A 72,089-nucleotide genomic window follows, 5' to 3' on the forward strand; every position below is an offset into this window, starting at 1 on the left:
CGGCCCACAGTCCGGAGCCTGCAGAGACGCGCCTCAGTCCGGAGCCTGCAGAGACGCGCCTCAGTCCGGAGCCTGCAGAGACGCGCCTCAGTCCGGAGCCTGCAGAGACGCGCCTCAGTCCGGAGCCTGCAGAGACGCGCCTCAGTCCGGAGCCTGCAGAGATGCGCGTAGTTGGAGGAATGGGGGAGGGGTGGGTGTAGCACGGGAGTCATCGGTGACAGTAGCCACCCTCCCTTTCCTCCCTTTAAGTTTGGGGTTATTTTTTGTCGTTTTTTTTTGTTTCGGTGCATCCAGGGTCTGCACCTTTTTTTTTGGGGGGGGGGGGGGTACTGTCACGTCCTGACCAGTAAAAGGGGTTGTTTGTTATTGTAGTTTGGTCAGGGCGTGGCAGGGGGTGTTTGTTTTGTGTGTTTCGGGGTTTTTGGTGTATGTTCTATATTTTCTATTTCTATGTGTTTATCTGGGTTTTCTATTTCTATGTTGGGGGTTTGGAACGACCTCCAATTAGAGGCAGCTGGTTGTCGTTGCCTCTAATTGGAGGCCAAATTTAAGTGGGTTAATTTTCTCTTGTTTGTGGGTGGTTGTTTCCGTGTATAGTCTGAGCACCTTACAGGACTGTTTTCATCGTTTGTTTTGTGTAAGTGTTTTGTTTTTGTTTTTCCTTCAATAAAAGAAGATGATTCATATACCCGCTGCGTTTTGGTCCACTACCTACAACGGCGCTTATGACAGTTACTTATCGTGGAATTGTTATATGCAAGGATGAAAAACAAAGGAGTGAATTGAACTTTAACCCCATTATTGAGAAAACAAAGAAGAAATTGAACCTCTGGTTGATGAGAGATATTTCATTATACGGTCGGGTTTTATTGTCTAAAGCTGAAGGGTTATCCAGAACGGTTTATGTCTCGTTATCACTTGACTTACCCCCTAAAATTGTAAAGGACTTAGATAAGATTCTTTATAATTTTATTTGGAGGAACAAGCCTCACTATCTACGAAAAGATATTCTCACTAATACCCAAGAACAACGAGGTCTTGAGGTTTTAGGTTTCAATACTCTAAATAATACTTTTAAAATAAATTGGATTCTGAAGTATGTTAAGAACCAGAACAGTATTTGAAAAGTCTTCCCTAAGTATTTATTTGACTCTGTTGGTGGTTTAGAATTATTGTTTCGATGTAATTTTGATGTTGATAAAATCCCAGTAAAGTTGGCCAAATTCCATAAGCAGGCAATTTTAGCTTGGATGTTAGCGTATAAACACAATTTTTCCCCTCACAGATACTTTATATGGAACAACAAAGATATACGATTTAAAAATAAGTCTCTTTTTTTTGGACCTGGTTTGAGAATAAAATTATTTTGGTTGGTCAGTTACTGAATCAGGATGGATATCTACTCTCATATGGGGAATCTCTTGATAAGTTTAAAATTCCAATAACCCCAAAAGAATATGCAATTGTTTTTGATGCGATTCCAAGGGGGGTTGTAATCTCTTTTAAATTCTTCTGTGGTTGATGTAACAGATTTACATTAAAATATATTCATTGGCAATATTAACATCAAAGATAAATGTAGTAATAAACAGATTAGGAATATTGTTTGTGATACTACAATTCCCTCAGCAAGATTCTTTTGGTCAAATATCTATGGTGATATACAGTGGGGCAAAGCATAGAAAATTGCTAACAAATATTGTATCAGTAACAAAGTAAAGGAAGTTTCATTTAAAATGTTACACAGAATTTATCCTGTGAAACATGTTTTGGAAAGATTCAAGCTAAATATTGACTATAACTGTGATTTCTGTGGAATGGAGAAGGAGAGCATTTTGCATTTGTTTTTTGCCTGTATTTATAGTAGAGTGTTTTGGATTGACATACAGAATTTTGTTTTAAAAAAATAGGACCGGTTGTACTATTTAATGGTTTTGATATAATGATTTATTTCAGAAATTCTGACATAGATAAAGATGTAGTATATATAATTCAACCGCTAATAATACTAGGTAAATTTCATATTCACAAATGCAAATAATCTAATTCGAAACAAACTTTTTTGACTTTATAAATGAATGTAAACAATATGGCACTACTTTAACTAAAATGAAAAACAAAAAGGCAATTAAAACTTGTATTATTTATGAATATGATTTGTTTGTTTAGGATTCCTGGCAATGTAAATAGTTTATGTATGCTTGTTTGCATGTGACTATTCGATTTTGTTTGTTATTTGTTAATAAAAAATATATATTTTTTTTAATTTAACATTTAAAAAAATAAGAGAATTGTCGATTGCACGTTGTCTCGCTAAAACAATGATGTGATAAGATGTAACGTAGCTACAACGAGCTGTGGATCAAAGCAGCCTCATTAACGTTTTCAGTCAGACATTTACGCTTGCCACACAGAGTTGAAATGTCTAGCCAACATTTTGAATTGAATAACATTGCTTGTGCACTTCAGAGCTGTAACGATTTGATGCTTTGGTTATTTTATTTTTTATTGAACCTTTATTTAACTAGGCAAGTCAGTTAAGAACAAATTATTATTTACAATGACGGCCTACCCCTGCCAAACCGGGACGATGCTGAGTTAATTGTGCGCCGCCCTATGGGCCTCCCAATCACGGCCGGATATGATACAGTCTGGATTCGAACCAGGGACTGTAGTGATGCCTCATGCATTGATTGCCTTAGACCGCTGCACAGGCCTCTTCTCTGACAAGCTCTCTTTGGCTTTTGCTGATCACCGTTTTCAAAACTTGTCGTTGCACATCTCACACCACAAGTGCATTGCAGATTTGTGTCCTGTAAAATCAAAAATGTTTGAAACTATCGGGACATCTGGGACTGCTCACAAACGAGCGTCGGTGACGGCCGCCCGCCCCGAGTAGGCAACAACATGGTGATTTTGTCTCCGATCTTAAAAACGTGTCTGGGACAGCTAAATCGGGGCATGATCATGTAGTGTACTCCCGGTGACAACACACTCCAGTACAGTAGGTGGCGGCATGCACCTATAATGTTTGCCATAATATTATAGAAGAAGAAGACAACATGGCTGCCGCAGCAGGTCGCTATTACAACGAGGGTGGCAGAGCAACGAAAAGACAGAAAACCGAAGACGGGATGACGACGGTAAGTATTGACTTGCGACTTCGCTGGGGAGGAAAAGTGCATGCATCAGTAAAACATCCCCCCCCCCAAGCATTTTGGATCTTCGAGTGTGTAACAACATGAATGCTGAACACTAGCTAGCCTGAGCCAGACGGAACTAGCTAACGTTAGCAGAAGGTAACTAGCTAGCCACACAACCGGTATTTCTTTTCTATCTAAACTAGTTAGCTATGGGTTATGTATTTCTCTAGTTTTGTAAACTGTATTAATCGTAGCCAACATTGCTATCTTGCGTAATTTTATCGTCGAAGATATGCGGCTAATGAGGATAGCAGGCGTTAGCTAACTAGGTTCCGAACGTTGGTTAGCGTTGCATGATGGATGTTAGTTTAGTCAACATATCCAAGCGGGAATACTTGGTGACAATATAATTAATTTTGTGGGGTGGGTATAATTTGTGGAACGTTCCAACAGGAATCTGTTCCAAAAACTTCGTAAATAACAAGATTGCCAACAAACAACGCATACAAAGTTGTATAGCGGCCGAATAAGATACCGGGTAGGGAGTGGGCTATTTCAAAGTTTTTCACTCACCACGTTTATTCCGAAAAATGTCTGTCCTCACTTTGGTTGCCTATGGACAAACATTAAGCATAAGCTACGTAGTGAGTTGATGCCTATTCGGCAGCGAGTTAGCAAGGTGAATTGCTCGTGCTACTTTGTATGCGTTGTTTGTTGAATAAACGTGGTGAGTGGAAAAACTCAACAAAATTGCCCACTCCCTACCTGGTATCTTATTCTGCGGATATACAACATACTCTAGCCCAGGGTTGTTAAACTCATTTTGCCCCAGGGGCTGCATTCAGTCTTCAATGAGGTCTGGAGGGCCGCACTGAAAATGTTATATTTTCTTGCTGTCAAAATTTGCTGAATATAGTCATCTCTCCAAGCACTGCTTGTTGGCAACTTTGTTATTTACAAAGTTTTTGGGACAGATTCCTGTTGGAACGTTCCACAAATTATACCCACCCCATTTTGTGCACTTGTTTCCCTACCTAACTTAGTTAGCCAGCTAACAATCCCCAGGCTGACATCCATCCTACTCACTTATGCACGGGATTGGCTTTTCAAGAAGATCAGGCACTTTATACAAAGCCCACCACCCTTTAAATTATGTTTATGATGTGGTGTTCTATTTAGTACACACTGTTTGCCAACCCCATCATTGTTTACTTTAGCTAGCTTGGATTTGTGTTGTACTCTTGGGTGGTTCCTGTGTCGCTCTGTCATCAATACAGGTTGGTTTTAATTGGTAGCACACACCCTAATCTGTACTGGTTTTCTCTAATCAACTTTTTGGTCTTGTTTGTAAGGAGGGCTATGATGACCCCCATAAAACACTCCCTTCCCCAGTGGTTCACATCAGGGGCCTTGTCGATGGCATCATGGAGGCAGATCTAGTGGAAGCCCTGCAGGAGTTCGGGACCATAAGGTGATTATCATACACACTTTAATTATCCTTTTCTTTGACAAGAGTTTTATTTTGCACCATTCCACATGTATTGGTGAAGTCTTTTGTTCCTGTAGGTTTATCATGCAGTGCATAGAAACCACATTATTCCATCTTCCATTCTCTTCACAGTTATGTGGTCATGATGCCCAAGAAGCGCCAGGCCCTGGTGGAGTACGAGGACATGAATGGATCCTGCAATGCTGTGACCTATGCGGCCGAGAACCAGGTCTACATTGCCGGGCACCCTGCCTTCATCAACTACTCCACCAGCCAGAAGATCTCCCGGCCCGGAGACCCAGACGACTCGCGCAGCGTCAATAACGTGCTGCTGCTCACCATCATGAACCCCATCTATCCCATCACCTCGGTAACACACCCACTATTATACAAGGCAGCTGTTTCATTGCCATGACATGGCACAATTGTTTGGCTCTCTGCATTGCATTGTTAATCATACCATTTGACTCTTTGCTCTGCAGGATGTGCTGTACACAGTCTGTAACAACTGCGGGCCCGTCCAAAGGATTGTCATCTTCAGGAAGAATGGCGTTCAGGCCATGGTGGAATATCCTTTGCTCAAAATCTCATATTGTTGAAAATGTTGTATCGTGCCGGGGATCTCATCACCACACACAGGTGCACATTCCCCACTGTGCATGCCACACAACCTTACTACACACCACACTTAAAGCTCCTGTCAGCACCACTGACTGTTGTCATTTGCAAGTGGTGGCTAGTAAATATTTGTGCTTGATATAGATCTAATTGTGTAACAAGTGCTCATTGTTTCATAAATAGAGCTTTGAATTACAAGAGAAACATGGAATGTGGAAAGTAGGCATAGTATGCATTTATTACCCATAGTTTCCATGACTTCCCATACATTTGATGCTGTACAAAGTGCCCAGAGGGCGAAAGCCTCTCTAAATGGGGCAGACATCTACTCTGGCTGCTGCACACTGAAGATTGAGTATGCCAAGGTGAGTGGTTACATGCATATCTTCAATTGTCCGTCTAAACACTGGGGTCATTTCACAGAAGGAACACTGCGATGGGCAAAATAATGAAATGCTCGAATGTCCCTCTTTACAGCCAACCCGCCTCAACGTGTTCAAAAATGACCAGGATACCTGGGACTACACAAACCCCAACCCGAGTGGCCAAGGTAAAACACACAGCCCCGCATCCCTCCCCACCCCCTTCTCTCTTCTCCTGCTCTTATGCCATTGTGGTATGGGTAGGGTCCCAGGCCTCCGGGCGTAGTGCCTTTGAACGCCCTGCTCCATGGTGACTTTGGCCATGACGAGCAGTGACGTGGGTGAGGCACTACTTCTGTGACGCATCACCCCGTGTCCTCACGCTCTCTCACAACACGACAGACAGTAAGGGCACAAGGAGTGACCTGGGGGGGGGTAGCCATTTTGCAGCACATGCTCCTGCACTGTGAATCGTCTGCATCTAAGACCACTGCATGCATTCTTGGGTAAACTGATGAATGCCTCATTATGTCACAATGAAGCACCTAGGGTCTCGTCACACAGGTTCACATTCCCCCCAGTGCGTGTCACACCTCACTTCCACACGTCAAGCTCCTGTCTGCACCCAAGCACCTTGTTACACCCTAGGTGTCTTGCTTGGAATGCCCCTGCACCCATTAATCTCAAAACCATATTGGAGATTTTTTTTTGCAAAATAACGCTTATGGTTCTTTTTTTAGTTTGTCCAATCATGGCTAAAGTCAGGCTTTGGCATTCGAATCTGTGCCTTGAGACTAAAGTGTCTGTTGGTTTTTGTTCCAGCCAGGGTGTGTTGGCAACCTCTGACCCTGTAGCTCTCATGGACCAGGTTTCCCTGCCTTTGGGGTGGCCTTTAAGTAAAATGTTTCATTAGGAATCTCTATGGTAACATTGCAGAGGCAAGTGTTCAAGGAATCCATGGTATTCCTGGAACTTTCAAGAAGTCCAGTTTACGACCTGTCAATGAGTTGTTCATTGTGACTATTTGTGGATGGCTGTTTTGAATCCAGGCAGGGTTTCTTGTGGCCTTCTCTCTATTTGTATATGGTGTGCCTCCATGAGTGCCAAAATAAAATCATGGTGTTCCAGTAATGTATGAAGCTTGATAGATACATTAATCTAACATTGCTCTCTTAGTTCAACCTCTTACAGTGCATAATATTTGCCATCCGATGGGACACAGTGAAATAGCAGTATGCCATTTGCCTTGCTTCTAGCTGTATGCCCTGAACCCTTTATGCAAAAGGGAACACATTTTTATTTGAGGTGATAGTCAAATGGACTATCAGATTCTCATATTTTTGCCACGATGCGTTTTGGTCTTAGTAGTTTCAACCACACCATGGCCACATCTTCATTTCAGACATTTGACACTCAGGAGGTGTAAGAGAGAAAAAATAACGGCAGTGTTTAGACAGCCCCTGTTAATGTGCAGGTGTTAATGGTGGCTGGCGCTGCTCCTCGTGTCCTCACTGTGCACAGTCATACAGACTCACCTACAGCCCTAAGCAGACACATGCTGTAGCTTAAGACACAACAGCACCCACCCACAGGCATTCCAAACCAACCAGTTCCTCGGTTAACATCGGACACAATGGGGGCAGCAGACACTGGAATTCACACAACCTGATTTTCTTCCTAATCCAAATTTCCACCACCACTCTCTCCACTTCTGCAAGGAAAACCATGTTCCTCTTTTTATCCCACTTTTGGTTTGGGGAAAATAGCCATCCTGTTTTGATCATGGTGAGGGCCTGAGACTCCCAAGAGTCTGTGAGCAGACACCCAGCATTATCCACCATCACAGACTGATCTGATAGATTGATATCCATCCATCCTCCTCTTACAAGTACAGCATATCCCATCTCCAGAATGCTGAAGATCTCACCTATTGACACAACACATTTTGTTTGATGGGGGCAGGAGTCTGGTGTGTGGCCGATTAGGCCACTCCTCCCAGCCCTCGGGATCCGACTGTCAGACACCAACCACTCAGCGAGCAACAGAGGAGTTTTCAAAACACACTTAACAGCCCGAGAAGGGAACAGATGACATTACATACTGAGACAATATACAGAGGCAGCGGAAACACTTTTTCTCAAACTACCCTTATGCCGTCCCGTCTCTTGACTTGGGTGTGTGGGCTTCCTTTTGATATCACTCTCCCCTCTTGTGCTGAACAACACACCACCGAGCTGAATACTCACGGCAACAACACACCAAGTTGAATCGCCACGACAACACACCACCATGCAGACAATGCCATTCCAGATGATTTTAGTGCCAAGCACTAGATGCCTCACTTCGCCATGGGGGGACCACATCCATTGTACAAAAAAACAAGCAGCACACTGTGCGGCCCCTTACATGAGAAGACGCACTGCACAAAACCCAAACGGGGACCACGAAGACACAAGCATCAAACACCTGCCAAGCATACAAGCACAGAGGCAAACTGATAGAAACCTCAGCATTTCCCAAACTTCTCTGCATTGATGGACTTGGGTGCTCTGTTTTTTCCCTTGTACCCTCCCCTCCCCCTCTTCTCTCTGTGCTGTTCTTGTGTTGATTCTACTACGTTGTTTTTTTCCTTTCTGAACTGGCCTGTAGTGATGCCTCTTAACGCCTCCCGTGTGATGCAGGTTTGGCTCTGTGTCTGACGACAAGACACGCCTCAAACGGTGCAAATGTCCTCTGGCTTTGCGGTCAAAGCACGGTAAGCTGGAAATGTGCCTCAAATGGCAACACTTAAAAACAAAGCAACCAACTTGAAGCGAAGCGTGGAAGATTGGTGGATACTCTTTCTCTGGTGGGGAAATGTGGAAACAGTGAGTTGAAGCTGGAGTCACAAGTTTGGTGGGTAGGATCCTTACTGACGAGTGCCCCCTACCAGCCTTCTGCATCCTGTGTTCTCCATGTCTGGTGCTGTAAGTACATGTAAAGAGACATGACTGACCAGGTGATAGAGTGATTGAAATGTAAATGTCTGCTTATTGTGATTGACTTTGTCAACTCCATATGTGAATCGTTGACTTATCAAATTAGTTCTGGAATCTCCTCGCTGAGATTGCTGCTAGTGCTCTTTAGGCTGTCCTTTGTAATATTGCTTTAGAAATGTGTAGTTTTATGAAAAGGGGAAGATTGAATTTCTAGTTTTCCATATTTTGATGCAGACCACTGTTAGATGTATAAGTTAAAGTAGTTTCTAAAAGCACAATTCACTGGACTTTTGAGGAAAGGTCTCTGGTTGTTGCTGTATATTATAGCTAGCCAATGTAATATATTCATTCACACGTATAAAATTCCAGGCCATGTTTTTGTCAAATGCTTTTCAGACTGTTGTCCATGGGTGGGGTGCTATGTATTTGTCAGGTTATGAAACTCGAGTCATGCTAGAATCAAATAAACATTAAGCTTAGCTACTAAGTGATATTCAATGTATTATTAGTGCTATATCGCATTACTCCTAACTGGGGAAAAGGGCTGCTCCTTTTAAACAATGTAATGGCTGTACATTTTAATAGAATTGTTCTGATTTATAAAAAATAAAACATCTTAATACATGTAGCCCGTTAGTGTTTGAATTAGTTTATTTGTCAGGGGGTTCTAGTTTTTCCTAGATGTAATTTTATTTTTTGTATCATGTTACTGATTAAATGTTAATTTGAGGTTCTTGCTTTTGGTTGAATATTTGTTTATAGTTTTAAGTTTGTACATGATTTGTTTTGGTTTTGACATGTGTATGTACCTTCACAGATGCTGACGCTGAAGGCAATTGGAACAATTCACAAGGTGTGTGTGTGTATAAGTTCGTATGATAATGATTGAGCAATAATGGAATACATTAGTGTGACTGTTCCATTCACTATGCTGCTGTTAAATCCTCATACAAATCTCCAGTATGTTACATTTTGTTTTAGTTATGGTAACAAATAGTATGAGGGCCTGCATAAGCTTGTAACGTATGGTTTTAAGACAGTAAATATCTTAACCCAGCTTCTCGTGCATGTTAATCACAACACTGCCCCATAGTTTGTAGCTGTGCCCCTGTTGATACACTGTCAAATCAGCATTCAGGGGCTAACTTTATTGCTATTTCTTGTTCTCAGATCCCAATGCCAACCCCAACAAGCGTGCGAGGCCGCCAGCTCTACTAGGAGACCACCCTCCAGAGTATGGTAAGTATAGGCAGAGAAGTTCATTGTACTAAAAGCATCACAGGTCAACTCGGAGTTGGGATGTCTAGAAGGACTCCGGTGACTATTTGAATCGGTTTGCCCAGTAACCACCTCTCTCTCTATCCATTCCTCTCACAAGGCGGGCCGACTGGTGCTTATCACGGCTACCATGATGAAAGTGGCTACGGGCCCCCTCCTCCTCACTATGAGGGCGGGCGCCGCATGGGGCCTCCGATGGGAGGGCGTGGCCGTGGACGTGGTGGAAGCTACGGGGGACCTGGGTACGGACATGGCCCACCTCCCCCCGGTGACTACACCGCCCACGCTGACTCCCCTGTTGTCATGGTGTACGGCCTGGAGCCTGCGAAGATCAACGCCGACAAGGTCTTCAATGTCTTCTGTCTCTACGGCAACGTGGAGCGGGTGAGTCAAGACAGGGGAGCAGTGTATTACTGAGGCAGAGGTTATGGACTGTTCATGTTCTTGTTGGGGGTATAGACTGGTGAAAATCTTTTCTGTGGCCATATTGGTAGGATAGTGTTTCTGAACCCTGTCTCCCTCCATCCTCAGGTGAAGTTCATGAAGAGTAAGCCGGGGGCAGCCATGGTGGAGATGGGCGACTGCTACGCTGTGGACCGTGCCATCAGCCACCTCAACAACAACTTCCTGTTTGGACAGAAGCTCAACGTCTGGTCAGTGCCGCTTTCAAACTCTGCATACACATTGACATCCAAAGAAACTGACTAGTAACAGATGCATCACAGGTTTGTGGTGTTAATGTACACGGAGACTAGTGTTCTCCATCCACCGTCCACAGTGTGTCCAAGCAGCAGGCCATCATGCCTGGTCAGTCCTACGAACTGGAGGACGGCTCCAGCAGCTTCAAGGACTTCCACGGCTCCCGCAACAACCGCTTCACCTCCCCGGAGCAGGCGGCAAAGAACCGCATCCAGCACCCCAGCAACGTCCTGCACTTCTTCAACGGGCAGCCCGACATCTCCGTGGAGGTCTTCAATGGGGTAAGACAACTGGAGAGGATTTGGGGGCAGGGAGCTTTGGATTGGGTTGTTGGTTTTCTTGGAGAGTTGAACGTTACAAGTTTACTTACCTAGTTTGTGTGGGGGGGATAATCCGTTCAGGTCTGTGATGAACTTGGTGTGAAGAACCCATCCAGCATCAAACTCTTCACCGGAAAGAGTGAGTGATATGAACTTTATTTGCATGAATAGTGTTTTATCTGGTCTTTAAATTAGTGAATTCCCATGGGTCAGGTGTTGCAGTGTCAATAAATTGGAATGTGTGTGTCTCGCCTCGGGTGGCGCGACAGGTGAGAGGAGCTCATCCGGGCTGCTGGAGTGGGAGTCTATAAACGATTCCATGGAGGCTCTGGCTATGATGAACCACTACCAGATGAAGAACCCCAGTAAGTACTCCGACTGCGATAACAACACCACCGCTAATGATACCAACGGTGAGCAAATACACTAGTCTGTCCTTCAGGAGTGACTTTCCCAAAAACATGATCATCTTCAGCACTAAGATCACCTTAAGGCCAGGATTCATTCAAAGGCACGGTTCTACCCTACCGACTATGTTCGCAGAGATCAAATTAATGGTAAACGCTGCAGATATTGACTCAAGTGTAAATGTAGGAACTATGATCTTAATGCTAAAGATTTTTTGTTTTTGGGAATCCACCCCAGACTAGTTAATGTATTATTCCGGACTGACACAATCTTTCCAGTTGGCTAACCTCCCCCTCCCCTTTCTTCCAGGTGGTCCGTACCCTTACACACTGAAGCTGTGTTTCTCAACCGCGCAGCATGCCAACTAGAAAAAACTGCCCCGCCCCCCCCCCCCCCCCCCCCCCCCCCCAATCTGTAATGCTCTGTGTCCATGCATAGTGTATATTGCATTCACATCTTCACTACAAGTCCCCTGTATGAATCAGAAACAAAATGTATGAGACCGACAAGTGTTTTTCTTTAACTTAAGTGATAATATTGCGGGCAAGCTTTTGTACAAGTGAGTGTATTGTTTGATGTAGAATCCAAAAAATCTTTGGGACTTATTGTTGAATTTAATTTGTTCTGTACATTAGACCTTGGAAGGAAGAACCGCTCCTATTCTGAAATAAATAAAAATTCCATGTTAATACGGCCTGTCTGTTTTAATAAAGTGAATGGTGAACTATAGGGCTGTGATCTTTCCTTTTCAGTTGGTAGCTATAAGGCCTTAAACAGGTTCATCAAGCCTGGACCACAGCAGGTATACACAATGAAGCAGAAGATAATTCCTACTATGGTGATGGTGGCCAGGGTCATCTGGAGGAAGGAAACAACAGTACTGAAAGGGAAGAAATGTCATGATTTGTGGTTATATTCTATTTGAGTCCAAGGATGCATCCCAAATGGCACCCTATTTAGTGCACTTATTTTGACTAGAGCAAGTTGTGCACTGAATAGGGTACTGTTTAATTTAACCATTTGAAAAATGAGCACAACTTGTAAAAGACATGCAAATGAGTAAAATCAGAGTTTAGCAAAAACGGTATGGAAGTAAAAGATAACTATTTGGAACAACCCAGGGATCAGACTTACCAGCATGTGGAACAGGCCTCTGGTGTGGTCCAATGGGAATCCATGCATGTGGAGTATAAACCGCAATGCATAGTCACAGTATGTACTTGAATTTATACCCCTAAAGAATGTAAGGCACTGTCTAACATGCGATCAGACTATGTGTGCACACATTCTGGCAACCTATACACATGTAACACAGAACACTTGACCCTTACTTGTTTGAGACTTCGACAAAGTAAGTCTGGTGCTTCCAGGCTCTGTGCCGCCATGTTGACACAGGGAGCATTTCCCCTGACACATCCAACTGCACCACACCAGTCAGTGATCAGTATGTAGCCTGTTAGTGCTGTATAGCCAACTTAAGGTTTGGTGTTGACAAAGACCACATGAGTTCAGGCTATACAGCACAATCAGGACCAGGGTAGAAACTATGCCAAGACTCATAAAGATACACCTTAGGACAGTCAGAGGAATTCACAGCATTACACAGACAAGAGGGTGGAAGAATGGGAAGAGTATACTGATTATATGGAGTGTTACCAAATCTTGTTTGTAGTGCCATGCATGACCACAAATCCTTCCTCAGTGACATTGACATTTGTCCATGTCTTCAAACATCCAAACCAGTGTCCTCTGGGATAGACGGAGAAACCAGGGGGAGTCCAACAAATATGCATCTCTATTAGTAGCATATATCACACCAACCTTGTTCTAATATACTAAAATTATACATACTGGAAATGCAGTCCGTCACCTGGGAAAACAGAAGAACATAATTTTGTTTGGTAATGGTAACGGCCTCCTGTGTGTTTTCCAGTGCAACTCTGTCACCTGTAGTTGAGGCTGTTGTACATCAGCAGCACCTCTTGAGTGTAGAGGCAGATGTGATCTTTCAAGTAAGCTCCTCCACCTAGCTGTAGTGTAACAAATAGAGACTATTATATCAAGCCATGGGCAGCAATTCATGTATACAATTTTGCTGTTGTAAAAAGCAGGACAAGAGGAGATGAGATTGATGTCCTCGAGAAAAGATAGAACACTGCAGACAGATACAAAACAGAGGACATGTAGAGGGCCACAGTGGTAAGTAGTTCAATTCAGATTTAGGTTAATGGTCAAAACGTGTCTTTGCAAAATGTAACCATTTCAAAACAGGCTTTGTTCAAGGTCATAGTCTCACAGTCTTCGTAGTAGAAGCATGATGGGGTTGGGGTAGTTCAAATAGCCCTTGTTGTGGGCACACTGCTCCAGGGTGGTGGTAATGTCAAATGCCAGGCGGTTGCCAGGAAGGCAGCCGATGTAGATGGGTTCTCTGTGCAGCCCCTGAGTGCTGGTGTAAAGCAAAGGGAATATAGAGAGACGTATGCCTGGTTCACACTTTAGGGCCAAGCCGAGCTGCATGGTGCTCCATCTACCATGGGATGGCAGGCAGGCCAAAGGGACTCAAAGGGAATACCCTGAAATCTCAGACTTCAGTGCGCTCAAGACAACTGGGAACTCAGACGGAAATGAGCTCTGACTTGGAAAAATCTTTTTGAACGGTCATCTAACTCAGAATTCCAATTTGAGAACTCGGGCCTCTTAGCTCTGCTTTTTGACCTAAAGATCACTGACATTATGATTTCACCTTGGTATTTTTCAGAGTTCCTAGTTGTCTTGAAAGCACCATAAAACTCATGGTAGGCTACTCTTCGCCATCTCATATCTGTGTGATGCTGTATTCAGTGCTCTCGTTTGCATTAAAACCAAATATCGATCTAGGTTGGATGTGACAGCAGAGATGAGTTGCGCACTGTCGACCACGCCCCATGACTTTAAGAAGCTCCGACGCGACATGCATCAAGTACACAAGTCTCATTAGTGGTGGTGAGATAGGAGACATTATGTCAGACTAATTTGCAATTGACTTCCCCACATTAAAAGTATGTGATGGTGAGTTGAGAAGATAATCAGAAATACTGTTAGAATGATTTTCAATGGACTGCCATAGCCCCAAATATGGGTGGGATCGCAAGAATTTTCAGATATCAAAATGTGGTCGTGGGCCATAAGTTTGGGAACACCTGGCGTAAGCTGTTTGACCTGTGTGGCTCAGTTGGTAGAACATGGCGCTTGCAAAGCTAGCATCATGGCCCGTGGGTTCAATTGCCGCTGAGGCCACCAATAAGAAAATGGATGCATGCTTTGGATAAAAGCATCTGCTAAATCACATATATTATTATATTACATTGAGCGTTTAGCACACTACCAGTGATCAACTAAAAATGTGTGAAGATTAAGCTGTGTGTCAAATGATGTTCCCCCAGGAATATTTGTCAGAGAAGCATGTTGTAGGTTGTAAAAGAAAAGTGGTGGTGATAAAGTGAAGGACATACTGAGGTATCTAAAGCTTGGTTTATGCATGCGTTACCTTATATAACATGGCTGTAGTGGTTGTCGGACGATTCAGCCAAGAGCCAGATGTAGTTGTCACAACACATGACGTAAAACATCACAGAAATGCCAACAGAATGCTCTTGAACAGTTTATTAGTATTTTGAAAGTATTTTCACAGGTGTAAGGCCTGGGTTAAAACAGCATTTGTTTTCTTTCAAATACTTTGAGTGTTTGAGCGTGCCTGGAGTGCAAGATGGCTCAAACAAGCACAGATGAGGAATTTCAAAGAACTGTCATGGAAATTCTAACCAGAAAGGAAGAGAGACTGTAGATTCTTCAAACAACAACCTTTTATTATAATAATTGCAATTCTGGAGCAGTTAACAATCACTCAAAAGATGCAGAGTTAAGAGCCCAACGAACAAGAGTTGGGTCTCAGCTTTTATAACCTTTGTCTACATGGCAGTTTAGCAGGTGTGTGAGATCATGATGGGAACATAGCGATCAAACAAGTGATAATGTCAGTTGTGTTACTCCTTTCTGCTGATAGAATTCTCACTGCTGCTTAAGCTAGCCTCTGTTCTCTTCATATCTCCACACAGCTGTGCCCTTGAAACATACAAAAAGAACAGGATGGACCAAAAACTGGTCACTCTCAGACAGCCCTTTGTCTTTGGCCGCATGACTAAGTTACTCAGAAACAAGAGAGGAAAAACACTGGCTTCTTCTTACATGAGAGAAACAGACAGTGGACATGTACAGGTTTTAAGCTCATACAGTGCATGAGTATAACAGAGTTTGTATTTTTTTCATTCCAGCGGTGTACTTGACAGGTATTCGACCTGATCTTAAGAAAAATGTGTTAAACAGTTCATCAATATGTGGACAACTACAAATATCTAGGTGTCTGGTTAGACTGTACACTCTCCTTCCAGACTCATATTAAGCATCTCCAATCCAAAATTAAATCTAGAATCGGCTTCCTATTTCGCAACAAAGCCTCCTTCACTCACGCTGCCAAACATACCCTCGTAAAACTGACCATCCTACTGATCCTCGACTTCGGCGATGTCATTTACAAAATAGCCTCCAACACTCTACTTATCAAACTGGATGCAGTCTATCACAGTGCCATCCGTTTTGTCACCAAAGCCCCATATACCACCCACCACTGAGACCTGTATGCTCTCATCGGCTGGCCCTCGCTACATATTCATCACCAGACCCACTGGCTCCAGGTCATCTATAAGTCTTTGCTAGGTAAAGCTCCGCCTTATCTCAGCTCACTGGTCATCATAACAACACCCACCCGTAGCACGCCCTCCAGCAGGTATATCTCACTGGTCATCCTCAAAGCCAACACCTCCTTTGGCCGCCTTTCCTTCCAGGTCTCTGCTGCCAATGACTGGAATGAATTGCAAAAATCGCTGAAGTTGGAAACTTATATCTCCCTCACTAACTTTAAGCATCAGCTGTCAGAGCAGCTTACCGATCGCTGCATCTTTACACAGCCCATCTGTAAATGGCCCATCCAACTATCTACCTCATCCCCATATTGTTTTTATTTACTTTTTTTGCTCTTTTGCACACCAGTATTTCTACTTGAACATCATCATCTGCACATCTATCACTCCAGTGTTAATTTGCTGAATTGTAATTACTTCGCTACTATTGGCCTATTTATTGCCTTACCACCTTACTCCATTTGCACACACTGTATATAGATATTTCTATTGTGTTATTGACTGTACTTTTGTTTATCCCACGTGTAACTTGGTGTTGTTGTTTTTTGTCACGCTGCTTTGCTTTATCTTGACCAGGTCTCAGTTGTAAATGAGAACTTGTTCTCAACTGGCCAACCTGGTTAAATAAAGGTGAAATAAAAAAAATAAAAGTATCAACATTTCTTTACAGTAGTCAACTCTAAGATCAACCAGTTAACTAATTGCAGGTCTATTTTAAATAAACTTTGTTTCACTTAAATTAAATTCCAAAGATCAGTCAACTCAATTCTCACTACTTAAATTCAGTTCCCGATAGTACAGGTATTCTTAATACCATTACTCCTCACTCCCTTTAGACACATTGTCTCACTTCGCCAGGCCCTGCACCTGATTGCAGATCAGAAACATCTTGTGGAGAAAACATGTTTTTAACAGAGACAGGAAGTGCAACAAAATAGCCCCCAACAACTTTTCAACCAATTTAGAATGTGAAATTGTCTCCCCAGATGAGGTGAGGAATCCACGTTGCTTCCAGAGTATACCAAAGTCATGCACAACCCCAAATGCATACCTGCTGTCAGTATAAATCGTAACAGTTTTATCGTTAGCCAAAATGCATGCCCTAGTGAGAGCAAAAATTCTGCAGCTTGGGCTGACAGATGTGGTGGTAATTTAGCACTCTCTAGGGTAGTGGCAGCCACAGTTACTGCATAAGCCACTAATGGTTCTCCTTGAATCCCCCTGGAGTCCACTGTATCTTGTCATTCATCGCCATCTTATGGTCAGAGAGTGGTTGTACAGCCTCAACATAGTCAGGCAGCCAAGCTCTACAATAGCCTTGCATTCCTGTGAGTGTTAACATAGTCAAAAGTTTGGACACCAACTCATGCCAAGAGTGTGCAAATCTGTCATCAAGGCAAGGGGTGGCAACTTTGAAGAATCTCAACTATAAAATATATTTTGATTTGTTTAACACTTTTTTGGTTACTACATGATTCCATATGTGTTATTTGATAATTTTGATGTCTTCACTATTATTGTACAATGTAGAAAATAGTCAATTTAAAGAAAAACCCTTGTATGTAGTTTTGTAACTGGCTGTGGTACAGATATAATTGCAGCCACACGTTCTAGACCCAATTTTCTACCTTTTGATGTAATATCATGTCCTAGATACTTAACGGATTGAGACACAAGCTGCAGCTTTTTCTTAGAAACGGTGTGGCCATTTTCAGCAAGGGACACTGACAATGTTCTGGTGTCGACTTCGCATGCTTGTTGGGTTTCAGAACACAGTAACAGGTCGTCGACATAGTGTATTAACATACTCCCAGCGGGGGGTATGAAACCCTCTAAATCTTGCGCCAAAGTGGCAGAAAACACCGCAGGCGATTCCATATAAGCTTAGGGGCTAACCTTAGGGGCAAACGGTCCAAGTTCAACGCTTGTTTAAAAATGTAAACGCAAACCAGAACTGTGATTCTGGAGCGACGGGAATGCTAAAGAAAGCATTAGCCATATTAACAACTAAAAACCATTTACCCACCGCTGGCACCGCAGATAGTACTGTAACACAACAGGTGCCCTTGCATGAACAGCATCATTAACTGGTCTAAGATCTTAAATAAAACGCCAATCACCCGAGGGTTTCCGGACGGGAAGGGTGGGGGTGTTACAGGGAGAGTCTGGACAAGGCACAATATCTCTTTCTACCAATAAAGCATGAACAGGGGTAATTCCTCCGCAATGCCTCCTGACTCAGAGGATACTGGGCTCGGCCGTGTCTGTGTGCTCAGGTGTGACGTAAGCGGTTCCACCCCACTCATTCGCCCAATGTCATACTTATCTTTAGCCCACAGAGAGTGGGAGACCAGCCAACAAGGGTGACTCAGTCTCAAAATAAACCACCTGTTTAGTTGGTTTCACATCAAGGCCATGGACACCTCGTTGAACAGGTACATTCCAAAAGAATGGCACACATAATGTACAGTGCCTTCGGAAGTATTCAGACCCTGTGACTTTTTCCACATTTTGTTACCTTACAGCCCTATTCTATAATTGATTGAATCAAATAAAACAACTCAGCAATCTACAGACAATATCCCATAATGACAAAGTGAAAACAGGTTTCTAGAAAGTTTTGCAAATGTGTTAAAAATAAGAAACAGAAATACCTTATTTACATAAGTATTCAGACCCTTTACTATGAGATTCGAAATTGAGCTCAGGTGCCTCCTGTTTCCATTGATCATCCTTGAAATGTTGCTACAACTTTATTGGAGTCCACCTGTGGTGAATTCAATTGATTGGACACGATTTGGAAAGGCACACACGTCTATATAAGGTTTTACAGTTGACAGTGCATGTCAGAGCAAAAATCAAGCCATGAGTTCGAAGAAATTGTCCGTAGAGCTCTGAGACAAGATTGTGTCGATGCACAGATCTGGGGAAGGGTACCAAAAAATGCCTGCAGCATTGAAGGTCCCCAAGAACACAGTGGCCTCCTTCATTTTTAAATGGAAGAAGTTTGGAACCTCCAAGACTCTTCCTAGAGCTGACCACCCGGCCAAACAGCAATCAGGGGAGAAGGGCCTTGGTCAGGGAGGTGACCAAGAACCAGATGGTCACTCTGAAAAAGCTCCAGAGTTCCTATGGGGAGATGGGATAACCTTCCAGAAGAACAACCTTCTCTGCAGCACTCCACCAATCAGGCCTTTATGGTAGAGTGGCCAGACGGAAACACAGACAATTCCCTTTGGCACAACCTTCACAACTAAAATATATTGTGTTTAAATGAAAAGCAACACTGTTCAACAAGCTAAGCTCAATTACCAATTGATCACTTTCTCTCTACACATGTGCAAACACTAATTGCAGAAATGTTCACTTTGCAATCAGACCTTTGGTATGGATCAAAAGGCCACATGTGAATACTCCTGTGTTTGGAGAACAATGGAAGCAAACTTGGCAGAGAGAGGTGGAGGTAGAACAAGGAGCGTAATCTCTGATGAAATTTGGGTGACTATGGTGGACCATGTGGTCAACCATGGTTTGACCTTGAGAGGCTGGGCAGAGAGTGCTGCCCAATCTGAGCCGCTTCACCATAGTGTCAGGTCGCGTCAATTCAATCTGGTATTGGAATAAAACAGTTAACACAGAGTAACTTCTGATTTCTTTGTACTTTAATTAATGCAAACACATTTATGGTAAATATGATGTTCGTATATACGGGCTCGCTGTGTCACCACGCAGGGCAGACAGAGAACTGAGTTACACATCCTTTGCTTTTCATTATATACTCTGACAGAGATAGTTTCCACTCACTGCTGGCCTGTCAGAGGGAGGATGAGCGTGGTTTAAACTTACTCATCCTATCGTTGGCGTGCAGGTTGGTCCCAACCTCGAGACGCCTCCTGTTGCCGGGCGTAGTTATTATCTTTAGCAGTCGATTTATCTTGTGACTGCACAATGCACAGTTCTCTAAAACCCCGACACCCCTTCGCATATACATTTCACCCATATCCTGCCCTTATCTTTTAACAAGCTCTTCCACATCCCTGATTTACAGCATCTGCATTCTTTCCATGACTCACCATCCCATGAGCCCCTTCCTCTCACACAGCAGTATGCTCTTATCATATAGAGTATAAACGTAATATTATAGCATAGCTTCTTTGTTATATTATATAGGTTAAGCAAACAAATAGTTGGTCAAACCCTAACAGTAGCATCCACCATCTGGACATTCCAAAATGAAAATAGGTATTATAGCAGGCTCAAGGGTGTGGGGTTAACACATCACCAAGTTCAATAACCAAACATGTAGTAGCACAACTAGAAGGCAAATACACATGGGGGAATTCACCAATTACTTCACAGTCCACAAGCCGTTCTTATTGTCCGTTCCTTCCTCCAGTGGTAATCGTAAAACTCAGGTCCTCCGCCAATCTGGTTCGGTACACAAGGGGGGGGGGGGGGGGTAATCCAACAGTCCAGGTCACAACGGGTACTCTCACATATATTATTCTTTCTCCCACTCTTCATAATGCACGTTGCTCTCTCCTTACTCTGCCTCTTTGTGCAGGCTGCTTCCTCCTTTAACCTCAAGCTTTAACCTCACTCCCTGGCTTAACGAACAACAGCCTCGCCTCGTCGGATCAGGAAGTCCATATAAGGCTCAGGGGTGGAGCCAGCGGACTGCAAGTTATCTCCCCTCAATAACCACTCCCCTCACCTTTCCCTGCCGTCTGCCACAGTATGTCCTGCAGACATTGGACCTATCTACTACTTTTACTACTTGACAGTAGTACAACATAAAGCACAGTAAAACTGTAGATTCCAATACATACTGTAAGGCGAAACAAAGTAAATGTTTTAAGTATTACTGTATGTATGAAATTGGGAGCTATACTACTTTGTAACATGTTTATTTTGTATACTGTATTACTGTAGTGTTTACTCTACTGCATGCTATTTCGTTTTTGTAGAACTGAAAGACAGCTACCACGTACGTGGTGGTAGAAAGCGTATATTTACAGACGAACAGGAGGCTGCCATCGTGCAAATGGTAGTTGAAAAGAATGCCATAAGACTGTGGGAAATCCAACAACAGATTATTGAAAACTCTGCCATAACATCAGAGCAAGCTTATCAACCATAGCCTGCATCCTTAAGAAACACTAACTCTGGATGAAGCAAATCTACAGAGTGCCATTTGAATGGAGTTCCCAAAGAGTGAAAGATAAACGGTAAGAATATGTGCAAGTAAGCAATGTAGTAGTATTACACTCTTGAAACATTAGAGACTCATTGATGTTGCCAGTGAACCTAACTATACAGCAATTACAGTATTTACTGTTATTTCAGAGAATCATGGAGTTGGATGCAAGTCCTATCCCCCAGGAACACATATTCATAGATGAGGCTGGATTCAACTTAGCAAAGACAAGGAGGAGAGGAAGGAACATCATTGGTCAATGCACCATCACGGATGTACCTGGCCAGCGCAGGGGAAATGTCACCATATGTCCAGCTATGAGCCACAATGGGGTCCTCCACTGCCATGCCACCCTTGGACCATACAACACTGCCCATCTCCTTAATTTCCTGAACACCTTACATGACAATCTTTTTCAGCCAGAGCAGAGAGGGCCAGGCGATCCTGAGCAGCAAATGTATGTTCTAATTTGGGACAACGTGAGTTTCTAATGGGCTGCTCAGGTCCACAACTGCTTCCATGACCATCCCAGGTTTACAATTCTCTATCTCCCACCATATTCCCCATTTCTCAACCCCATTGAGGAACTGTTTTCAGCATGGCGGTTGAAGCTGTATGATCACAAACCCCATGAACGTAAGTATGGCTGTTCTCCAGGCAATGGAGGAGGCCTGTGGTGACATTTCAGTGCTTTCAGGGGTGGATGCGTCATGCCAGAAGATATTTCACCCGCTGTCTGGCAAAGGAGAATATCGCTTGTGATGTTGATGAAATCTGTGGCCGGACAAAAACAACAGATATGACAGATTTTCTTTTCGCAATGGAATATTTGTTTCTTGACTTATGATTTAGATTTTACTGTATTTTGATAGTTTCTTTATCTATTCCGTACAATCTAACATACAGTACAGTAGTACAAATAGGCCTATTTCTTTCCCTTTGCATATGCAAAATATATTTACTGTATGTTTGCATTTTTACTGTATGTGTGCTTACAGTATGCTGTTTGACATGTATTGAGTCATGTTGAAATATAAAACTTACATTTTTGCATTTGTGTTCCTTTCTTGTATGAGTACACACAAATAATATACAGTATAACAACAAAATATTAGTCTTTACACTGAAATAGGTTCTGTTAGTAGTGTTTTGAATATGTCACATTAGTGTTATCTCTGTTGTCACTAAGTTAGAGTCATTTGAAGTGTGTGTGTGTCTCATTTGTACGCAGAGTTTCATTTTGAGCAGGGAGTACATGATTTTGATTGCTGTGTTTCATTTTGCAAGATGTCTGTGGGGTTTGGGGAAATTGGCAAACTGTTTTGTGTTTAGAGTTTTGAGTACCAGAGATGTAGTTTTAGCAAACGTGTGTTAACTATTGGGAGAAACTGTAATGTCCTTGAGTGGCCCAGCCAGAGCCCGGACATGAACCCGATCTAACATCTTTGGATAGACCTGAAAATAGTTATACAGCGACGCTCCCCATCTAACCTGACAGAGCTTGAGAGGATCTGCAGAGAAGAATGGGGGAAACACCCCAAATATAGGTGTGCCAAGCTTGTAGTGTCATACCCAAGAAGACTCGAGGCTGTGATCATTGCCAAAGATGCTTCAACAAAGTACTGAGTAAAGGGTCTGAATACTTATGTAAATGGGATATTTCAGATTTAGATTTTTAAAACATTTGCAAACATTTCTAAAACCTGTTTTTGCTTTCTTATAATGGGGTATTTTGTGTAGATTGACGAACGAAAAAACACTGTAATACATTTTAGAATAAGGCTTTAACGTAACAAAATGTGGAAAAAGTCAAGGGGTCTGAATACTTAAAGAAACGCAACATGCAATAATTTCAAAGATTTTACTGAGTTACAGTTCATATAAGTAAATCAGTCAATTGAAGTACATTTATTAGCATCTAATCTATGACTTTCACATGACTGGGAATACAGATATGCATCTGTTGGTCACAGACACCTTAAAAAAAATGTGCCTCAGGATCTCGTCACGGTATTTGCCATTGATAAAATGCAATTGTGTTCGTTGTCCATAGAGCATGCCTGCCGATACCACAACCCCACCATGGGGCAATCTGTTCACAGCAAACCGCTCGCCCAAACGATGCCATGCACATCGTCTGCGGTTGTGAGGCCGGTTGGACATACTGTCAAATTCTCTAAGACGACGTTGGAGGCGGCTTATGGTAGAGAATTGTACATTGATGAACTGACTTGATGGAAAGGTGGCATCCTATGACGGTGCCATGTTGAAAGTCACTGAACTTTTCAGTATGGGCCATTCTACTGCCAATGTTTGTCTATGGAGATTGCATGACTGTGTGCTGAAATAGCCGAATCCACTAATCCGGGGGAGAGGAGGAGCGGAGGAGGAGGAGGGGGAGAGGAAGGAGGGAGAGCGGTAGAAAGATATGCAAAGTGTTGGTTTCATGAGCTGAAATAAACGATCCCAGAAATGTTCCATATGCACAAAAAGCTTATTTCTCTCAAATGTTGTGCACAAATTTGTTTACATCCCTGTTAGTGTGTATTTCTCCTTTGTAAAGATAATCCATCCACCTGAATCCAGCCACTTTAAAATGTGCAGTTTTGTCACACAACACAGTGCCACAGATGTATCAAGTTTTGAGGGAGGGTGCAATGGGCCTGCTGACAGCAGGAATGTCCACCAGAACTGTTACCGGATAATTCAAGGCTAATTTCTCTACCATAAGCCGCTTCCAACATAGTTTTAGAGAGTTTGGCAGTATGTCCAACCGGCCTCACAACAGCAGACCACGTGTATTGCGTCATGTGGGCGAGAGGTTTGCTGATATCAATGTTGTGAATAGAGTGCCCCATGGTGGCGGTGGGGTTATGTTATGGGCAGGCATAAGCTACGGACAACGAACACAATTGTATTTTATTGATGGCAATTTGAATGCAGAGATACCGTGACCGGGACCTGAAGCCCATTGTCATGCCATTAATCCGCTGCCATTACCTCATGTTTCAGCATGATAATGCTTGTCCCCATGTCGCAAGGATCTGTTAACAATTCCTGGAAGCTGAAAATGTCCCAGTTCTTCCGTGGCCTCCAGACTTGTCACCCATTGAGCATGTTTGGGATGCTCTCAATCGACGTGTATGACAGAGTGTTCCAGTTCCCGTCAATATCCAGTAACTTCGCATAGCCATTGAAGAGGCCACAATCAACAGCCTGATCAACTCTATGCAAAGGAGATGTGTCGCGCTGCATGAGGCAAATGGTGGTCACACCAGATACTGACTGGTTTTCTAATCCACGACCATGCCTTTTTTTTTAGAGGTATCTGTGACCAACAGATGCATATCTGTATTCCCAGTCATGTGAAATCCATAGATTAGGGTGTAATGAATTAATTTCCATTGACTGATTTCCTTGTATGGACTGTAACTCAGTAAAATCTTAGAAATTGTTATATATATATATATAAATCACATAATATAACCCTAAAGCTACATGAGGATACCGAGGTCCTCTGTAATTTTTTCTAATTTGAGAAATAATAATAAAAAGACATATATTGTACACAATAAAGAAAATAAATGATGGGTCAACATCTAAATATTGCTCCCAGCGTTGATCAAAGCTCATAACGCTTATTCTTGATCTGACTGAGTGCCTGCCTCTTTGTCAACATTCATGAACAGCGGTTTGTTCATTATGTTCGAATGCGTCCCCCCGATTTGCCTTTTTAGCAGCACATTCACCACTCTGTCAAATGGCTAACTCGGCCCTCTCAGGGCATAGGCGGAGAGCTACGTGAAACGAACTACCCCAACTCACAGTCGGCTCAATAGACAACTAGTCTTGAGACGCTGCCGACAGTGCGAGATGCCAGACAAAAGCCAAAAGGCATTTTTCAATTTTCACCTAAAATGACACACCCAAATCTAACTACCTGTAGCTCAGGCCCTGAAGCAAGGATATGCATATTCTTGGTATCATTTGAAAGGAAACACTTTGAAGTTTGTGGAAATGTGAATTGAATGTAGGAGAATATAACACAATAGCTCTGGTAGAAGAAAATACAAAGAAAAAAAACTAACTTTGTTTTCTACCACCATGCAACAGAAAGGTCCCAGTTCTAGCCATCACTCTGGTTGTAATTCTGATGGTGTCCACAAGATGGAAGCAGTGTATGTGCAAAGTTTCAGATGGATAACTTGAAGAATGAGTGAACTACATGACATTTAGTGTAAAGTCACCCAGGTACATTTGGGCAAATCGTGAAGGAGACATTTGCATTCATATTACATTTTTCTGCAAGAATATCGTCAAATCTGTATACTTGGACTTTAGCTTTTCCAGTATTAGTAGCCATATTATGAGTTCAACATTTGCAAAACAACCAGTTTTCAGAACTTCACAACTCTGAATATTCTTATAATTGTGCTCCAAAAGGAAAATGCATGCAGTCGCACAAGGTTAGCAGCTACATTTTACGACAGATACAGGGTTTCCTGATACTCCCGTAAAGCCCAGCTCATTGGCTATCTAGCTAGCTTTGTTTGACCCTGATTAGTGCTTATTTGACAAAGTTAGAGTCGATGAAGTGAAGACTGCCTGTGTCATCGGCGTGCCATGAATGCGTCGCTCTCTGACCAAATTTGGTGTCCTATAGGATATACTACACCCCTAGTGAAGTCTGGTTACGTTCTAGGATCTCTGAGGAATACATACAAACGTGATTTCACTGGTTGAAACAACGTTTAGGGTTAGATTTTCACAGATTCCTTTCTTTGCAAATTGAATGACTGGAAATACAAAATCGATCGTGCATGCTATATGGACCATTTTAGGATATGAAGAAGGATTTTATCTAACAAAACAACACTTCATGTTATCTCTGGGATCCTTTGGATGATATATCAGAGCAAGATTTCAGAATGTAAGTACACATTTCGAATTTATCAAACCTATCGCAGTGAAAAAACTGTTTTGTTGTTAGGAGCTCTCCTCAAACAATAGCATGGCATTTTTCCGCAGTAATAGCTACTGTAAATTGGACAGTGCAGTTATATTAACAAGAATTTAAGCTTTCAGCCAATAGAAGACACTTATATATACCGACATTTGTTGGTTCTCTAAAATCTGCGATCGTGACACATGATTTACAACAAACAAACAAAAACTCACTCAGAGAATGAGTGCAGGTGGCTATATATCCGCAGCAGTGGCGATTTTAGCATGTAAATCTTGGTGGGGCAAACAACTTTTAAAAATATGTATGCATGCCAGAAAAGCCACTACACAACCCAACACTAAACAATACATTAATAGCACTATAACTGTGACAAACGGCGCCCACAAAACTGTTAGGGCCTACATAAAGCTGTCCCAACACCTTACCACTGCTACACCTGGTTATCAGCAGAGCCTTGTCTGGCAGCGAAACAGTTAATTCTGCCTTATTTACTGCCTATTAAACAAACATAGCTGATATGGCTGACTTGCTTAAAAAAAATCGGACAATTGAGATGTACAAACTATGGCATAAGGGGACGACGAGCAGATAAGAGGCAATCCGTAATTTAAATTAAAGCATTCATGAGTGAGCTCGACAGATAGAGTCAATATATCTATTTGTTCAGCACTTTTGAAATGTACAGCGATAGAATTTAGAACATGGGCCGTTCTTACAGTATTCTCCCTGTACACCAAGTCAGAACAGTAGGATAAATAAAGGGAGCATATAAGCAGACAATGAAAGCTCTTACAATATTCAATGATTACATTTTTCTAAAACAGGCCATAGGCTACATGTGCACCACCAAGTCAGAACAGTAGGCGAAATTAAGAGGGGAAAAGGGACCAAATTATTAGGGTCGTGTCTGTGACTATCATTAAATGTGAAGACTTATTTTATCAAACCAATTCTCTATGTGCAATTTAATTACGTGATTAAACTAATCATGTAATTGAAATAACTAGGAAGTCGGGGCAACATGGAAAATGTTTGTTTATAGAGTGTCAATTTCCCGAATATAACTCTTCAGATATTTTCATATCTTATCGATTAGTCAATCTCATTAATGTATTATTATTACCGCATCAGTTCTCATTACTGAACGTTGCAAACAATTGGATATCTTTATGAATCCTAGCCTAAATCATGAATCAGCAAATTACAAATTGGCTTAATTATTCTTTCTACTAACTAACTAAATAATCACACAGAATTACATAACAAACAGTAGTATAGTAGATATTGGTTACTAACACAACACATTGATAAGTCCCTAGTGGGCTTAACCGGTATGACGGCTTGGTAGACAATGGAAAGGGGTGGGGACAGATAAAAGAGCTGGAAAGACAAAATGGATTCATTACACACAGTTGATAATTATAATCCTTTGCACATGAACGGCTGCTCATTCTGAAAGAAATTGCAATGTACATATTTATGCTTGTATGTCTTGTTGTCTCTCTCTGTTGAAATCGCTGGACCGTCTGCTGAAGAGTCAATCAACAGAAAGTCTTGGGTTATGTTCATAATGGATACGTCAGGCGTACCATGTTCTTAGATAGATGTTTCGGCGGTTGTCGGTATTCTCATCCTAGGTTTACGTAATTTCTAGCTGCAGACTAGTAATTCTACGTCTAGGATTTGCTCTTATTCGATAGTTTCAGAGTTGAACCATTTCCAGCCATGTAGCCCACACTACACGCGGTCTGGTTTTCTGGTCTTGTAGCACGTCTGGGAGCTGTTGGAGTGGAGGGTGAGGGCTAGGGCCATTCCCCTCAGAAATGTCTGAGAACTTGCAGGTGCCTTGGTGGAAGAGTGGGGTAACATCTCACAGCAAGTACTGGCAAATCTGGTGTTGTGTTCATACAAATATTTACACATGTTAAGTTTTCTGAAAATAAACGCAGTAGACAATGAGAGGACGTTTCTTTTTTTGCTGAGTTTCATATTTTCACAAAGAAACTCAGCAAAAAAAGAAACATCCTCTCACTGTCAACTGCGTTTATTTTGAGAAACTTAACATGTGTAAATATTTGTATGAACATAACAAGATTCAACAACTGGGACATAAATACCCATTAAATTGCTGGGAGATTATACATGGAGTGTGCGACTTTCTTTATTTTGATAGTTTATTACAAACTGATATGTGACACATATTAATGCCAAAATAACATGCAAAACAGGCAACCCCTCCCCCAAATGTGTTGATAAAAAGGTGGGGCTCAAAACAGGTGGGACTCTGGTTGGTCGAGAAGTGGCTATAGGAAAGGATCTTTGCCAACAGTCAGCTTCCTCTTCACCACAGAACCCTTTTCCTCAGTCCACTGTGTACACCACCTAACCACAGAGAGAGCGAGGGAGGGTTTACATTCAACCTCTCACAGGAACATCTACTGTGTATTCTCATGAAAACAAATAGGCCTAGTACGCACTCAGGTTGTACAACTGCTTTACAACCCATTTGATATAGAAATTGTGTGTGATATATTGTGCGAGCTTTGACTGGAAGCCAGTGGAGTGTGCGGAGGAGAGGGGTGACATGGAAAAACTTGAGAAGGTTGAACACCAGGTGGGCTAAGTTATAGATAGATAAGTTGCAGGGGTTTGATGGCACAAGCGGGGAGCCCAGCCAACAGCGAGTTGCAGTAGTCCAGACGGAAGATGGTAAATGCCTGGATTAGGACCTGCGCCACTTCCTGTGTGACGTAGGGTTGTCCTCTACGGATGTTGTAGAGCATGAACGAGTCACCGCTTTGATGTTTTCAGAGAACGACGGTGTTGTCCAGGGTCATGCCAAGGTTCTTTGCACTCTGGGAGGAGGACACCATGGAGTTGTCAACCGTGATGGAGAGGTCTTGGTGTGGGCCGGCCTTCCCTGGGAGGAAGAGCAGCGCCGTCTTGTCAAGGTTGAGCTTGAGGTGGTGGGCTGACATCCAAGCGGAGATATCTGCCAGGCACGCAGAGATGAGTGTCACCATCTGGGTGTCAGAAGGGGGGATGGAGAAAAGTAGTTGACTGTCACCCACATAGCAATGATAGGAGAGACCATGTGAGGATATGACAGAGCTTAGTGACTTGGTGTATCGAGACAGAAGAGGAGAGGGCCTAGAACAAAGCCCTGGGGGACACCAGTAGTGAGAATATGTGGTGTAGACACGGATCTTCTCCACGACACCGGGTAGGAGCAGCCTGCCAGGTAGGATGCAATCCAATAGTGTGCAGAGTCCTGAGAGGGTGAAGACGAGGATCTGATGGTTCACAGTGTCGAAGGCAGTGGATAGATCTAGGAGGATGAGAACAGAGAACAGAGAGAGTCAGCTTTGACAGTGTGGAGAGCATCCATGACACAGAGAAGAGCAATCTTGGTTGAGTGACCCATTGTGAAGCCTGACTGGTTAGGGTCAAGAAGATTGTTCTGAGTAAGATAGCGAGAGAGTTGGTCAGAGACAGCACACTCAAGTGTTTTGGAAATAAAAGAAAGGGATACCAGTCTGTAGTTTGTGAGGGGTTGAGTGTTGGTTTCTTGAGTAGGGAGCTACTCTTGCCATTTGAAGTCAGAGGGGATGCAGCCATTGGTCAGGGATGAGTTGATGGGGGAAGTGAGGAATGGAGGAAGGTCTCCAGAGGTGGTCTGGAGAAAATAGGAAGGGATGGGTTTGAGCAGGCAGGTTGTCGGGCGCCCGGACCTCACTAGTTGCAGGATTTCATCTGAAGAAAGAGGCGAGAAAGAGGTCAAGGCGTAGGGTAGTTCTGTGTGAGTGGGACCAGTGAACTCAATAGGCTGAGTGAATGAGGAGTGGATGTCGTCAACCTTCTTTTCAAAGTGGTTGACAAAGTAATCTGCAGAAAGTGAGGAGGTAGGTGGAAAAAAGTTTCCTATGGTTAGAGGCAGAAGCTTGAAATTTAGAGTGATAGAAAGTGGCTTTAGCAGCAGATACAGAGGAAGAAAAGATAGAGAGGAGGGAGTGAAAGGATGATAGGTCCTCTGGAAGTTAAATTTTTCTCCATGTTTGCTCAGCTGCCCGCAGCCCTGTTCTGTAAGCTCACAATGAGTCATTCAGCCACGGAGCAGGAGGAGAGGGGACAGTGCGAGTCATAGGATGTGGGAAAGGAGAAGAGTAGAGTCGAAGAGGCAGAATCAGGAGACAGGAGGGAGAAGGATTTAGCAGAAGGGAGAGTTGATAGGATAGAAGAGGAGAGAGTAGTGGTAGAGAGAGCGCTAAGATTGTGATTGCGCATGACCATCTGGGTAGGGGCCGAGTGGCTAGGGTTGGAGGAGAGGGAGACAGAAAAGGAAACAAAGTAGTGATCAGAGACCTGGAATGGGGTTGCAATGAGATTAGTAGGCGAACAGCCTCTACTAAAGAGGAGGTCAAGCGTATTGCCTGCCTTGTGAGTGAGGGTTGCAGCCAAGGGGTGGGGAGGGTCTGTAAAGCCTACAGGGAAAGAAAACACACAGTTGCCAAAGCTATAAAAGAGCAAAATTAGATCATCTGAAATAACTGGGTAAGCTATTAAGAGTGGTGTGGTGCCTTCTTCTCTTTCCTTCCTCGAATAACTCAGCAGAACAACTCGGCAGAACTGTCATTATTTAGTCGACGGCCTTAGTTTTGCAGGACCCAGGGGCTTTAGAAGTGGAGGGGACATAATCTGGCGGGGGGTCTTGTGGTCCTCCCTCAGAATTCTTTGGGGCATCTAAAGCTCAATTTCTGCATTTCTACACAATCTAATATGACCCTTTTGTGGTCTTTTTTGAGTCACTTATTGTATATAAGAATATAATATGTTTCTAAACACTTCTACATGAATGTGGATGCCACCATGATTATGGATAATCCTGAATTAATTGTGAATAATGATGAGTGAGAAAGTTAGACGCACAAATATCATACCCCCCTAAAAATGCAAACCTCCACTGTTATTATAATAGTTAGAGTTTCCAAACGTCAGCCTCAAAACCTTAATGACGTGGAGAAGTTCTGCAAAGAGGGGTGGGACAAAATCCCTCCTGAGATGTGTGCAAACCTGGTGGCCAACTACAAGAAACGTCTGACCTCTGTGATTGCCAACAAGGGTTTTGCCACCATGTACTAAGTCATGTTTTGCTGAGGGGTCAAAAACTTATTTCCCTCATTATAATGCAAATCAATTTATAACATTTTTGACATGCGTTTTTCTGGATTTTTTTGTTGTTATCCTGTCTCTCACTGTTCAAATAAACCTACCATTAAATTTATAGACTGATCATTTCTTTGTCAGTGGGCAAACGTACAAAATCAGCAGGGGATCAAATACTTTTTCAATTCCATGAAACTCAGGTAGTAAACTGAAATTCCAATGTTTTTCTTATGGAAAATCATTGAGGAAATTTGCAATTGGAATTTCAGTTTACCCCCTGAATTGGCGAAATTTAAATTAAGCATTTTCTTGAGCATGCCTGGAGAGCCAAATGGGCAGTGTTTGCACTTTTTGACTATTCCATTCGTTCCTTGCACTAGGCAATCCCAATAAAGCACCACTTAAGTATTTTTTATATTTCAAATACTATTTGAACCCATGTCTGCTGGGTACACAGTAGTACACACTCGCACAAACAGCCAATGCGAAAGCCTGTGCCTTAACTATGCGTGTTTGGTTTTACCTTCATGAGGGAGTTGTGCTGGAATTTGGGGGTGGTCATCAAGACAGCCTTGAAACCAGGGATGCCTTGGAGGATGAGGTTGGGAAAGCGTTCCACCCCCGCCCACAGAGGGCGAGAGGGACTGCCCAAAACAATCATGTCCTCCAGTGCTGGCATCTATAGGCATACAGATTGAGAGAGAGAGTGAAAGCATTGACTTCAGAAAGTATTCAGATCCCTTGACTCATTCCACATTTTGTTGTGTTACAGCCGGAATTCAAAATGTGTTATATTAGATTTGCCCCAAACATAACACCTAGTTTTCAGGACAAAAAAATGTATGGCTTTGCCACATTTTTTTGCAGTATTACTTTAGTGCCTTGTTGCAAACAAGATGCATGTTTTGGAATATTTGTATTCTGTACAGACTTCCTTCTTTTCACTCTGTCAATAAAGTTAGTATTGTGGAGTAACTATGTACAATGTTGTTGATCCATCTTCAGTTTTCGCCTCACAGCCATCCAACTCTATAACTGTTTTAAAGTCACCATTGGTGAAATCCCTGAGCGGTTTCCTTCCTCTCCAGCAACTGAGGTAGGAAGTACACCTGTGTCTTTGTAGTGACTAGGTGTATTCATACACCGTCCAAAGTGTAATGAATTACTTCACCATGGTCAAAGGGATATTCAATGTCTGCTTTCAGATTTTTTTACCAATCTACCAAAAGGTGCCCAAAAACCTCCCTGGTCTTTGTGGTTGAATCTGTGTTTGAAATTCACTGCTCGACTGAGGGACCTTACAGATAATTGTACGTGTGGGGTACACAGATGAGGTGGTCATTCAAAATTCATGTTAAATACTATTATTGCACACAGAGTGAGTCCATGCAACTTATTATGTGACTTGTTAAGCACATTTTTACTCCTGAACTTATTTAGGCTTGCCATAACAAAGGGGTTGAATAGTTATTTGTCAACATTTTTAAAAACATCATTCCACTTTGACATTATGGGGTATTGTGTGTAGGCCAGTGACAAAAAAAATCGGGCCATAACAACAAAATGTAGAAAAAGTCAAGGGGTGTGAATACTTTCTGAATTTTTGCAAATGTATAAAAAAAACTGAAATATCACATTTACATAAGTATTCAGACCTTTTACTCAGTACTTTGTTGAACATCCCCACAGCATGATGCTGCCACCACCATGCTTTACTGTAGGGATGGTGCCAGGTTTCCTCCAGATGTGAGTCTTGGTGGTTCCAAACTTCTTCCATTTAAAAATGATGGACTCCCCTGTGTTCTTGGGGACCTTCAATGCTGCAGAATTGATTTGGTATCCTTCCCCAGATCTTTGACTCTACACAATCCTGTCTCTGAGCTCTATGGACAATTCATTCGACCTCATGGCTTGGTGTTTGCTCTGACATGCACTGTCAACTGTAAAACCTTATATAGAGAGAGACGTGTGCCTTTCCAAATCATGTCCAACTAATTGAATTTACCACAGGTGGACTCCAATCAAGCCATAGAACCTTCTGAAGGATGATCAATGGAAATAGGATGCACCTGAGCTCAATTTCGAGTCTCAAAGCAAAGGGTCTGAATACTTATGTAAATAAGGTTATTTCTGTTTTGTATTTTTTATAAATCTGCAAACATCTCTAAAAACCTGTTTTTCGCTTTGTCATTATGGGGTATTGTGTGTACATTGCTGAGGATTTAAAAACAAATATTTAATCCATTTTAGAATAAGGCTGTAAAGTAACAAAAAAAGTAAAGGGGTCTGAATACTTTCCGAATGCGCTGTATGAGTGTCCAAAATATTAAGGGGACCTGATCTTTCCATGACATAGACTTACCAGTTGAATCCAAATGAATGCTATGATCCCTTATTGAAGTCACTTGTTAATAAATCCATTTCAATCAGTGTAGCTGAAGGGGAGGAGACAGGCCAAAGAAGGATTTTTAAGCCTTGAGACAATTGAGACATGGATTGTGTATGTGTGCCGTTCAGAGGGTGAATGGGCAAGACAAAATATTTAAGTGTCTTTGTACGGGGTATGGTACTAGATGCCAGGTTTAAAAAAATCTTTAACATAGAAATGCTACCAAACAGAATTTACTGAAACTTGTTACAACTGACGGAGTCACCCATGATCACCAAACTATATGTTGAAAGAGGAAGCAAAGTACTTTAAGCATATGTTTTTGTTTCAGTCTCTTACATCTCCACTAACCAAAGTTAATTGTAAGTATTTTTTTCCTATTAATAATGTAAAATTAAAAGATTGTTGATGTACTCAGAGGACCGTTATTAGCGTATTTTAACCTCTCCATTAAAAATTGTAGATTATCACATACTCAGCAGGAAGGTCTGATTTAATTATTCCCTGAAACAGTACCCAAGTGGTAAATATAAAGATCCAATCTATTAAAAAAATTGGAGGCCCCTTACACTTCAGTGTTGTGATGCAAAAATTCTAGCAAACTGCATAGCGCATAGAATTAAAAAGGTATTGTCGGATATTATTCATCCTAATCAGACAGGTTTTTTTACATGGACGATACATTGGAGATAATGCCCGAGAACCCGGTGTTTGGAGGATATATTGGCACGGGTGTTGCAAACCGTGCCAATATATTCTCCAAACACCGGCTTTGAGGCTATTATCATTTTTATGCAATGGGTTACCAACATATCCAAATAATGATTGACATATTTTCATGAAAAACTTTATTTTGATGAATTTATTCATACTATTTCATCCTTCCAGAACATATAGTCCCGACACAAATCTAGGGTTGCTATCCAAGCCGGCTGGTCATTCATTCTATCGGTTCGGTTGCTAGAGACACGACCCAATCGTTCAGTCTTTTTGTTCTGTATTTGTGGATGCGACCCAGTCGTTCATTCCAAATGTTCCATTGTCATACTGGCTGGCAACGTTCTTATCCCTTGCTTGCTAGCTAGCCAACTACGGCTAACTTATAGTCACGTCAAAAAGTGCAGCCAGAATAACAGCAAAGTAGCTGCATTTGCATTTGTTTAAGCTGTTTTCTAGTGACATTATTTGAGCTAATGAGGCATGGCATAGAAAATGTGCTCACTCGTCAGGACACTGTTGTTAAGAGGAGCTAGCCAACAACACAGCTAACCCAAACACTTCAAACTGAAGCTGGAAAGACTGCAAACTAGCTGTACTTTGTTTTGTTTGACCTTTTTTCAATTGACATTTCTTTGTACATATCCATAAAAATGATGCCAGCTGATTCATGATTTCGACTGGCTGAGAAACGCTGCCTGTCTTTCTGTCTCATCCTGACTCCCGACATGTTCATTACTATGAGGCAGCTGGAGATCGAATTTGAATATTGAAACAACATTGTAAATGTCGGAGAGACAGACAGCAAGGTTTATACATATCTCTGCTGTTGTAAACTAAATGTTAGTCTAAAAGAAATGTGAGATAATGTCTAGATGCTTTTTATAGTGGAGATCAAGTTTATAAAGTGCCTGCCTGGGGTGATGAGACAGTGGATTTCACAGTCAGATAGAACCGAGTAAATAGGCATTTTAACATCATAGATTTAGCCGGGGGTAACTTGTGGAATAGACACAGGCTGGAATGCGGTTTTAACCAATCAGCATTAAGGATTAGACCCACCCGTTGTATAATATAAGACAAGTGCTGGAAACAACAGAACACTATGAAAGATCTGGGAAACCAGGCCTGGTACTCATAGCTGACTTTGAAAAGTCTTTTGATAAAGTACAACTGGAATTTATATATAAATGCCTGGAATATTTCAATTTTGGAGAATCTCTTATACAATGGGTTAAGGTTATATATAGTAATCCTAGGTGTAAAATAGTAAATAATGGCTTCTTCTCAGAAAGTATTAAACTGTCAAGAGGATTAAAACAAGGTTGTCCACTATCGGCATATCTATTTATTAAGGCCATCAAATGTTAGCTATTAAAATAAGATCCAACAATAATATCAAGGGCCTAGAAATCCAGGGCTTAAAAACAAAGGTGTCATTGTATGCTGATGATTCACATTTTCTTTTAAAGCCACAATTTGGATCCCTCCACAGCCTCATAGATGATCTAGATAATTTTTCTAACCTCTCTGGATTACAACCAAATTATGTACTATATTACGTATTGGATCACTTAAAAATAAAACTTTTACATTTCCGTGTAGTTTACCAATAATATAGTCTAACGGTGAAGTGGACATACTCGGTATTCATATCCCGAAATAAAGAAATCAAATATTATGTTTGAACTCAAATATAGTAATTGATTACAAAATATATATATTTTACGCAACAAAAAAATTCTAAAGGTATAATCTTTTTAAATTCTATTATAAATAGGACTGGTGGAGTTATGTCACACATGCAGCTAACAAAAAAATATGGAAATGTCTGTTCTACTCAAAATTTCAACCAACTAATTGCAGCATTACCGCAAAAATGGAAGAGGCAAGTGGAAGGGGGAGAAAGTAAGGAACCTGTCTGTCAGCCCTGCATTAAAGACCAAAATTGGTTAAAGAAAATTGTGATAAAGAAAATAGTATACTAGTTTAATTTAAGGACCAAAAAATGTATGACAGCTGTGCCATATAGATTGCAAAATAGTTGGGAAGAAATGTTTGATGTACCAATTCCATGGCACATGGTTTATGAACTGATACTCAAAACAACGCTAGATTCAAAACTTTTACTTTTTCAATTTAAATGATTATACAAAATTCTTGCTACCAATGTAATGTTTACATATATATATATGGGGGATACAACCATCCCAGCTCTGCAGATTTTGCTGCGAAGAGACAGAATCATTAGATAATTTGTTTTGGTACTGTCCATATGTAGCTTGTTTTTGGTCGAAGGTTCAGGAATGGCTGAAGAATTGCAACATTTACCTGGAGCTAACTCTGCAAATAGCACTGCTGGATGATTTAAAAAGTCATAGTCAATCGATCAATAATATACTAATACTCTTAGCAAAAATGTTTATCTTTAATTTACAATATGTAGAATCTATGAGAACAGAAAGAATCAGAACTTTTGTGAAACATCACAGGACTGTTGAAAAATATATGGCAAATAGAAATCAAAACTGATGGTGTTCAGAGATAGATGGGAGGGGTTGAGCTGAAGGATGGCACTAAAACCAAACAAAAGACAACTATTGTAAAATATACTGTGTCCATAAAATGTATATAGTATGTATAAGCTGGAAGTAGAAGCCTAATTGTTGTTTTCCATAAGTTTACTCTAATTAGGGGAGGAATGGTAGGGTTAGGGGAAAATAATAAATATGGGGGATTGGAAATAATGCAGACAATTACATTGATGGAAGCCACAATCTAACGGCAAAATTAAAGCTGATCTACCCCCTAAAAAAATTTAATAAATATATATATTTTTTAATAAACTCTAATCTAATCTATTATTTTGCTTCTTACCAATTCTGCTGGTGTAATTAGGCTATTTGAAATCTGATATCCCAACTCGTGTCTGTGCATTTATGTAAGCATTTATGGACAGTGTTGCATATAGGCTAAAGTCATAAAATGAGAATAGGCTGCATTGAAATGCCCCTTGCATCAAATATCCTGTTTTGTCATTTTAGTCTTGTGCACAAGCTGCTAGGCAGAAATGCAAAAGATGCCTATGTAGAGCAGTGCTTCCCAACTCCTCGAGTACCCACAACAGCACACATTTTTGTTGTAGCCCCAGACATGTACACCTGATACAACTAGTCAACTAATCATCAAGCCCTCAATTAGATGAATCAGGTGAGTTTGTCTGGGGCTAAAACAACAATGTGTGCTGTTGAGCGTCTGGAGGACTGGAGTTGGGAAACACTGATGTAGAGTAAGATGATGGAAAGGTTTTGCAAATCAGCCTCAACCACCTGAAGATTGATGTTCATTACAGTTTTCTTGAATGTGGAGTAATTTGTATAACGTCACATGAACATATTCAAACCTCCAGTATTTGGGAAACATAGATCAGGGGTGGCCAACCCTCTTGGACAGTTAACTTTTGCCAGGATTTTCTATGGCCCAAATTAATTACATATTTACATGTTTGTTTGCTATGGACAAGGAGACTGAAATCCATAATATGGTTAGCCACTGCCATCAACCAATAATATTAGCATTTTCTATCCCCCCCAAAAAAGTTATTCAATGTCCCCCAGTTAGCATACTCTAAATGTCATGCCCAAATAATCTCAAAAGGTACTTCAAACCAAGTCGTCGAATATTGAGTGTGTATTCAACTTTTTTTTTTATTCAGCCCTGGTCAAGGGCCTAAGCCATGTGAAAATATGGAGAATTGCAGGAAATTAGCTTTAAAACATGTTTTTTTTCTTCTGGGGGTGGATCAGCAGTGCACAATGCAGGTGATGGCTGCAGGATGAAGTTGATGAAGAGCAACTGCAGAAACTTATAAGTCGACTGCAGTCAAAATTTCATGAACTTTGATCACCTGATTTTTGTCAACTTCATGCTTTTGCTCAATGCAATATACTTTAAAGGCGGTAACCAACGATGGCCAAGGACTTGACAAAGTGATCTCCTCGAACGCATCCTTTTACTTCTGTTGCCTCGGCTACCACACTCGGCTACACTCAATCGGTCACACGTTCAAGCTAGACAATAATGAGCTAGTTCCCTCTTTTGTCGTGTTGATATCATTCGTAGAAGCACTGGACACAGAACATTGCATTAATCATGTAGTTAGTTAGCTAAGTAATGTTTCTTAAAATGTTGAATGAGTGTGAGCTGGCCAGCTATCGAGGAGAGATGTTCAGGCTTAAACTACAGCTCCCAGAATGCAACCGCAATGCAGCGTAGGTGCGTGTATCCGGTGTCTTAAACACATTTTACTTCCGCCCAGACAGACCGACACGGGCATCCCGAAAAGGAAAACGTAGCTAACTTTTAAAAGCAGCAATCAACAAGAGCTTTTTGAGCATAGTTTTATATTTTACAACAAAATCAGGACATGTTTCTCAACGTGACTGAATATTGACGAAGACGCTAAAAGCAAAGACAAACGCGTTGGCCGCTCAAGAAAGTTTGTGTGAGGGCCTGTAAACAACATGTCCTCCGCCTCGCAGGCATCCTCTAGACGGCAATGGTGCTACCTCTGCGATCTGCCCAAGATGCCCTGGGCCATGCTCTGGGAATTCAGCGAAGCTGTTTGCCGGGGATGCGTGAACTACGACGGGGCGGACAGAATCGAGCTCCTAATTGAGACGGCCAGGCAGTTGAAGAGCAGCCACGGTGTTTTGGACGGAAGGTCCCCGGGCCCTCAGCAAGGCAAACCCAGCTCAGGTGGACCGATGGAAGGAGGGAGGCAGCATGCAGAACGTTTAGACAGGGGGAGGGGAGAGTATGGCGTTTCCCCCCGCCTCCCCAATGGTCTGCACAGAGCTGAAGATGTGAGTATGTCAGAGGGGAGCAGGCAGAGCCCCAACACTAGAAGGGCTATGGCTGGGGCCGCACCTGCTCTACATGGGACCATACCTCATGCTTTGATAGCCCAGGGGTTAGTGGGGGCCCCTCACGGCTTGTTGGCCCCCGTTTCAGGCACCAGAGCTGGGGGCCCGCAGATGGCTGGTTCCTCTGGCCATATAATGGGTGGTGATGGAAGGCGCCAGGTAATGTCAGCCATGTCGCTGGGGGCTGGTGCCTCCACTCTTGTGGGTCTGGAGGCAGGCTGGAGGAATGGGGAGGTCATGGCTGAGCTGGCAGAGAGCGCCAGGAGCCGGGCTGAGGGCTGGCCCAACCGCCCCAGAGCGGTACGAGACGTCCTGGTGACCCTCTGCGGCTGTGCCCCCTTCAGTGTGCGCTTCAGGAAAGACCACAACCTGGTGGGGCGCATTCTCGCTTTCGAAGCCGGGACCGGGCCTGAGTTTGAGCTGAAGGTGTTTGTGGAATACCCCAGCGGCTCTGGAATAGTCTTCTCGGGCATCCCGGAGCTTGTCAGGCAGATGTTTCGTGACTCAAATAAAGATGCGGGCAAAGCGGTGAACTCTGGGCTGCGTTACGTGGAATATGAGAGGCGGCAGGGCGCCGGGGACTGGCGTGCGCTCACGGAGCTCCTTAGTGACGGTGTACGCTCGTTTAAGGAGCCACCGATGCCCGAGATCCTCCCACAGCCGTACACGGATGCCGGCATGCCCATGGTGCCCACCGGCCGCTCTGCACCTACCAAGGGTGCTGCACGGCGACGCAAAGCATCACCGAGCTCTGAAAACGGAGAGAGTGATGGAAGGCCCATGGGGGATCACCCAGCCAGAGAGCCTTGGTCTCGAGGTCCCTATCCAGGCATGGAGCCCCTAGGCTCAGGCATGACCAACCCCCAGGATGGCCAGCCCCGCTCACACAGCCAGCCCTCGCCCATCTCAGCGCTCATGGGAGTGGCCGACAGCCTAAGCTCAAGCCAGATGTCCCGAGACGGCCCCGGCATGTCCTCAGCCCACTCCTCCGCAGCTGGCCGCCCAACCAGCGGCAGTCCCTCCTCTGCCTCCACCGCAGTCTCCCAGGCAGATATGGGCCAGGGTGCCCAAGGGGGGCCAAGCACTACCAGTGCTGGGGATTCCGGGAGCGGTGCCCTGCTTTGCTGCACCCTCTGCCGAGAGCGCCTGGAAGACACTCACTTTGTCCAGTGTCCGTCTGTCCCACACCACAAGTTCTGCTTCCCATGCACGCGTGGCTCCATCCGCAGTCAAGGCCCTGGAGGAGAGGTGTACTGCCCCAGCGGCGAGCGTTGTCCCCTGGCCGGATCCACCGTGCCCTGGGCTTTCATGCAGGGAGAGATCTCCACCATCCTGGCCGGAGACAGCGACGTGACGGTGAAGAAGGAGAACGACCCCTGACCCCAATCAAGGTGAAAGGCCCATGACATTCATCTTTATTTTTTTCATAGAGTTATTAGAGCAGTAGTTGTTTCTGTTACCAATACATGTTGTAATCGTCTTCTTTGTCTTCTCAACAGCGGATCAAACACTTTGAAAGCGCTTCCCTGATCTATTTATCTCACCCGGAAGTTCCGATTGGCTGCAGTTCATCACTTGCACCGCAGAGGTGCAGCAAGAATTAACCTAATCACCACGCAACCCAGGAGGCAACAGAACCACCTTTTTAAAGAAGTTAGAGGACACCAGAACCATCAGTCCAAAATGGGGCCACATGTCTGTCTGAGCGGGGCTCATCTGTTAGTAGTAATAGTTAAACTAGAGAAAATCACAAGTCATTCTCCATGTCCAATGAAGCAGCAGAGGCTATTCACGAGGCCTTGTTTTAAAAGCCCAGGATTGAAAGCACAGGTCTGTTCTTTAATATGACAATCTCTCAACGTTTCATGTTTTTCTATATAAAACAATTTAGTTGCATACTGTGTCATATGTGAACGATACTAATATTGAAAGTCCATGGGTAACCAGAAGCAGGCCATTATTTGGACAGGACAAATGGATTTTTTGTTTTTTTTAAATGGCAAAACCAGTAGGTCCTTAAAACCAAGGTTTAAACATTTTAATCACAATATGTAATAAAGGAGCATACATTGAAGAGACGTGTATGTCAGAAATGTGAATTTACTTTAAATGACTAATTTCTATTTTTGATACAATAAATGTATGTGTTTATAGTAAGTGATAAGACCAAAGATGGCTTTGTGCTCTAGTTTTACTGTCGCTTTGTATGCTGTACTCACTGATAACTTTGTCAGTCACTCGGTTTCTTAATCTACCACAGAAGTAAGCTGGTTGTTTGTCTCTAACTTTTTTTGAAATCCCTGTATGTGTGTATGTATACACACGCTTCAATGGTTAAACATACTCAAATGTGATCTTAATATGGGGTCAACTCTAATAAATTCCAGAATAGTCATTGCTCTTGTGGATTTTTTTGTCTTGCTCCCTTTTTGCTAGTGCAATTTAATTCCTACCCTTTTGTAAAAATGTTTCTGTATTTGTATGGCACACATACCAGGAGAAGTGCAGCATTTTTCAAACAATCTTAGAAAAAGGTATACAGTTGCACTCATATTGGAACTTTCCAATGGGGGAAGTTAAACGCTATTTTTACCCTGTTGAGAAATTACACCGTTAATGAGAATAACCTGATTCCAACCAAATTAATTTGAATAATTTATTTCAGGCCATTTGACGTTGAAAAATGTCAATTCTAAATCAAACATGAACACCAAGTCCCAAATTACAATTTATTTAAGAAGTGAATTGTGAAAGGGTGCCAATATGTTACAGCACAACTGGACATAGACATTTGAAAATAGGCACATATTTAAAATCTCTTTCCACCTATGACTTTTTCCATGATTCAGCATTTTAAAACTTAATGAAATTCCAATGATACCACAGTAAACCACCTCTAACTGTAAACAATGTATTTGAGCAGCGAACTAGGATATAAAAAGGTGACAGACATTCAATAAATGTCAAACGAGCTCACATTTCACATGCCTTGTATGCATAGACTGGTATCAAACATCACAACAACCAATTTCCAGGATTAGAATTGGGCGGTATCTAGATTTTCATACCGTTTCTGTACCATACCGAGGTATACAGTATTGCTAAATGTTCACACAAGTGGCGCCCAAAAGATTAATACTTTTTTTTGACAAAACAATTTAGGCTCTAAGGATCTTGATTCATGGGGTGATTGAATGTCTCTGCTGTAACCAAGAAGCGTGATCATGACATCTAGCCACTTCACTAGCAAACCAAATGCATAGCTGGAGCCCTACACTGGATATAATTTGACATCTTAGATTTCTTATAGTTACACTTAACTTATAGCTAGCTATAAGTAGTGGCGTAGTACTGTATTGAAAATCAGTCGGTATTCGGCAATACCCCGGTATATCGCCCAAGCCTAATTAGAAAATATAAAAAATATTGTAAACAAAACACTTACCAACAGATTATGTATATTGTAATAACAGTTTCACAAACAAAAAGGAAGCCTGAAAAATATTGAATTTGGTATCCCTTATTGATCTGGTTCATGAGGACCATGTTTATATTCCATTGACAAATAGTGATAATGAGCAACTTGATAGTCAGCCATCAATGCTTTACATTGGAGTCACCCAGTGAAACCTTGCAAGGAGCTTCTTGATCCAACAACGTGACCCCTCAGAAAGGGCTTCCTGTGTCCCGGAGGGCCTCTTGGGCCCCTTTCAGTGTCTCCCTCTTCACACACTTCCAATAATCTATGATGCCACGCTGGGGCTGCACCTGGGGAAATACAAACATCACATAATAATTAGAGGTCAACCGATTAATCGGCATGGCTGATTTTTTTTAAACCTGCATATTTAGTTAAAAGAAATTCATGTTAGCAGGCAATATTAACTAGGGAAATTGTGTCACTTCTCTTGCGTTCAGTGCAAGCAGAGTCAGGGTATATTCAACAGTTTGGGCCGCCTGGCTCGTTGCGAACTGTGAACTATTTTGTCAGAATTTGACATAATTATAACATTGAAGGTTGTGCAATGTAACAGCAATATTTAGACTTGGGGTTGCCACCCGTTCGATAAAATACGGAACGGTTCCATATTTCACTGAAAGAATAAAAATTTTGTTTTCGAAATGATAGTTTACAGACTTGACCATATTAATGACCAAAGGCTCGTATTTCTGTGTTTATTATATTATAATTAAGTCTATGATTTGATATAGCAGTCTGACTGAGCCGTGGTAGGCAACAGCAGGATTATAAGCATTCATTCATACAGCACTTTACTGCGTTTGCCAGGAGCTCTTAGCAATGCTTGACGCAAAGCGCTGTTTATGACTTCAAGCCTATCAACTCCCGAGATTAGGCTGGCAATACTAAAGTGCCTATAAGAACATCCATTAGTCAAAGGTATATGAAATACAAAATGGTAGAGAGAAATAGCTGACACGTCAAAATTCCTATAATAACAACTACAACCTAAAACTTCTTAACTGGGAATATTGAACCACCAACTTTCATATGTTCTGAGCAAGGAACTTAAACGTTAGCTTTTTGACATGCCACATATTGCACTTTTGCTTTCTTCTCCAACACTGTGTTTTGGCATTATTTAAACCAAATTGAACATGTTTCATTATTTATTTGAGACTAAATTGATTTTATTTAAGTATTATATTAAGTTAAAATTAAAAAAGTGTTCATTGAGTATTGTTGTAATTGTCAATATTACAAATATATATATATATATATATATTTTAAAAAGCGGCCGATTAATCGGTATCGGCTTTTTTTGGTCCTCCAATAATCGGTATTCGGGGAAAAAAATAATAAATCGGTCAACCTCTAATAATAATAATAATATTAATAAACTTTACAGAGTGGCTGCGTGAATTGATCACCAGGACACCTTTTTCTGTGGACTAAACAACCACCCAAAAAATGTTATGCAATCTCTGCTGCTTCCTCCCTTTCCTAATCCTCACTTCTAAGATTAACATTCTGAAAAATTTGGACAACATGATCAGCGTGAGGTTCTCTCCCCCAAAAAGTGCGTAAAGTAACACATCGCGGAACGTTTAAAAGGTTATTTAGTACACTGGAAAAGGTGTCCTAGGGGGCCGGGCGGTTCGATTAGATTGTGTAGCTTCGGCTGAAACTTAACTTGTATAGCACTATTCATACAGAGACCGCAACTCACAACACAATGATTATTAACAAGTAAATTGGAGACTTGCATGAAAGTTTGAGTGAAGCATGGATCTCAAGATCAAATAACGCCCTGACATACTTTTTTATGTGATTGCCAACTGGTAAATACCCCCTTTACCTTCAAGCCACGTAGTACTCGGTCCTCCATCACTCCGATAAACTCCTTGTGGCTCAGGCAGTTATCGCCGTCCAGGTCAAAGATCTTGAACACAGTGTCCAGCACGTTCTCCGAGAGGTCGTGCCCTGTGGCGATCTTCACAGCTCGCTTAAATTGGACTGTGGAGAATGGAAAGGAAACAAACTATCAGGATAATGTCTTTGGTTGAAATGATTTGACTGTGTTGAATCAGAAACATTCATACAAAATGCCCTTCCTACTTAAAACAAGGTAGAAATTAAAATTACCCATTCCAATAGGTCGGTTGGCTTCACTTATCATTTTCACAGAGAAGGCAAAGTCCTCCAGGTTGTTGGTGAATAGGCAAAACGCTTTGAACTCATCAAATGTGATGCTCTACAAAAGAAGAGGAACAAATGTCCAAGTTGTACACTGAGAAGTCAACCCTTGAGAGACCCCCCACCCCCAAAATGTGCTCCATTTCACAACTTCTTAAACCTGAAGGTACATTGACCTGACTTCCTATTATCCCTGGCCCTGTTTGAATAGAAAATGCATCCTTTCTTCATTAAAGTAACCCCACATCAGAATTGGTTGGATTGGGGAAAATAATTGGGTGGCAATTCACAACCTTGCTTTCACAACCCCTAATAATCTGTGATGACCAAGGAAGGAAGGGTGGATTTTTCAAAGCATTGGAACAGGGCCACGTTCCTTTTTACCTGGCCAGCTGGGATCCTCTTCCTCATGTTCTCCCAGTAGGCCTCGTTGGCTTCCTCGTTGGTGTAGTGCAGCAGCCACTCTGCAAAGTCCTCCCGCCGCATGGTGTCCATGCCCTTGGAAAACTGCAGGAACTCCATCTCCTGCACCTCCGCCTGCAGGTCCTCCATGAACCTAGAGGAGACATCCAGATTTAAGACACAATGTGACTAGGTCGGTTCTGGGCCCATACTCAGTGTCTCAGAGTCAGAATGCTGATCTAGGATCAGGTCTCCCTGTCCTTGTAACTATATTATGCTCTAACAGGCAACACTGATTCTTGAGCAACAGTAAGTATTCAGTGCGTATGAGAAAACATGATTTTACTAGGATTAGGTACACCTATATATACAAAGTATGTGGACACCCCTTCAAATTAGTATATTCTGCTATTTCAAACACACCCGTTGCTGAAAGATGTATAAAATCAAGCACACAGCCATGCAATCTCAGACAAACATTGGCCGTAGAATGGCCTTACTGAAGAGCTCATTGACTTTCAACTTGGCACAGTCATAGGATTCTACCTTCCCAACAAGTCAGCCCTGCTAGAGCTGCCGCGGTCAACTGTAAGTGCTGTTATTGTGAAGTTGCAATGTCTAGGAGCAACAACGGCTCAGCCGCAAAGTGGTTAGCCACACAAGCTCACAGAACTGGACCACCGAGTGCTGAAGTGCGTAACAAAATTGTATGTCCTCGATTGCAACCCTCACTACGAAGTTTAACTTCCCCTGGAAGCAATGTTTACAGCACAAGATCTGTTCATCGGGAGCTGAATTAAATAGGTTTTCATGGCCGAACAGCTGCACACAAACCTAAGATCCCCATGCGCAATGCCAAGCGTCGGCTGGAGTGTTGTAAAGCTTGCCATTCTACTCTGGAGCAGTGGAAACATTCTTTGGAGTGATGAATCACGCTTCACCAATGAGGGCTGTGATGAATCACGCTTCACCAATTGGGCTGTTTTTCATGGTTCGGGCTAAGCCCCTTAGCGTGAAGATTTCCCTTCACTGGAACTACAACATACATTTACATTACAGACGATTATGTCCTTCCAACTTTGTGGCAACAGTTTTGGGAAGGCCTTTTCCTGTTTCAGCATGACAATGCCCCCTGTGCACAAAGCGAGGTCATACAGAAATGGTTTGTCAAGATTGGTGTGAAAGAACTTGACTGGCCTGGAAAGAGCCCTAACCTCAACCCCATCAAAGACCTTTGGGATGAATTGGAACACCGACTGCGAGCCAGGCCTAATTGTCCAACCTCACTAATGCTTGTGGCTGAATGGAAGCAAGTCCCCGACCAACTCCATATTAACGCCTATGATTTTGGAATGAGATGTTCGACGAGCATGTGTCCACATACTTTTGGTCATGTAGTGTATTTTACCTGCAGAATACATTGTACTGAAGCTTGTTTTTGCCATTCCTGCCAAAGAAGAATGCCTGCAGTGTAGTGTTCACACCATCCCCCTCTACGACTGGTTTCTGTGAAGATGACATCAAGTTTCAACACTTCCTGCCTTTGTTATTACTGCAAGCCCCATCACGCTTGAAATACGAGTAAACACAATCAGTTTTCCAGCCGGTACGCAATGGTTTACGTCACCGTACAATGACAGTTGGCAAGGCTTAGCGCTTTCAATGTGCATTTCCACGTCATTTAAAATAAATTAAAAAATACCCTTTATTTAACTAGGCAAGTCAGTTAAGAACAAATTCTTATTTACAATGACAGCCTACTGGGGAACAGTGGGTTAACTGCCTTGTACAGAGGCAGAACGACAGATTTTTACCTTGTCAGCTCAGGGATTCGATCCAGCAACCTTTGTTACTGGCCCAACGCTCTAACCCCTAGGCTACCTGCTGCCCATATCAAGTATTTTGAAAACTTTTCAACAAATCACATAAATGACTAAGGAGTTCAGTCTTAAAAAGGTTTAGAGTGTTGACTCACCACGTCTGTGGCACCTTCCATGGGCACTTTCTCTTTTCTTTTCCCAATGATTTTCTTGAGCTTCATCATAAAAACAAAGCAGCAACAATTACTACTTGTATTATAATAAACACAGATACTAAACTACAAAAGATTAAGCTAAAAACATTTACTACTAGTGAGAGCATTTCTTAGCTAGCTTAGTCTAAAAATTCAGGAAACAACTAATTCAGTTATAAACCCACTAATAACACATACATACCTCTTACTCATCTGGATTATCCAATAAATGTCAGCAATAAGAGAATTTTTCATTAGTCAAAAAGGTTTACTACCCACAATGCCTCACTAATATTAAAACTGGAGCCAGTTAGAAACAGCAAACAGTGTGTTTGAGATCGACTGAATAGCAGTTGGACCGCATAGAACTACTGATCTACAAATCATCTTGCATCCCAAATACTACTCATGATGTTACCAAAGCGATCACTTGCCTTGCTCACACTGATCCCCTCAAAACACGCTGAATGATTATCTATGCTGCTCCTCGCTCTACTTTGTCAGGTGCATAACATGCTTACGTGTAAGATGTTTTGGACCCCATATTCCCAGTAGGAACACACAACAGAGGTCTCTTAACGCTATCTAAACCCTGTGGTTCCCAGTGTTGCTGAATGTCCACACCAGGCTCTGTTCAAAATTAGGGAATCAACTTTTCATTGGTTTGGTACAAAACTGTGTCAGTCACATGCTTTTTTGTAACAATGTATGCATACTGCATTGTGCTAAATCCAACTGGTAAATACAGTATGTTTACAAGCTAGATTCTGTAACATACAATGCATTCGGAAAGTATTCAGACCTCTTGACTTTTCCCACATTTTGTTACGTTACAGCCTTATTCTAAAATTGATTAAATAGATTTTCCCCCTCATCAATCTACACAGAGTCAGAGTCCTTTAGGTGCCTTTTGGCAGAAACTGGGAGAAACTGGTGCAGACTTGAAGTACTGGCCATACAACATGTGACTGAGTTAGTATCAAGTGTATAGTACTCACTTGTAGGAGCATTTATTTTAAAACCTCCAACTGGGCAACTTCCATGTGAGGGCTGGTAATATTTTGGAATTTAACAGCGTAGATACTTGATATAGATATACATTACTATATAATTTGATATACAATCAGACTGAATACAGATTACTATATGCAACATGAAAATACAAATCCATCAACTCCTTGAGAACCCTTTCATCGCTGTCTGATGAGAACCACAAATGTTTCAGTAAATTCAAAACAATTACCACATTTTCCGCATTAACGAACATACAATTATAAAGCTTCAGAAGCTATTTTGAATACATTTTCTTGGTCCTAGAGTCACAAAATGTTCCGAGTACATTGAGGGGAATTACTGCTTTCAATCAATAAAAAAAAAAGAAAATTGGCCACAAATGCAGTTAAGGTTTTCATCAGAGAGCGACGATATAAAAAACTAAAATGTGAGGCACATTATATAATACAGATTATAAAGCATACCTTGAGAAACTCCTTTCTGTCCACATGCTCATTGCCATCAATATCAAGCATTTTGAAAGCTATATGAAATCCTGTGTGTGGCTCTGAAATTACACAATGCATTTTCTATTAGAAAATAACATCACAGGCTTATCTGCAGTTGAAGTCGGAAGTTTACATACACTTAGGTGAGTCATTAAAACATTGTTCAACCACTCTACAAATGTCTTGTTAACAAACTATAGTTTTAGCAAGTCAGTTAGCACATCTACTTTGTGCATGACAAGTAATTTTTCCAACAATTGTTTACAGACAGATTATTTCACTTATAATTCACTGTATCACAATTCCAGTGGGTCACAAGTTTACATACACTAAGTTGACTGTGCCTTTAACTAGCTTGGAAAATTCCATAAAATGTCATGGCTTTAGAAGCTTCTGATAGGCTAATTGACATCATTTGAGTCAATTGGAGATGTACCTGTGGATGTATTTCAAGGCCTACCTTCAAACTTAGTGCCTCTTTGCTTGACATCATGGGAAAATCTAAAGAAAAGGTACCACGTTCATCTGTACAAACAATGTTACGCAAGTATAAATACCATGGGACCACGCAGCCGTCATACCACTTAGGAAGGAGACGCGTTCTGTCTCCTATAGATGAACGTATTTTGGTGAGAAAAGTGCAAATCAATCCCAGACCAACAGCACCTTGTGAACATGCTGGAGGAAACAGGTACAAAAGTATCTATATTCACAGTAAAATGAGTCCTATATTGACATAACTTGAAAGGCTGCTCAGCAAGGTAGAAGCCACTGCTCCAAAACCACCATATGCCAGGCTACAGTTTGCAACTGCACATGGGGACAAAGATCATACTTTTTGTAGAAATGTCCGCTGGTCTTATGAAACAAAAATAGAACTGTTTGGCCATAATGGCCATCGTTATGTTTGGAGGAAAAAGGGGGAGGCTTGCAAGCCGAAGAACAACATCCCAACCGTGAAGCACGAGGGTGGCAGCATCATGTTGTGGGGGTGCTTTGCTGCAGGAGGAACTGGTGCACTTCAAAAAAATAGATGGCATCATGAGGTAGGAAAATTGTGGATATATTGAAGCAACATCTCAAGACATCAGTCAGGAAGTTAATGCTTGGTCGCAAATGGGTCTTCCAAATGGACAACGACCCCAAGCATACTTCCAAAGTTGTGGCAAAATGGCTTAAGGACAACAAAGTCAAGGTATTGGAGTGGCCATCACAAAGCCCTGACCTCAAGCCTATAGAAAATTTGTGGGCAGAACTGAAAAAGCGAGTGTGAGCAAGGAGGCCTACAAACCTGCACCGTTACACCAGCTCTGTCAGGAGGAATGGGCCAAAATTCACCAAACTTATTGTGGGAAGCTTGTGGAAGGCTACCTGAAACATTTGACCCAAGTTAAACAATTTAAAGGCAATGCTACCAAATACTAATTGAGTGTATGTAAACGTCTGACCCACTAGGAATGTGATGAAATAAATAAAAGCTGAAATCATTCTCTACTATTATTCTGACATTTCACATTCTTAAAATAAAACGGTGTCCTAACTGACGGAAGACAGGGAATTTTTACTAAACGTCAAGAATTGTGAAAAACTGAGTTTAAATGTATTTGGCTAAGGTGTATGTAAACTTCCGACTTCAACTGTAGGTACTGCTTGGACCTAACAAAGCAGCGACAAGATGAGCGCTTAACAGCAGGGTCTTCTGAAATAATGATTCTAGCACAACATTGTTGGTGACCGGGCAACATTTTGAATGAGGAAGTTAAGTCGCCAAAACACTACCACATGAGCTGTGTGTTCAGTATCTACGTATGAGAAAAAAATACTATAAATAGAAAAATAAAATGTGCGTTCTACTGGACTGTTTGAAGATGTTATTTTTCATTTTGTGCCTACTGAAAACCACCACCCAGGTTGTCAGTCCAGCTACATATAAGTTTTAGCCAGCTATTCAGTCACTGCACTAACCTTGACAGCATAGAAAATCCCACCAATTCAAGTAATGCATACATAATCTTATTATTTTCACAATGTGTTACAGTAACAGGCTAAACATGATAGATAGTGCATTAGATTAGGCTACGTCAAATTAAGTTAACCTATTGTGCAGACAATAAGATGAGGGGCCTGAAAATATCATGGGCAACGGAAACTCTGCAATTCATAAATGAGCCAGCTCCTCTACAAAGGTGTTGCCACACATTCATTATGTTTGCACGTCTATATGCTACATCTGTGCTAAACCAGGGCCGTGTTCATTAGGCACCCAACGGTAGAAAACTGTCTGAAACGGGAAGGTATCATCTGTCCTTGTGTAACAGTGTTGCTTCCGTTCTTCTCCCTGCCCCAACCTGGACTCAAACCAGGGACCCTCTGAACACATCGACATCTGTCGCCCATGAAGAAGCCGCAGCCCTTGAGCAGGTGATGACACCGATTGAATGATACTAGGCTACACTCAAACCCTTTGACCTCCTCCTCGGGCAAAGCTCAACTGAGTAGATACCGCTAACTAGCTATCCAATTGACATTGACTAAACTTGTCCAATAAACACACATTTTTGTTTTCAGTTGCAAACCATTTTGCTAATGGACACGACCCAGATGAAGTAAGATGTGCTGTGTAAGCATGAGAGGATGCAGGTTCCAATGCATGTCATTGAAAGGGAGGGCTGTTTCTACTGTATGTCATGCTGAGTCTATAACTTACTGGTCAGAATAGTCAACAGGAACAGGTACTCTGTGTACGATATCAGACCTGCAAGACATAAAACATGCCATCTGTATCACACAAACATTTCAGTGAGTGTTCATTTAACCCGTTTAGATTGACTCCCACATCAAATACACATTTCCTGCCTGAAGTATAACTAGCCAGCATCTTTTAACTTTGATAAAGCACGTAGCACCAGTGAGGTTGTTTGACCATGGCATGAAAACGTACCATTGTCTCCAAAGTTTCTGAACAGACTGTTGCCTGCCTGGGCCCGTGAGGCAGCATCCAGCATCTTATCCACCTCCTGCAGGTATCATCAATTATGCAAAGAGAAACAACAAAAAGTAATCTTGTGCTGTAATGCTCATGTTGGTAAGACTACAGTAAATCCAAAACAAGTTCTGACAATGAGTTAACCCGATCCCAACACTCACATTTTTGGTTAGAGCTTTATTTTGCAATTTACCTACAAGCAGAAGGAAAAGTAAAGAGCAGTTATTGCTTGGAACAAAATGTAATACACTTACCCAGATGGAGCTTGTATCTAGCCAATGAAGCCATATGCCAAACAATTACATTCATTACATCATGCAGTATCCCTTTTCAACCACGTAGGCCATTTTACAACATGAACACTATCATTTGATACTACTGTACTTACGGTCAACATTCTCCAGCATGATTGAGAAGAGGAAATCTCTTGGTGTCATGTAAAGCTCCTCATCGTACATCATTGAGGCAAACTGGTTGAAGCGCATCCGTCTGGCAGACATCTGGGATACTGGAAGCACCTATAATACAGATGGAAGCATTAGCACTAAAAGGAGGACAGAGTCTAAACTAAGGTGCAGTGCAAAGCTGAAAATTGGATAAGATAATGGAAATAGAATGTTCAGTACTCCTGACCAACTATTTTGGCACAGACTTTCATGCAAACAGCAATTAGCTAATGGATACATTTTATTTGCTTGCTTATTCTATCAATACTCCTGACCCTACAATACTCCTGACCCTATACATAGAAAATATTATCCCATAGGCCTCTCCCCTCTCGGCCAGTTATTCAACTGGTCGTTCAGACCGGCAACGTTTCCATTTATTTAACGTTGCACACTGTTTTTTTCATACTGAAAGCAGCCCTAATCAATATGGTCTGACCATCAAATAGCAAAACTTGTGGCGCACAGACATAGATCATAGCTGTGTTCGAATACCCATACTAACATACTGTATACTACATACTTAATGAGTATATACTACATACTATTAGTTCATTTTAGTACACTGTAAACGAACAGTTGAGCATACTTGCGCTTCACCTGTCTACCAGAAGTTGATGCTGTTGCTATGCAACCTCTTGCTAGCATAACAAATTACTAGCTAGACATTTTACTACTTCGGGTGTGTTCTTAAATTCAATCTGGAGTGCCAGAGTGCAACCTGGGCGTTGGTAAATTCAGAGCGTTGTAAGATTTTCCGTTTGTAAATTCAGTGTTTCGCTCTGGGAGCGTTCAGAGTGCACACTGGACGCTCTTGCCGAGGAGTAGGGTTGATTTGAGCGTTCTGGTCTAACAACGGTAGTCAGGCACCCAGCTAACTGGCTAGCTACTTCCAGACACAAATGAGAGAACACCTCACTCTGACCATTTCACTCACCCTAGCAGAGCTGGTTAAGCAGTTTTCATGTTATCCAGACAGTTGGTGACAAACTGCTGCTGGCAACAATTTAATTAAGTTATTTTGCCAACGTTTAACGACACCGGCAAAATTCAACGGGTGTTGAGCGTTCGTAAATTCAGTTATTCTGTGCTACTCTGGTACACTCAAACGAGAGTGCTCTGAAATTGGACTAACTCGGATAGCCAGAGCGAATTCACGAAAGCACCCGACTGTCCATTGAGAACGCACAGCTAATGACTGGAATAATCAAGTCAATAAACATTGGGTAGGTAGTTAGATAGGATATTGTTAATATACTGGCAATTTTGATGTATTAGTAACCAACTAACATCGTTAACGGCGTTAGAAAGCAGCTAGCTAACATACCATATCTTTACGCAACCTCTCCCTCAACGTGATCAAGACAAAGGAGATGATTGTGGGCTACAGGAAAAAGAGGACCGAGCACACTCCCATTCTCATCAACGGGGCTGCAGTGGAGCAGGTTGAGAGCTTCAAGTTCCTTGGTGTCCACATCAACAAACTAACATGGTCCAAGCACACCAAGACATTTGTGAAGAGGGCACGACAAAACCAACTCCCCCTCAGGAGACTGAAAAGATTTGGCATGGGTCTTCAGATCCTCAAAAGGTTCTACAGCATCTCCATCGAGAGCATCCTGACTGGTTGCATCCCTGCCTGGTATGGCAACTGCTCGGCCTCCGACCGCAAGGCACTAGAGGGTAGTGCGAACGGCCCAGTATATCACTGGGGCCAAGCTTCCTGCCATCCAGGACCTCTATACCAGGTGTTGTCAGAGGAAGGCCCTAAAAATGGTCAAAGACTCCAGCCACCCCAGTCGTAGACTGTTCTCTCTGCTACCGCACGGCAAGCAGTACCGGAGCGCCAAGTCTAGGTCCAAGAGGCTTCTAAACAGCTTCTACCCCCAAGCCATAAGACTCCGGAATATCTAGTCAAATGGCTACCCAGACTATTTGCATTGCCCCCCCACCCCCTGTCCCCCCCTCTTTACACTACTGCTACTCTCTTGTCATCTATGCATAGTCACTTTAATAACTCTACCTACATGTACATACCACCTCAACTATCCGGTGCCCCCGCACATTGACTCTGTATTGGTACCCCCCTGTATATAGTCTCGCTATTGTTATTTTACTGCTGCTCTTTAATTACTTGTTACTTTCATCTCTTATCCTATTTTTTTTAAACTGCATTGTTGGTTAGGGGCTCGTAAGTAAGCATTTCACTGTAAGGTCTACACCTGTTGTATTAGGTGCATGTCACTAATACAATTGCATTTGATTTACAGCAGTATGTACCGGTATGTGGTTCGTAAGGGTAGAGTAGCTAACGAATTGTCAGCCAACATATTCTTAAAGGTAACTTATTCGAAAAGTAACGTTCATTACACTGACCAACATTTGTCATAATTAGTTTAAGCAATATATTTGTATCCGCTCTCGTTAGACTTCGGCTGCATATTTTCCGAAATTTTCTTCAAATCTGAAAACGATGTGAAGTCTCGCCCATTTCCAGAAGAATTGCATTATGGACCCTAAAATCACGGCAAGTGTCCACTGTTTGTATACTTCGTATTTTTGCGAATGTAGTACGACATCCGGAAACTTTTGGCATACTAACTATATCCATACTATGACCAAAAAGTATACACTACATTTACGTCACAGATAGCATGGTTAGTATGAGTATTCGAACATAGTTCATATATAAAGAAGACACAAAACAATATCGCCCTCTGAGCCACTGTAATCATGTCATTCAGCACCGTTACCGTCTAATTAAAACGTTTAACACCGTTCTGAATACACCACAATACTCTCAAACTGTTGATTGGATAAAAAAAAAACATTGCGATAACTAGCTACCTAACGTGACCATATTATTTGTACGCAGAGCCTTAGCTAAATAGGCTACTTGTTGTTTACTAATAGGCCTACTGTAATATAGGACGCCGCGCATCGTCCTTAACATGGCTGTTTACTTGAGCATTGTACTAACATTCAGTTGTGATAATGCCTAGTAGAAAAGTTTAGCATACAAATACTGCCTCACCAGGCACTTAGCTAACTAGCAAGATTCCTGGCAACTTCGGATAACTAGTTAACTCAAACTTCGTGCCTAACTTTATAGAGTGGCGCAGCTAGCTAGCTACCAACGAGACGTTAACGTTACCTTTTCCTCCTCGGCATGGACGGTGAAGGGCAAAAACCTCTTACTCGGCTCAAAGTGATAATATACCAGCCCGCTTCCAACGACAGACCCCAAAATGCCAGGTCCCAGGGCACTATGCAGCGTTCTGTATGACCAAGGTCTCCTCCAAAAGTTTCTCAAAACTCCAGCAACCCTGCCAAAGCTGGCCATTTTCCGTAAACTTTTTCTTAGGTACCTTCTTCTTCGATGACGTTTAATGGCGGTTGGCATCCAATACCTGTTGCATTACCGCCACCAACTAGACTGGAGTATAACTCCTTTATACTTTGCTTGAATTATAAATAATAAACAAATACCATATAAAAACAAAGAATAATCCCCACCTCCACTATTTAAATCTATTTAGTCCTATTTAACACACCCTGTAACTCTTCTGACGTCAAGTCTCGCACACCCAAATACCTTTCTGCAGCAGCCACCACAACCTCAATTTTCTGTGACTTACGTTCCATCCCTGCAGTACAGTTGATAACCATTGCTATAAATGATACAAATCCAATCTTACTGAAACATATATCACTTGTTGGACTATCCCTCTGCACTGGTACAGCTCTTCAACTCCTCATGATCCCCCCACCCCACCCATCTTCCTTTACTTTATTCACTTCCTCAGCATAGACAGCTTCTGCACTACTCTAATCCTGGAAACCTCAACCTGCGTCTCTCGTGGACATTTCTGATCTCCAGCCCCATGGGTACCCCTACAATTAACACATACCACTACTTTCCCTAATGCTACACATGCCTTTGTCTCATGCCCTTATGCACACTTCTCACACCTAGGAACCTCCCTCCGACACACTGTTGCCACATTAAATCAAATCACATTTATTTGTCACATACACATGGTTAGCAGATGTTAATGCAAGTGTAGCGAAATGCTTGTGCTTCTAGTTCCGACCATACAGTAATATCTAACAGGTAAAATAACCTAACAATTTCACAACAAATAAATAAAGGAATGAATAAGAATATGTACATAAAAATATATAAATGAGTGATGGCCGAACGGCATAGGCAAGATGCAGTAGATGGTATAGTGTACAGTATATACATATGAGATGAGTAATGAAGGGTATGTAAACATTATATAAAGTGGCATTGTTTAAAGTGGCTAGTGACACATTACATCAAGATGGCAAGATGCAGTAGATGGTATAGAGTACAGTATATACATATGAGATAAGTAATGTAGGGTACGTAAACATTATATAATATAAAGTGGCTAGTGATAAATTGATTACATCAATTTTTCCATTATTAAAGTGGCTGGAGTTGAGTCAGTATGTTGTCAGCAGCCACTCAATGTTAGTGATGGCTGTTTAACAGTCTGATGGCCTTGAGATAGAAGCTGTTTTTCAGTCTCTCGGTCCCCGCTTTGATGCACCTGTACTGACCTCGCCTTCTGGATGATAGCGGGGTGAACAGGCAGTGGCTCGGGTGCTTGTTGTCCTTGATGATCTTTTTGGCCTTCCTGTGACATCAGGTGGTGTAGGTGTCCTGGAGGGCAGGTAGTTTGCACCCGGTGATGCGTTGTGCAGACCTCACTACCCTCTGGAGAGCCTTCCGGTTATGGGCGGAGCAGTTGCCATACCAGGCGGTGATGCAGCCCAACAGGATGCTCTCGATTGTGCATCTGTAAAAGTTTGTGAGTATTTTTGGTGACAAGCCGAATGTCTTTAGCCTCCTGAGGTTGAAGAGCCACTGCTGCGCCTTCTTCACCACGCTGTCTGTGTGGGTAGACCATTTCAGTTTGTTCATGATGTGTACGCCGAGGAACTTAAAACTCTCCACCCTCTCCACCACTGTCCCGTCAATGCAGATAGGGGGCTGCTCCCTCGATCATCTCCTTTGCTTTGTTGACATTGAGTGTGAGGTTATTTTCCTGACACCACACTCCGAGGGCCCTCACCTCCTCCCTGTAGGCCGTCTCGTCGTTGTTGGTAATCAAGCCTACCACTGTAGTGTCGTCTGCAAACTTGATGATTGAGTTGGAGGCGTGCATGGCAACGCAGTCGTGGGTGAACAGGGAGCTTGATGCCTTGAGCTTGATGCCTTGATAAGTTCCTTCCCTGAGGATGGCTCACCTCTCACAGTTCTGGGTGACTTTAACCTCCCCACGTCTACCTTTGACTCATTCCTCTCTGCCTCCTTCTTTCCACTCCTCTCCTCTTTTGACCTCACCCTCTCACCTTCCCCCCCTACTCACAAGGCAGGCAATACGCTTGACCTCATCTTTACTAGATGCTGTTCTTCCACTAATCTCATTGCAACTCCCCTCCAAGTCTCCGACCACTACCTTGTATCCTTTTCCCTCTCGCTCTCATCCAACACTTCTCACTCTGCCCCTACTCGGATGGTATTGCGCCGTCCCAACCTTCGCTCTCTCTCTCCCGCTACTCTCTCCTCTTCCATCCTATCATCTCTTCCCTCTGCTCAAACCTTCTCCAACCTATCTCCTGATTCTGCCTCCTCAACCCTCCTCTCCTCCCTTTCTGCATCCTTTGATTTTCTCTGTCCCCTATCCTCCAGGCCGGCTCGGTCCTCCACTCCTGCGCCGTGGCTCGACGACTCACTGCGAGCTCACAGAACAGGGCTCCGGGCAGCCGAGCGGAAATGGAGGAGAACTCGCCTCCCTGCGGACATGGCATCCTTTCACGCCCTCCTCTCTACATTTTCCTCTTCTGTCTCTGCTGCTAAAGCCACTTTCTACCACTCTAAATTCCAAGTATCTGCCTCTAACCCTAGGAAGCTCTTTGCTACCTTCTCCTCCCTCCTGAATCCTCCTCCCCCTCCCCCCCTCCTCTCTCTCTGCGGATGACTTCGTCAACCATTTTGAAAAGAAGGCTGATGACATCCGATCCTCGTTTGCTAAGCCAAACGACACCGCTGGTCCTGCTCACACTGCCCTACCCTGTGCTTTGACCTCTTTCTCCCCTCTCTCTCCAGATGAAATCTCGCGTCTCGTGACGGCCGGCCGCTCAACAACCTGCCCACTCGACCCTATCCCCTCCTCTCTTCTCCAGACCATTTCCGGAGACCTTCTCCCCTACCTCACCTCGCTCATCAACTCATCCTTGACCGCTGGCTACGTCCCTTCCGTCTTCAAGAGAGCGAGAGTTGCACCCCTTCTGAAAAAACCTACACTCGATCCCTCCGATATCAACAACTACAGACCAGTATCCCTTCTTTCTTTTCTCTCCAAAACTATTGAACGTGCCGTACTTGGTCAGCTCTCCTGCTATCTCTCTCAGAATGACCTTCTTGATCCTAATCAGTCAGGTATCAAGACTGGGCATTCAACTGAGACTGCTCTTCTCTGTGTCACGGAGGCTCTCCGCACTGCTAAAGCTAACTCTCTCTCCTCTGCTCTCATCCTTCTAGACCTATCTGCTGCCTTTGATACTGTGAACCATCAGATCCTCCTCTCCACCCTCTCCGAGCTGGGCATCTCCGGCGCGGCCCACGCTTGGATTGCGTCCTACCTGACAGGTCGCTCCTACCAGGTGGCGTGGCGAGAATCTGTCTCTGCACCACGTGCTCTCACCACTGTTGTCCCCAAGGGCTCTGTTCTAGGCCCTCTCCTATTCTCACTATACACCAAGTCACTTGGTTCGGTCATATCCTCACATGGTCTCTCCTATCATTGCTACGCAGACGACACACAATTAATCTTCTCCTTTCCCCCTTCTGATAACCAGGTGGCGAATCGCATCTCTGCATGTCTGGCAGACATATCAGTGTGGATGACGGCTCACCACCTCAAGCTGAACCTCGGCAAGACGGAGCTGCTCTTCCTCCCGGGAAAGGACTGCCCGTTCCATGATCTCACCATCACGGTTGACAACTCCCTTGTGTCCTCCTCCCAGAGTGCTAAGAACCTTGGCGTGACCCTGGACAACACCCTGTCGTTCTCCACTAACATCAAGGCGGTGACCCGATCCTGTAGGTTCATGCTCTACAACATTCGCAGAGTACGACCCTGCCTCACACAGGAAGCGGCGCAGGTCCTAGTCCAGGCACTTGTCATCTCCCGTCTGGATTACTGCAACTCGCTGTTGGCTGGGCTCCCTGCCTGTGCCATTAAACCCCTACAACTCATCCAGAACGCCGCAGCCCGTCTGGTGTTCAACCTTCCCAAGTTCTCTCACGTCACCCCGCTCCTCCGCTCTCTCCACTGGCTTCCAGTTGAAGCTCGCATCCGCTACAAGTCCATGGTGCTTGCCTACGGAGCTGTGATGGGAACGGCACCTCCGTACCTTCAGGCTCTGATCAGGCCCTACACCCAAACAAGGGCACTGCGTTCATCCACCTCTGGCCTGCTCGCCTCCCTACCTCTGAGGAAGCACAGTTCCCGCTCAGCCCAGTCAAAACTGTTCGCTGCTCTGGCACCCCAATGGTGGAACAAGCTCCCTCACGACGCCAGGACAGCGGAGTCAATCACCACCTTCCGGAGACACCTGAAACCCCACCTCTTTAAGGAATACCTGGGATAGGATAAAGTAATCCTTCTAACCCCCCCCCCAAAAAAGATTTAGATGCACTATTGTAAAGTGGTTGTTCCACTGGATATCATAAGGTGAATGCACCAATTTGTAAGTCGCTCTGGATAAGAGCGTCTGCTAAATGACTTAAATGTAAATGTAAATGTAAATGAGTACAGGAGAGGGCTGAGAACGCACCCTTGTGGGGACCCAGTGTTGAGGATCAGCGGGGTGGAGATGTTGTTTCCTACCCTCACCACCTGGGGGCGGCCCGTCAGGAAGTCGAGGACCCAGTTGCACAGGGCGGAGTCGAGACCCAGGGTCTCGAGCTTAATGACGAGTTTGGAGGGTACTATGGTGTTAAATGCTGAGCTGTAATCGATGAACAGCATTCTTACATAGGTATTCCTCTTGTCCAGATGGGTTAGGGCAGTGTGCAATGTGATGGCGATTGCGTCGCCTGTGGACCTATTGGGGCGGTAAGCAATTGGAGTGGGTCTAGGGTGTCAGGTAGGGTGGAGGTGATATGGTCCTTGACTAGTCTCTCAAAGCACTTCATGATGACGGAAGTGAGTGCTACAGGGCGTTAGTCATTTAGCTCAGTTACCTTAGCTTTCTTGGGAACAGGAACAATGGTGGCCCTCTTGAAGCATGTGGGGACAGCAGAATGGGATAAGGATTGATTGAATATGCCTGTAAACACACCAGCCAGCAGGTCTGCGAGGGTTAACACATTTAAATGTTTTACTCACGTTGGCTACAGTGAAGGAGAGCCCGCAGGTTTTGGTAGTGGGCCGTGTCAGTGGCACTGTATTGTCCTCAAAGCGAGCAAAAAAGTTGTTTATTCTGTCTGGGAGCAAGGCATCGTGATCCGCGACGGGGCTGGTTTTTCTTTTGTAGTCAGTGATTGTCTGTAGACCCTACCAGATACCTCTCGTGTCTGAGCCGTTGAATTGTGACTCCACTTTGTCTCTGTACTGATGCTTAGCTTGTTTGATTGCCTTGCGGAGGGAATAGCTACACTGTTTGTACTCGGTCATGTTTCCGGTCACCTTGCCCTGATTAAAAGCAGTGGTTCGCGCGTTCAGTTTTGCGCGAATGCTGCCATCAATCCACGGTTTCTGGTTTGGGAATGTTTTAATAGACGCTGTGGGTACGACATCGCCGTTGCACTTGTTAACCTCTCTAGGGTAGGGGGCAGTATTTTCACATCTGGATAAAAAACGTACCCGACTTAATCTGGTTATTACTACTGCCCAGAAACTATAATATGCATATAATTGTTTGATTTTGTTACGGCTTGGTAATCGTGGAGGAGGAATGAGGCGCAGGAAGCAGCGAACACAGGGTAGTGGTGTTTTTAATATACACTCACACAAAAAAACAAATGTTCCCACACACAGGGGAGAAAATACATACGGCGTCAAACAACGTCGACACGAACATAAGCCGTCTGACAAGAAACAATCATTAATCCCGCACGAACAGGAGCGGGCCAGCTAACTAAATAGCCCCTCTAATGGCTAATTGACCACAGGTGTCACAAAATAAAAAAAGGGAAAAGCAAAAGGGAATCGGTGGCAGCTAATAGGCCGGTGACGACGACCGCCGAGCGCCACCCGATCAGGAGGGGACGCCACTGTCGGTGGGAATTGTGACAGATTTGGATAGAAAACACCCTAAAGTTTCTAAAACTTTTTTAATGGTGTCTGTGAGTATAACAGAACTCATATGGCAGGCCAAAACCTGAGAAGATTCTGTACAGGAAGTGCCCTCTCTGACCATTTCTTGGCCTTCTACACTCTCTTTATCAAAAACAGAGGATCTCTGCTGTAACGTGACACTTTCTAAGGCCCCCATAGGCTCTCAGAAGGCACCAGAACGTTGAATGATGACTTTGCAGCCCATGGCTGAAAAACAGTAGCGCATTTGGATAGTGGTCGATCTGAGAACAATGAGACGGGTGTGCGCATGCACATGAAGAGGCCATTTTACATTTTCAGTCTTTGAACGAAAAAGACGTCTCCCGGTCGGAATATTATCGCTATTTTACGAGAAAAATCGCATAAAAATTGATTTTAAACAGCGTTTGACATGCTTCGAAGTACGGTAATGGAATATTTTGAATTTTTTTGTCACGATACGCGTCTGCGCGTCACCGTTCGGAAAGTGTCTTGAACGCAAGAACAAAACAGAGGATATTTGAACATAACTATGGATTATTTTGAACCAAAACAACATTTGTGGATGAAGTAGAAGTCCTGGGAGTGCATTCTGACGAAGAACAGCAAAGGTAATCCAATTTTTGTTATAGTAATTCTGAGTTTAGTGAACGCCAATCTTGGTGGGTGTCAAATTAGCTAGCCCGTGATGGTGAGCTATCTACTCAGAATATTGCAAAATGTGCTTTTGCCGAAAAGCTATTTTAAAATCTGACACCGCGATTGCATAAAGGAGTTCTGTATCTATAATTCTTAAAATAATTGTTATGTTTTTTGTGAACGTTTATCGTGAGTAATTTAGTAAATTCACCGGAGGTTTTTGGTATGTTTGCTAGTTCTGAACGTCACATGCTAATGTAAAAAGCTGCTTTTTGATATAAATATGCATGTATTGTATAACATAATGTCCTAGGAGTGTCATTTGATGAAGATCATCAAAGGTTAGTGCTGCATTTAGCTGTGGTTTTGGTTTTTGTGACATTATATGCTAGCTTGAAAAATGGGTGTGTGATTATTTCTGGCTGGGTACTCTCCTGACATAATCTAATGTTTTGCTTTCGTTGTAAAGCCTTTTTGAAATCGGACAATGTGGTTAGATTAACGAGAGTCTTGTCTTTAAAATGGTGTAAAATAGTCATATGTTTGAGAAATTGAAGTAATAGCATTTCTAAGGCTGCTGGCTGTTGACTACATACCCTAGAGAGGTTAATAAACTCGCACACCGAATCAGCGTATTCGTCAATGTTGTTGTTCGCCGCAATGCGGAACATATCCCAGTCCACGTGATCGAAGCAATCTTGAAGCGTGGAATTCGATTGGTCGGACCAGCGTTGAACAGACCTGAGGGTGGGAGCTTCCTGTTTTAGTTTCTGTCTATAGGCTGGGAGCAACAAAATGGAGTCGTGGTCAGCCCATAAGGTTGACACCAGTAACCACGTAATGTATTCGGCACAAAAGCTCATACGGGATAACTTACATATCGTAACATTACTTCGTTGGGCAAAGACTGAACATCAAAACTCAAAGGACAGACAACAATTCTTCTGTTTCACCACTCACGCCACCCTGTCTGCGTCGCATCAAACTACGAGCATCGCAAACACCCAGAATCTTCACCTTCAGTTGGTCAACTTTCACATTTACCCATACCCCAGTAATCACTCCTCTCAATGGCACCCTTTCCTTGAGAGCAAAACAATTCACCTCTCTTGTCCCCATTTGTTTAACGTGGAGCGCCTGCTCCCTCTGACCAGCAGAAACACACAATTATCAAAAGACCAATTCTGATTACCTTCACTGATTCCACAGCACCCAACTCTGTTTTCACCCAGCCTGAAACCACAAATGGATCAGCCAAAAGGCAAGGGTCCACTTTTTCCAAAAATGTTACTCCTACTGTCACAGACACATCTTTATCCTGACCCTTGGTGCAAACCTGGTGCTCCAAAAACTTAACCACATCTACCACCTCCGATACTTCGCCCTCATTCACTTCCATTTCTCCTCCTGTCTTAGATCCGGCAATTACCCCCCCCCCATTTTTAACCCCCTTCCTTCCTTTCTCTCTTTGACCTCCTCTGCCTCTCCTTTTCCCTCCATTCCTCCTCCGTATGCCAAGTATACATCTCCTTATGATAATACTGCACTTCTCCTGACATGCATCTTGTTCTTTCCCTCTCAAGGAATGCCAGTTAACCGGCAGTCACAATCCAACAGCAAATGCAACCTTCCTGGCTGCGTGTCCAAATCTCTTCTTTGGTATCATGGCGTTCACACATTTTGTTTGTGCATGCTGCCACCTACTGTGCGGAAATGTGTGGTCGATCACGTTACATTATGTGATACAAACATTAAAACGAAGGAGGAAAGGAAAAAATTGCACCACCAACTAACCCCACACTTATATACCGCTATTTAATTTACCCAAAATTATCTTAGCCAGGCCGATGGCCTGGGAGAACGGGACTCTCATTCAACACACCCTGTAACTCTTCTGCAGTAAAACATTCTACACCAGTACTTCTCTGCAGCTGCCACCATAACACCTATATTCTGGGATTTACATTCCATTTCTGCAATACAGTTATTAACCATGGCAACGAATGCTAAGAAGCCAACCTTACTGAAGCACAAATTTGTATTACTCTGTAGTAGAGGTCGACCGATTCCCGATTAATTAGGGCCGATTTCAAGTTTTTATAACAATCAGTAATCGGCATTTTTGGACGCCGATTATGGCCAATTACATTGCACTCCATGTGGAGACTGCGTGGCAGGCTGACCACCTGTTATGCGAGTGCAGCAAGGAGCCAAGGTAAGTTGCTAGCAAGCATTAAACTTGTCTTATAAAAAACAATCAATCTTAACATAATCACTAGTTAACTACACATGGTTGATGATATTACTAGTTTAACTAGCTTGTCCTGCGTTGCAAATAATCAATGCGGTGCCTGTTAATTTATCATCGAATGACAGCCTACTTCGCCAAACAGGTGATTATTTAACAAGCGCATTCGCGAAAAAAGCACTGTCGTTGCACCAACGTACCTAACCATAAACATCAATGCCTTTCTTAAAATCAATACACAAGTATATTTTTTTAATCCTGCATATTTAGTTAAAACAAATTCATGTTAGACGGCAATATTAACTAGGGAAATTGGGTCACTTCTCTTGCATTCTGTGCAAGCAGAGTCAAGGGTATATGCAGCAGTTTGGGCCACCTGACTCGTTGCGAACTGTGTGAAGACCATTTCTTCCTAACAAAGACCGTAATTAATTTGACAGAATTTGACATAATTATGACATAACATTTAAGGTTGTGCAATGTAACAGCAATATTTAGACTTATGGATGCCACCTGTTCGATAAAATACGGAACGGTTCCGTATTTCACTGAAAGAATAAACATTTTGTTTTCGAAATGATAGTTTCTGGATTTGACCATATTAATGACCAAAGGCTTGTATTTCTGTGTGTTGATTATATTATAATTAAAGTCTATGATTTGATATTTGATAGAGCAGTCTGACTGAGCGGTGGTAGGCAGCAGCATGCTCGTAAGCATTCATTCAAACAGCACTTTCCTGCCAGCAGCTCTTCGCAATGCTTGAAGCACAGCGCTGTTTATGACTTCAAGCCTGTCAACTCCCGAGATTAAGCTGGCAATACTATAGTGCCTATAAGAACATCCAATAGTCAAAGGTGTATGAAATACAAACGGTATAGAGAGAAATATGCCTATAATTCCTATAACTAAAACCTAAAACTTCTTAACTGGGAATATTGAAGACTCATGTTAAGGTCCTCAAGATGTCACCATTGCCCTTGATTCTAAGCAATGTTGTGCTGCTGTTTTTATTGACTTTCCAAAGCTTTTGATACAGAAGGAGGGAGGCCCGAATGTGAGGATTCCAGGAAGTGGACCCCCAGGTGTCAACAGAACCCCTCTCAGAGGGGGACTCGGGTGAAGCCAGACTGGAGGGAGAGGTGGTGAGTCTGGAAGTCATATTCCCAATGGACCATGTGGTGGTGCCAGAATCCGCCTCTCTAGCGGGCCGGTTCGGCACGGCCCAACTGGAGGATCCCAACTTGGCCAGCGCTCTCCAGCTGGTGACCGTGGTGGACGGAAAGCCCATGGAGGCAAGTCAAATCACCTACCCCCATTTTTCTATAAAGAAGAAGTTGCTGTATCAGGTCGTGAAGAAGAATGACGAATGTATGGAGTTGTTGTTGGTGCCCGTCCCTTTGTACCATCTGTCCTGCAGTTGGCGCACTCCCACCTTCTTGAGGCTCACCTAGGGGTGGGGAAGACCTTAGACAGAATCAATACATGATTCTACTGGCCAGGGGTGAAGAGAGAAGCGGAAGATTACTGCCGCAGTTGCCCGGTGTTCCCGCAGGTGGTGCCAAAACCCCACTTCGCAGTCCCTTAATTCCCCTGCCCATTATTTCAGTCCCTTTCAGCAGGATCGCAATGGACCTGGTGGGACCTATACCCAAGAGCAACCGAGGGCACCAATACATCCTGGTGATTCTGGATTATGCCACCAGGTACCTGGGAGGCATTCCTCTGTACAGCATGGCCACCAAGGGAATTGCACATGAGTTAGTCATGCTGTTCTCCCGAGTAGGCATCCCCGACGAGATATTGACCAACCAGGGCACCCCGTTCATGTCGCAAATCATGAAGGATCTATGCAAACTAATGAAAATAACCCAGTTGCGCACCTAAGTCTATCACCCGCAGACCGATGGGTCGGTGGAAAGATTTAATTGAAGTCTGAAGCAGATGCTAAAGAAGGTGATGGAGGCAGATGGAAAGAATTGGGATCAGCTGCTACCCTACCTGATGTTCTCGATCTGAGAACTGCCCCAAGCTTCCAGAGGATTCTCTCCCTTCAAACTCCTGTACGGGAGATGACCCCGAGGACTGCTGGACGTGGCTAAAGAAGCCTGGGAACAGCAACTGTCTCCCCACCGAACCATGGTGGAGCATGTGGAAGACATGAGAGACCGGCTGGCAACCCTGTGTCCCCTGGTACAGGGACACATGCTGGAGGCCCAGGAGGCCCAAGTGCGGGTGTACAACAGAGGGCCACAATGAAGGTACTTCCAGCCAGGAGACAAAGTGTTGGTTTTGGTCCCCACCTCAGAATGTAAGTTTTTGGCCCGATGGAATGGGCCATACGAAGTCCATGAGAAGGTGGGGGAAATTAACTATAGGGTCAGACAGCCGGGACGTAGGCATCTGACCCAGATTTACCATGTGAATTTGCTAAAGAAATGGAATGCACGTGATGTACTCTACTCTATTTCCCCGAAGAAGGCTACCACAGAGACCAAGCCGGTGGAGGTGCACTGGCGGAGCAGCTGAGCCAAGCGCAGAAGCAGGAACTGAGGGAGTTGGTCAGCCGGAACAAGGATGTGTTCTCCAGTGAACAAGGACACACCGATCTGGTACAGCACATCATCATCACCAAACCAGGGAAAAAGGTGAAGTTGAGACCTTACCGAATACCGGAGGCAAGAAAAGAGGCTGTCAGGACCGAGGTAAAAACAATGTTATTAGAAATGGATATAATCAAAGAGTCGAATAGTGAGTGGTGCTCCCCCTTAGTGTTGGTGCCGAAACCAGATGGCACCATTCGCTTCTGTAATGATTTTAGAAAGGTAAATGAAATCTCAAAGTTCGACTCCTACCCCATGCCCCGAATTGATGAATTAATCGAACGGCTATGGACCGCCCAATTTATCAGCAGGCTTGACCTGACGAGGGGTTATTGGCAGGTGCCCTTAGCTCCCAAGGCACGGGAGAAAACTGCTTTTGCCACCCCTGACTGGCTGTTCCATTACAAGAAGCTGCCCTTTGGGCTGCACGGGGCCCCGGCCACCTTTCAGAGTTTGATGGACTGGATTCTCCGTCCCCATGGTGAGTACGCGGAATAAGGACAGTAATGCCCGGGTCACCCACTGGTTCCTATCCTTACAGCCCTTTGCTTTCTCTGTCGTCCACAGATCAGGTGGAGCCCATGGAAATGCCGATGCCCTCTCCAGGAGGGATGCTCTAGGGAGAGAGTGGTTGTTGAAGGGAGATATCTTGTAGCCTGCTGGCTCCACCCCCAAGCCTTATATGGACGTCCTGCCCCAACGAGGCGAGCCTGTGGGTCATTAAGCCAGGGAGTACTTGGGGATAAAAGAGGAAGCGACCTGCACAAAGGAGCAGAGAACGGAGAGTGAAGAGTGTGTTATGAAGAGTGTGTTATAAAGAGTGTGTTATAAAGAGAGTGTTATAAAGAGAGAGTTATAAAGAGAGAGAAATATCTGTGTGATTACCTGTTGTGACCTGGACTGTTTGATTACCCCCACTGTGTACCAAACCGGTTTGGCTGAGGACCCGTTTTAGGATTACCCCTGGAGAACGGAACGGACAACGAGAATGGATTGTGGACTGTGAAATGGTTGGTGAATTCCCGCCTTTTCCCCAGTGTGCAAAACTCCCTAATAAACTTCCCATTTTCATTCTAGTTGTGCTCCTTATGCGTGTTTGGGTATTGAACTTGGTGATGTGGAAACCCTACACCCTTGAACCTGCTACAGCATGTGTAGGAGTATCCGTTGAGCTACTGTTAGAGGGAGTATGTCTGAAGTGACTTCCTGTCACTTTGGCATCTATTGTCCTCACTTAGTTGCGACAGACTGAGACAACCTTTTCATTATAGTCTATACCCCGTAACCCAGTTTTGTTTCTTCTTCCCACACACACATACATAAGATCACGTGTTTTGCAGATACTTGCATAAGATAGCTTGACTATATAAGGCGTTCGCACTCTTTGTGCGCGGGCTCTCACTCCATAACTTTGTGTTTGTGTTGCGACTAGCTAACTTATTGCAATACGTTTTTAATAAAAGTAATACCTTGATTGATTATTGACCTTGTGTCACGTCTTGAACATAGTAAGAGGTTATTTTCTATGGTAGAGTAGGTCCGGGCGTGACAGGGGGTGTTTTGTGTTTTTCTATGTTTTGTATTTCTATGTTTAAGTTCTAGTTTTTCTATTTCTATGTTTTTTTGGGGGGGGGGGGGTTGATCACCAATTGGAGGCAGCTGGTCCTCGTTGTCTCTAATTGGAGATCATATTTAAGTAGGGGTTTTTGTGGGTTATTATATATTTTGAGTAGTGTTTGTTTCTCTCTGCGTCACGGTTTGTTGTTTTGTCCATTCAGTTATTTATGTATTGCAAAGTTTCATGGATTTAATCAAATTTGGAACTACAACCACGCTGCACTTTGGTCCGCCCCTTTTGACAGCCGTGACAGAATAACCCACTACAAAAGGACCAAGCAGCGTGGTAAGGAATGGACCTGGGAAGAGATTCTGGACGGTAAAGGACCCGGGAGGCAGGCTGGGGAGTATTGCCGCCCGAGGGAGGAGATTGAGGCAGCTAAAGCAGAGCGGCGTCATTATGAGGCGCTGTACCAACAACGAGGCAAGTGCGAGAGACAGCCCCCCAAAAAAATTTGGTGGGGGCACACGGGGAGATTGGCAGAGTTAGGTTGGAGACCTGAGCCAACTCCCCGTGCTTACTGTGGGGGGCGAGTGATCGAGCAAGCACCATGTTATGCTGAGATACACACTGTGTCGCCATTGCGCAGCTACAGCCCGGTGCGCTCGGTGCAAGCTCCTCACAGGTGCCGTGCTAGAGTTGGCATTTAGCCAGGAAGGAGTATGCCTGCTCAGCGTTCCTGGTCTCCGGTGCGTCTTCTCGGCCCAGGTTATCCTGCGCCAGCTCTACGCACGGTACCCCCAGTTTGCCAACACAAACCTGTGCGACCTGTCACAACGCCTCATGCTTGTCGGGCTACGGAAGTTATCCAGCCAGGACGGGTTGTGCCAGCCATAAGCTCCAGACCTCCAGTACGCCTCCATGGCCCAGTATACCCTGTGCCTGCTTCACGCACCCGGCCTCCAGCGACGTTCCCTAGTCCAGAACTCTCAGCGACGTTCTCTAGTCTGGTGAGACCTATTCCAGCTCCACGAAAGAAGCCTCCAGTGATGATCTATGGTCTGAAGCCTGTAGAAATTATCCATGGCACGAAGCCTCCAGTGATAATCCATGGCCCGGAGCCTCCAGTGATGATCCATGGCACAAAGCCTCCAGTGATGATCCATGGCGCAGAACATGTAGTGATGATCCATGGCACGGAGGCTGCAGCGACGGTCCCCAGTCCGGAACCTCCAGCGATGCTCCCCAGTCCGGAGCCTCCAGCGACGCTCCCCAGTCCGGAGCCTCCAGCGACGCTCCCCAGTCCGGAGCCTCCAGCGACGCTCCCCAGTACGGAGCCTCCTGAAACGGCCTGCAGCCCGGAACCTCCTGAGACGGCCTGCAGCCCAGAGTCTTCAGCGACGGTCTGCAGCCCAGAGTTTTCAGTGGCGGCCTGCAGCCCAGAGTCTTCAGCGGCGACCTGCAGCCCAGAGTCTTCAGCGGCGGCCTGCAGCCCAGAGTCTTCAGCGGCGGTCGGCAGTTCAGAGCCTCCGGCGATGATCCACAGTCTGGTTCCTCCGGCGACACAGAAGCGGGGGATCAGCGGGCGGTGTGGGGGCTACGCCCCAAACCAGAGCCGCCGCCAAGTATAGATGCCCACCCGGACCCTCCCCTATAGGTTCAGGTTTGCGGCCGGGAGTCTGCACCTTTGGGGTGGGGTACTGTCACGCCCTGACCTGAGACAGACGGTTTATTTCTCTATTTTGTTAGGTCAGGGTGTGGGGTGGGCATTCTATGTTTTGTATTTTTTGTGTTGGGCCGAGTATGGTTCCTAATCAGAGGCAGCTGTCTATCGTTGTCTCTGATTAGGAATCATACTTAGGCAGCCTTTTCCCACCTGTGTTTTGTGGGTAGTTATATTCTGTTTTGTTATTCGTTACCTGACGGAACTGTTTGGCTTTTCGTTTTGTTTCTTTGCTATGGTGTTTCATTGGTTAATAAATAATATGAACACTTACCACGCTGCGCTTTGGTCTACTCCTTGGACAACCGTAACACTTATACTCAAGTAGTATTTTACTGAGTGACTTTCATTTTTACTTGAGTCATTATCTATTAAGGTATCTTTACTTTTACTCAAGTTTGACAATTGGGTACTTTTTCCACCACTGGCTATTCAGAGTGCATTACTTTTGACCAAAGCCCTATGGCCCCTGGTCAAAAGTACTGCACTATAGTGAATAGGGTGCCAATTTGGATGCAACTGAAGCATAAAGTAGAGTAGAGTTACTAATCTGTAATAATTCATGACCCTGGTAATTTTTTGCGAGATAATGAGGAGCATCCTGTTTTCTCGTTGATACGTACCATGGAGCTTGCATCAGCTGGAGAGAGTGGTTTTCTTCAAGTGCAGTCGCAAAAACTATCAAGCGCTATGATGAAACTGGCTCTCATGATGACCGCCACAGGAAAGGAAGACCCAGAGTTATCTCTGCTGCAGAGGATAAGTTCATTAGAGTTACCAGCTTCAGAAATTGCAGCCCAAATAAATGCTTCACAGAGTTCAAGTAACAGACACATCTCAACATCAACTGTTCAGAGGAGACTGCGTGAATTAGGCCATCATTGTCTAATTGCTGCAAAGTAACTACTAAAGTACACCAAAAAGAAGAAGAGACTTGCTTGGGCCAAGAAACACAAGCAATGGACATTAGACCTGTGGAAATCTGTCCTTTGGTCTGATGAGTCCAAATTTGAGATTTTTGGTTCCAACTGCCATGTCTTTGTGAGACGCAGAGTAGGTGAACGGATGATCTCCACATGTGTGGTTCCCACTGTGAAGCATGGAGGAGGAGTTGTTATGGTGTGGGGCTGCTATGCTGGTGACACTGTTTATGATTTATTTAGAATTCAAGGCACACTTAACCATCATGGCTACCACAGCATTATGCAGCAATACACCATCCCATCTGGTTTGCGCTTAGTGGGACTATCATTTGTTTTTCAACAGGACACCTCCAGGCTGTGTAAGGGCTATTTGACCAAGAAGGAGTGGAGTGCTGGATCAGATGACCTGGCCTCCACAATCGCCTGACCTCAACCCAATTGAGATGGTTTGGGATGAGTTGGACTGCAGAGTGAAGGAAAAGCAGCCAACAAGTGTTCGCATATGTGGGAACTCCTTCAAGACTGTTGGAAAAGCATTCTAGGTGAATGCCAAGAGTGTGCAAAGCTGTCATTAAGGCAAAGGGTGGCGACTTTGAAGAATCTAAAATATATAATATATTTTGATTTGTTTAACACTTTGGT

General features: G+C 43.3%; 3 protein-coding genes and 1 long non-coding RNA gene across 8 annotated transcripts; 3 read left to right on the top strand and 1 right to left on the bottom strand.

Annotated features, from left to right (window-relative positions):
• Positions 1 to 3,003: 3,003 nt before the first annotated feature.
• Positions 3,004 to 12,022, top strand: LOC115148652 (heterogeneous nuclear ribonucleoprotein L). 5 transcript variants are annotated; one of them, XM_029690734.1, is made up of 14 exons: positions 3,004 to 3,143; positions 4,496 to 4,614; positions 4,765 to 5,002; positions 5,115 to 5,200; positions 5,519 to 5,615; positions 5,728 to 5,800; positions 9,408 to 9,443; positions 9,761 to 9,829; positions 9,969 to 10,252; positions 10,400 to 10,521; positions 10,647 to 10,848; positions 10,969 to 11,026; positions 11,157 to 11,300; positions 11,605 to 12,022. In XM_029690734.1, the coding sequence occupies exons 1-14, from the start codon at positions 3,063 to 3,065 to the stop codon at positions 11,661 to 11,663; spliced, it is 1,668 nt and encodes a 555-aa protein (XP_029546594.1). In that variant the 5' UTR covers positions 3,004 to 3,062; the 3' UTR covers positions 11,664 to 12,022. The 5 variants fall into 5 exon arrangements, with proteins under 5 accessions (XP_029546594.1, XP_029546593.1, XP_029546596.1 ...); XM_029690733.1 differs by having other exon boundaries at positions 3,006 to 3,143; positions 11,145 to 11,300; XM_029690736.1 differs by having other exon boundaries at positions 3,006 to 3,143; positions 11,157 to 11,252.
• Positions 12,023 to 20,804: 8,782 nt separating this feature from the next.
• LOC115148653 (uncharacterized) lies at positions 20,805 to 22,281 on the top strand. Its single transcript, XR_003866713.1, has 2 exons — positions 20,805 to 21,259; positions 21,378 to 22,281. It is a non-coding gene; the product is annotated as an uncharacterized LOC115148653 (long non-coding RNA).
• Positions 22,282 to 38,771: 16,490 nt separating this feature from the next.
• LOC115148654 (interferon regulatory factor 2-binding protein 1-like) lies at positions 38,772 to 41,783 on the top strand. The gene is made up of 2 exons (XM_029690738.1): positions 38,772 to 40,779; positions 40,888 to 41,783. The coding sequence occupies exon 1, from the start codon at positions 38,987 to 38,989 to the stop codon at positions 40,766 to 40,768; it is 1,782 nt and encodes a 593-aa protein (XP_029546598.1). The 5' UTR covers positions 38,772 to 38,986; the 3' UTR covers positions 40,769 to 40,779; positions 40,888 to 41,783.
• A 247-nt stretch (positions 41,784 to 42,030) lies between these two features.
• Positions 42,031 to 55,794, bottom strand: LOC115148656 (calcium uptake protein 2, mitochondrial). Its single transcript, XM_029690739.1, has 12 exons — positions 55,549 to 55,794; positions 52,337 to 52,466; positions 52,110 to 52,141; positions 51,904 to 51,979; positions 51,670 to 51,717; positions 48,939 to 49,021; positions 47,422 to 47,481; positions 46,855 to 46,952; positions 45,429 to 45,600; positions 44,994 to 45,102; positions 44,707 to 44,864; positions 42,031 to 43,156 (listed from the first exon to the last, which is right to left on the bottom strand). The coding sequence occupies exons 1-12, from the start codon at positions 55,735 to 55,737 to the stop codon at positions 43,055 to 43,057; spliced, it is 1,257 nt and encodes a 418-aa protein (XP_029546599.1). The 5' UTR covers positions 55,738 to 55,794; the 3' UTR covers positions 42,031 to 43,054.
• Positions 55,795 to 72,089: the final 16,295 nt, after the last annotated feature.

This window comes from Salmo trutta, chromosome 15, assembly GCF_901001165.1.
Source record: "Salmo trutta chromosome 15, fSalTru1.1, whole genome shotgun sequence".
NCBI classification, from domain to species: Eukaryota; Metazoa; Chordata; class Actinopteri; order Salmoniformes; family Salmonidae; genus Salmo; species Salmo trutta.

Bases quoted from the DNA above. Each gene is read 5' to 3' on its own strand.
- LOC115148652 (XM_029690733.1), top strand. From the start codon at position 3,063: ATGGCTGCCGCAGCAGGTCGCTATTACAACGAGGGTGGCAGAGCAACG. The intron at 9,830-9,968 runs GTAAGTATAGGC...TCCTCTCACAAG, and splicing joins AGACCACCCTCCAGAGTATG to GCGGGCCGACTGGTGCTTAT. The intron at 10,849-10,968 runs GTAAGACAACTG...TAATCCGTTCAG, and splicing joins CCGTGGAGGTCTTCAATGGG to GTCTGTGATGAACTTGGTGT.
- LOC115148654 (XM_029690738.1), top strand. From the start codon at position 38,987: ATGTCCTCCGCCTCGCAGGCATCCTCTAGACGGCAATGGTGCTACCTC.
- LOC115148656 (XM_029690739.1), bottom strand. From the start codon at position 55,737: ATGGCCAGCTTTGGCAGGGTTGCTGGAGTTTTGAGAAACTTTTGGAGG. The intron at 45,103-45,428 runs GTAAAAAGGAAC...CTTCTTTTGTAG, and splicing joins AGAGGATCCCAGCTGGCCAG to AGCATCACATTTGATGAGTT. The intron at 44,865-44,993 runs GTAATTTTAATT...CATTCTCCACAG, and splicing joins CAACCGACCTATTGGAATGG to TCCAATTTAAGCGAGCTGTG.